The sequence below is a fragment of the Lissotriton vulgaris genome, chromosome 1_1 (assembly GCF_964263255.1).
Source record: "Lissotriton vulgaris chromosome 1_1, aLisVul1.2, whole genome shotgun sequence".
NCBI lineage: Eukaryota > Metazoa > Chordata > Amphibia > Caudata > Salamandridae > Lissotriton > Lissotriton vulgaris.
This window is the reverse complement of record NC_141685.1, coordinates 154,039,764-154,111,556: the sequence shown is the minus strand read 5'-3', so window position 1 is coordinate 154,111,556 and position 71,793 is coordinate 154,039,764. Positions and strand designations below refer to the sequence as shown.

At 51.5% G+C, this 71,793-nt stretch overlaps 2 protein-coding genes across 2 annotated transcripts; both read right to left on the bottom strand.

Moving 5' to 3' along the window:
• Positions 1–3,863: 3,863 nt before the first annotated feature.
• LOC147737909 (uncharacterized) lies at positions 3,864–5,230 on the bottom strand. Its single transcript, XM_086924993.1, has 2 exons — positions 4,360–5,230; positions 3,864–3,993 (listed from the first exon to the last, which is right to left on the bottom strand). Exons 1-2 carry the CDS (start codon positions 5,211–5,213, stop codon positions 3,864–3,866), a joined length of 984 nt encoding a protein of 327 aa, XP_086781119.1. The 5' UTR covers positions 5,214–5,230.
• A 16,075-nt stretch (positions 5,231–21,305) lies between these two features.
• On the bottom strand, positions 21,306–64,119 carry LOC147737908 (uncharacterized). Its single transcript, XM_086924992.1, has 4 exons — positions 64,050–64,119; positions 27,442–28,925; positions 24,669–24,822; positions 21,306–23,494 (listed from the first exon to the last, which is right to left on the bottom strand). Exons 2-4 carry the CDS (start codon positions 28,257–28,259, stop codon positions 22,658–22,660), a joined length of 1,809 nt encoding a protein of 602 aa, XP_086781118.1. The 5' UTR covers positions 28,260–28,925; positions 64,050–64,119; the 3' UTR covers positions 21,306–22,657.
• Between the last annotated feature and the right edge of the window lie 7,674 nt (positions 64,120–71,793).

Below are 71,793 nucleotides of genomic sequence, written 5' to 3'. Positions count from 1 at the left end.
GAGGGCGTGTCTTTTTGCCACAGGGCGTTTCTCGTTTTGTTGAGGCGCATCCCAACATGAACTGATCTCTTAAGCGCTCCTCTAAAGCAGCACCAACATTGAACGTGGAAGCCAATTTGCGCAAAGTAGTTATGTACTGTTCGACCGACTCATCCTGCCTTTGCATTCTTCTCCTGAAGTAATATCGTTCAAGGATAGTACTCACTTTGGGGAGGTGGTGCAAGTCCAACTTTTTGAAGCAGATCTCGTATTCATTAGGAGTGGCAGAGTCACTATCAGAGAGTTCAGGAAGGTGTTCAAAGAATTCTTGTCCCTCAGAGCCCAAACAATGCATTAACCATGAGGCTTTCCTCTCTGCGCTTAAGGATGTGCCACAGACATGAGCATAATCTGTGAAAACCTTCTTCCACAAGAGAGGAGGAACTCCTGGAGATATCAAAAAAGAGGGGCAGTGACATTTTGCATTATGTATGTACTATGTTTTGACCGGTTAAGTTACTACTTAAGGGTGAACTTCAGTGATCTGCATACAGTGCACAATATCCACAAACCTAATAAGCTGTGCGCATCAGCGAAACTGTGTGAAACTTCAGCAATTAAAATTTAGGCCAATGCGTACAGTCCCAGAAACTTAATTTGCTGGGCGCATCAGCGGAACCATCAGCCCGATTACTGATGGCACATATTTATATAGGGAGGAGTCACTTTAGTCTGGTGCTCAATAACATGTGTAGGTGTGAGGCTGGTGGTGCCTGATAACTGAAAGGCACATATTTGTTTACATACAATTTCATATATGTCTGATTTATTATTCCTATTACTGCGCCTTCTACCTTGAGAAGGCCCGTCTTAGACCAGTGTGTGGACAAAACCCATGCCGACAAATCAAGGACAAAGGGATTGGGACATGGTCTAGGGACAGAAAACAACAAATCCTACATCAAACCTCATGTTTAACTGATGGAGCGCAAAGAGCGATAGAAAGCGATATACTGAGAAAAAGTAACCTGGAGAATTGCTGCAAAGTAAAGTAAATTAAAAAAACTAATAAAGAACTACATATCCACAGCTGTGTGACCTGGAAGCCAATTGTTTCTCAATATAGCCCTAGTTTGTGATTACCTTACAGTGCTCACATTATCATCCGCACTAGAAGAGATGGGAGCCTGGGGTGTCTGGTCACAGAAGCTCATTTACATACCAAGGGGGGTGACAGCCTGTTCACAACGCACAGCACAACTTGTTTACGTAAAGTGCTTGTACACAGAACAGGGTAAAGTCTTGCATCTCTTTTTTCATTTTCTTTAATATATCTTGCACCTCGCTCTCGTCTTCTCTTTCTCTCATTTCAATTCATCATAAATTACTAAAATTCACTATTGCTTTATCAGCATGGCACAAGTCGGGGTAGCCACAGTTTGAAGGGGTCCCTCCACTAATATCTAGAAACTTGACTCAGTTCCACCTAGCTCCTTAGCCTGCGACTGATAATTGTTACTTTGTGCCCCAGCACTGCAGACAGAGGCCTCTGAGTGTTTGTTTGTGTGAGTGGCGCAAGAGAGGAACAGAGAACTTGACAAAATTAGCCCTTCTATTGCTTAATACACTGAAAATATGAAACAGTTTGGGGCTTTGAGGCTGGATAAAGAATAATGTCAGGAAACAAACGCAAATTAAAAGCACATTTTATTTATTCGTTGAAAACTGTTTAAAAAAGTAATTTCCAAGTTCCACATATCTGTTTAAAAATATTTACACTTTCATTTCCGAGTTTAGTTACAAACTAATATTTGCAAAAACAGATGTTGTAAGTATTTGTTTTTAAAACAGGCCGTCAACCTTTCACGTAAAAATTATTATAAGGGCCTGACATCACTTCTTGTGATGTCACTACATTTGGCATCCTGTGCTTTGCATTTGATAATGGGCTCCTTCACTATTTTCCTTACTTGTGCCATGTTTATTGGCATAAATGATTTGTTGTGGGTCCCGCACTCCTGGGTAGTTGTTTTGAAGGTTGTTAAATGAGTGTAATACTGTCGTTGGTGCAATGGATGGTAATCTTGCTGGGCTTTCAAGATCAAGATATATTGCTATTAGACTATGTATCCTGTGGACACAAGATGCATTCCATCCATGCACTCTTTTTCAAACTTTCATAAATTTTCGTACGAATTTTATGTTAGATAATTCATTTATTTCTCATTTTGTTCGAGGTATGTCATTATATTCATGACTTTTCAACATATTCCATGTCTCAGAAACATTTTTTTCACAATATTGTAATTGCCCAATGCATTTCAAGCGTAACGCCCTTCCTCAGGGGACTTCATAAACTCTTAGGAGGAAGCATAATATTTTGACGCTATTGTTCACGCTTTCTTGTTGCCAGTGGTAAATATCCTCTCAGGTAAATTCGAGGTCCTATTTCTTCATCCTCCCCACAATGATTAGGGGTGGATTTATTTTGGCGTGGGGCCCTGTCCCGCGTGGATCTCCTCGCAACCTGAATTCCGGCGAATATGACATATTCGCCGGAATTCAGTAGAGTTTGGCAAGTCACAAAATTAATAGGGAGAGCCAAGTCGGTGAGGAGCCACGGGTCACACTCAGTTATAAGGCTTGAGGCACAAGCTGATCCATCAACCGATAAGTGTGCAAAAGATGCAGCAAATGTTACTTAAAAACAAGGTATATGCTCTTTTATTTCTAAAAATAGGTTATTTCTTGAACACTTGTGCTTCACTTTAGTTCATTACATATACTGCAGTGGCATTTGTTAATAGTAATACATACATTTTACCAATGAAGCTTCCATCTCCAGAGTCCTGACAACATGCCTACTTTGGGTGTGTTGGGTTTATAAGTTTTATCACTAATCTTACAAGTTAGCTGAAAATACCATTGATAGTCCCAGTATTGTTCAGTGTTGCTTTTACAGGAAGTCTGATCAGGTGCGATTGATTTTTTTTCTTTGTATCTCTTCTTCATCAAATAAAAATCAAGAATATTTCTTTTCTTTTAATCCACATTGTGCTCTTCTCCAACTGTGTATCCTGGTGCATCATGTTCCTTTGCTTTGTGCTTGGAAGTGAACAATCTCTAGAAAAAAACACTTTTATAACTCTGAAAATACTGGTATCTGTTTTTCTTTTTACTGCTAGTCTGGTCTTCTATCAAAAGACCTTCACACTTTCAGCACCCTTCTATGTTTTCTCCCTGTGTGTTCGCTGATGAATTTGTAGCTCTGATAATCGACTAAAGCTGTTTCCACATTCATTGCACTTGAATGGTTTTCTCCTGTGTGAGTTCGCTGATGATACCTTAATGCTGAAGAGAAGCGAAAAGTAGTGTCACATTCACTACAATAATAGGGTTTTTCTCCCCGTGTGTGTTCGCTGATGACTATGAAGTTGTGATAACCGACTAAAGCATTTTGAAAATTCACTGCACTTGAATGGTTTTTCTCTTGTGTGAGTTCGCTGATGACTTTGTAGGCTTGATAAATGACTAAAGCACTTTGCACATTCAGCGCACTTGAATTTGATTTTCCCCTGTGTGTGTTCGATTATGTGTATGAAGTTGTGATAACTGACTAAAGCCCTTTGCACATTCACTGCACTTGAATGGTGCTTCCCCTGTGTGTATTCGCTGATGTGTTTGAAGGTTTGATAAGCGACTAAAGCACTTTGCACATTCACTGCACTGGTATGGTTTTTCCCCATGTGTGTTCGCTGATGACTTTGTAGGCTTAATAAATGACTTAAGCACTTTGCACATTCAGCGCACTTGAATTTTTTTTCCCCTGTGTGTGTTCAATTATGTGTTTGAAGTTTTGATAACTGACTAAAGCACTTTGCATATTAACTGCACTTGAATGGTATTTCCCCTGTGTGTATTCGCTGATGTGTTTGGAGGTTGGATAAGCGACTAAAGCATTTTGCACATTCACTGCACTTGAATGGCTTTTCCCCTGTGTGTCTTCGCTGGTGTCTTTGAAGGTTTGATAACAGACTAAAGCTCTTCACACATTTATTGCAATGGTATGGCTTTTCCCCTGTGTGTGTTCGCTGATGTCTTTGTAGGCCTGATAATAGACTAACGCTCTTCCCACATTCATTGCACTTGAATGGTTTTTCTCCTGTGTGAGTTCGCTGATGATTCCTTAATGCTGAAGAGACACGAAAACTACTGTCACATTCACTACAATGATAGGGTTTTTCCCCTGTGTGTGTTCGCTGATGACTTTGTAGGTCTGATAATCGACTATAGCTCTTCACACATTCACTGCATTTAAATGGTTTTTCCCCAGTGTGTGTTCGCTGATGTCTTCGAAGGTGTGATAACTCACTAAAGCACTTTGCACATTCAGTGCACTTGAATGGGTTTTCCCCTGTGTGTATTCGCTGATGACTTTGAAGGTGTGATAACTTTCTAAAGCACTTTGCACATTCAGTGCACTTGTATTGTTTTTCCCCCGTGTGTATTCGCTGATGGCTTTGAAGCAGTGATAATCGACTAAAGCTCTTTACACATTCACTGCATTTAAATGGCTTTTCCCCCGTGTGTGTTTGCTGATGACTCTGAAGTTGTGTTAACCGACTAAAGCTCTTTACACATTCACAGCACCTGAATGGCTTTTCTCCTGTGTGAGTTTGCTGATGACTTTTAAGGCTTGATAACTGACTAAAGCTCTTCACACATTCATTGCAATGGTATGGCTTTTCCCCTGTGTGTGTTCGCTGATGACTTTGAAGGTGTGATAACTCTCTAAAGCACTTTTCACATTCAGTGCACTTGTATGGTTTTTCCCCCGTGTGTATTCGCTGATGGCTTTGAAGCACTGATAATCGACTAAAGCTCTTCACACATTCACTGCATTTATATGGCTTTTCCCCAGTGTGTGTTCGCTGATGTCTTTGAAAGCTTGATAACTCACTAAAGCACTTTGCACATTCAGTGCACTTGAATGGTTTTTCCCCCGTGTGTGTTCGCTGATGACTTCGAAGGTGTGATAACTCGCTAAAGCTCTTCACACATTCACTGCACTTGAATGGTTTTTCCCCTGTGTACGTGTGCTGATGAAGCTTGAGTAGTGATGACAAAATAAAGCTCTCGCTGCATGTGTATGATTCTTCTTTCTTGGTTAGTGGCTGTGGATCAGGTATATATTTGTCTACATCCCTTGACTGTATTTCCTGTTGGGCCAACATGGCTGATAAAGCACTTGTGTTTTTCACAGACACTTTTTATGTGTGCAATATTTTATAGGTTTTGATTTAACAATAAAACAATAAAATGCAATAGCCACCAAACATTTGCCACACTCCTAAGATGGAGAAGGTGTCTTTCTAGGCGATTGTGCCTTTAGATTGCACGCTTGCGGGTAAAAATGTATCTTCCTTTTGGCCGGTGCAAATTAGGACAGTCTGTTGTATTGTAGTTGTCTGGCTCCGCTCTGTTGTGCTTTTCTCTGGCTGTTGTGAGTTATCCAGAAAGAGTTTACAATTCACCTAGAATGATGGCTTGTCATTATATTAGAAAACAGAGTACTGTAGTAATCAAATCATACCGATCCCATGATCAAAGCTGGTGTTGGACACTGTTTATACAGGAGGTGGTTGGTTATTGTTGTTTCCTTAATTTTGTAGAGGTCATTTCTTTGTCTTGTGGCGTGGAGCTGCACAGCTCAGCCTCTTACAATCACTGAACTGCACTTGATGCTTCATCCGGGATCTGTCTGTTTATGTGCAGGTTCATCTGTCGCCGACTGCGCTGATGTTTTGCTGAATACTGTAGCTGATTATTTCTGCTATTATTAAAGATTTACAGCATTAGCTTCTTTATTGATGTTCATTTCATACATTCAAGGCTTGTTTTCTGCTGGATGTAAAGATATTTAACATTACTAAATTGAAACATAATGGAATGAGAATTCACAATGTTTAACTGGTTGTAAAAGAAATATCGGAGGAGATTGACCAAATCTCCACGCATTGCAGCGCAGTCCCCCCTCCCCCCTGCGCGCGAGGCTGCGCTGCGTTGCACGACAGGGAGGGAGCAGGAGAGCACCATATTTACAAAGATATGGCTCTCTCCTTCCCATTCCCATGCGCCGGCACTGATTACAGCAGCCCTGCGCCATGCATACACCTTAGCACCAGAGCACTAGGTTGTGTGTGTGAGTGCAGCATAGGTTTTGTACAGGAAAGACACACTTCCTGTACAAGATACGATGCCTAGACACAAGGGAAAGCTTTTCCCATTTTGTATGCGTGTTTCATATTGCAGCACGCATGCAAAGTTAGAAAAGGAAGGAGAAATGAAAGCATTTCTCCTTCCATGCACCTAGTTAAAAAGGGTGCAGTTTTCTCATGCTAAACCCATTCTACTGTATTTGGTAAATTGGGTTTAGCGTGAGATACCTTGGGTTGTTACACGGGAACACCCATGCACCACCCTTGCCAGGCCCCCATGGCGCAAAGTAATGTGACGCAGTGCTATGCGCTGCTTCACATTCATTTTACATTATTTGTTTGATAGTAAATTAGGAAAATATGATTTTGCGCTGTTTTGTGCCACTTTTGTGACGAAAACACGGTACAAAATGTTAGTAAATCTCCCCCTTCTTCTTTACTGCTTTTGAAACTTAGCAAGGAATATTTCATCATACACAGATATTTAACAAAAAATTCTGTTGATCAGGTGACATCTTATTGATGTCTGAAAAGGAGGTGATTTACCAGTATTTACAGAGTAACTTAGCAAAGTAAGGGTGCTCACGGAGAACACAAGTGCTTGGCGGTATAGCTAAAGATAGACAAGATGGTCAAGATTTCATTTAAACAACAATAGATTTTAGAAAAAGAGATAAATCAGGCTGGTCTGCAAAATGTCCAGTAACTCTTTACGAAGTATACAACAAAAGTAACTCCATTCACACACTTCTTCTCGTTCCTTTCCTATTCACTTAAGATCATCTCAAATACCAACACTTGTCTTACCTTCGCTGTTCATAAGTCACCTTTGACACTTTCAAAAGCTCCCTTGGTTCAAGAAATTCTGGTTTCTTCTAACCTGGAAGATTGGAACATTATTGTGAGTTGAGTGGGGTTTCCTATGGCCATAACATCTGTCCATCTCCCTGAAACTAGTGCAACTTACAGCGCTCGGTTCTGGTCCTGAAAGACAACTTTAATAGGCAAGTCTTTCGTTCTTCCTAAAGTAGATAAAGTCTGTAAGATGCAGCTCCTTCTGGGGCTTTTGTGTAAAACAGAATGAGGGGTTCACTGTAAGGCCCATCCTTTACATGATAAGTGCAGATCAGGCAAACAAACGTTGATTCATATAATATAATATTCAACGATATCAGTCATTTAGTACTTATAGAGAATGCCTGGAGGCGGACCGGACACATGTCCCCGTACATAAGGGGGCCCGAGTCATTTATGCATTTTATGCTGCTCCGTGATATGTCGCTTAAAATACAAAGATACAACCCACGTTCACTTTTTCTAACACGTAATCTGAGATGCTGCAGTGCGGTACTTCTCTTATGTTATAGAACTTATCGTAAGGCAGTTGCTTCGTATATGCAGACCTGCTAAAGACAGCAGCGTAGGAAGTGGGTTCAAACCATAAACCAACTGTAGTGATGGTTTTGCCATTTTCCCTTTGTCTCTGGGGGCTGTGGTCGTCCTTTGATATATCTGCCCTCATAAAATGGAGTGTGGCTCGACTCTGGCATTTAAGGCACTAGGGCGCAATGGACAACCTGGAGAACCTTATTGACTGGACAGAGCATCCAGAAGTATTGTTGCACATTTCTACTTGTACCTGCACTTTACAAAATGTTCGCTTAGGTGTTGGCTGGCTATGGCCCATATCTGAGGGTTTGATTTCCATCGGGCTGTCAGCAAAACTGTAATTATTTGGTCAATGCTCATTTTTTTAACACATTAGGTAACGTCTGCGCAGCAGGCTTGTGCTCTTCTTTTATTTCTGATGTTTATAAAACAGCTGTTAGGCTTGCTAGGGGTTTACTTGCTCTGAGTAGGCAACAAGCAGACGGAGGTGCTGGTATCTGCACCTAGGTACGCGCTTGTTAGCTGGTACGCTTTGTAAGATCTAATGACCGCGCTATCTAATTGATTGGTTTTAATAGTGATGTACGTCATCCATTTGCACTAGCATTTTACGTCAGATCATGGATTATGCGCAAAGTGTAGTATTTATATGAACTGTGCTTAAGTCATTTTAAATGAACAAGAATTGTGATTGTTTTATTATGTGCTGTAAATATCAATGTTTTAGGCGTTATGACATAAACCACTGACAATAAACCTTTGCCATCAAGTATCACACCTGCAAGAATTGCTCAGTGGGTTGTGCGCTGCTAGATTTAACATGGATGTCTGTGGAAGTGTGTCCCTCCAGAAAGCACAGTAGATCATACGGGGTCAAGAAATGTTTAATCAAGCATCACAGCTACAGAGACCTCATCCATCATCAAGCTAAGACCGACTGACAAATGTCTCTATTCCAGCCCACGGCCTAGCAACCATCCCCACATTCCGCCCTGGTGGGCGGAGCTCTGGCACCCTTCCCGCGCCAGCCTTTTTAGTCAAACCTGAGGCAGACGCGCTTAGAAACGTGAGTACCGAGTGCTGCTGCGCTAGAAGACAGTTTTTAATCTTTTTAACCTATGTTCTGAACCGGCATTATTCTTACTGCCTGCCTTAATTTCATCTTGCAATGGCTGCCAAGAACCTTTATTTATTTTGCTGATTGATGTGTTTTTATTTCGTTTGCATTTTGCACATTGTTATTTACACGTTGACTCCACTGCCTTGATCTCCTGTCTCCACCTCTCCGGTCTGACGCGGCTTGGCATTTTTGCTCAAAGGGAGGCGGACACACCGCCTGCTAGCTCTTACTTCCGGCCTGGTGGGTGGAGCTCGGGCACTCTTCCCGCGCCGGCCAGCCTTTTTAGTCAAAGCTGGGGCGGACGCGGAGCGGACGGGCGCGGTGGGCTCCCCAAAGGCAAGCCAGTCTGTGCCCGTCCGCGCCGGTACGGGACACGGGGCATGCCACCCTGCCCAAAAATACATCAATTTTATAGCCAGTCTCCACATATGGCACCCAAGGAACTTTATACGATTGAGGATCATGTATGGCAAAAGCTACAGTCCTTTGGGCTTTTAAACTCTAAGCCCCTGACTGCTGACGATATCCAACCCCCGGGTGTATGATCTGTGAGTCGTCTGATGTCATCCCCATTAGGCAAAGACTGAGGCTGGTTAAAGACCTCACTATCATGTACCTTAATACACGTTCCATGGTCAAACACCAGTTAGAAATTTGTAATACCTTAGACACGAAAGCACCGGATTGCCTGCTACTTATTGAGACTTGGTTCACAGAGGAGTCGTCACCTGACATCCTGGCAGCCCTCCCGACAATTACTATATCCTACGTACAGACAGGCCGCTAGGGAAGAGAGGGGGAAGAGTGGCTGCAATTATGAAAAAAGAACTTACCCCCTCTGCTCTGTCTCACCGGGTAATTCCATCAGTAGACTCTCTTGCAATTAATCATACTTCTGCCATCTTGGTTGTTACTTGCTTATTCCTCAGGCTCGCACAAACCTGTCTCCCACTTCCGTTTGTGTTGTTTTGACAGTTAATATGAGATGTTACATTATGGTGTTTGCTTTGATCAATGTATTGATTGACAATATAAAGTTGTTGTCTATTTTTATGAGATAAATGATTGTATTTTTGGATTAGTAATTATGTTTTTTTACCTAGGAACCTGAGAGTTTTGTTTGTCTTGAAGAAGGCGCTGGTCGCCGAAACGCGCGTCAACAACTTACCTATTTATGTTTGACTCAGGAATTAACACTATGCTTTTATGAAATTGTGATTGTTGTGGATTACCTTTTGTATTGTATTTCATTTAATTGCTTATATGTATTGCATGTTTTTACTGACTTTCTTTAAAAAAAATTATTGTCATTGTGGTTTTTTTAATGAATTTTGTCTTAATAAAAGAAACTGTCTTTTGCTACGGAAGTGGGTTGTTGCGTCCTATCAATATTATGTGGGCAAGTCTCGTTTATTACCGCCTGGGTTGATACCTACACAGTGCTTTTTCCCTGACATAGGGGTTACTACTATATTGATTACAGGGAACCCTTGTTTGCTACAAGTGACTCTCTTGCAATTACATTTATTTTATACAGTAGCACGCTTATTTTTCTGATATTATACAGCCCCCCACAACAATGCCTGACTTCCCCAAGACCCTTGCTAATCACATTGTATCTTTTATCACTGACTATGACAAAGTAATGATTATCGGTGAGCTGAACTACTGGGCCAATGAGACTGACGATGGAAAATCTTCCAGAGAGCTCTCTGAGTCCCTTGCCTGTCTAAACCTTACTCAACACATTGATACCCCTACGCACATTAAGGGCCACACCCTTGATCAAGTGAGGTCAATCAATGTTAACTTGACTAACCTGGCAGTACTACCCTGCGCTTGGTCTGATCACTATATCATCAGTTTTAATCTGCTTCCCCCCCAATGAACTCTAATCCCTCACACTCAAAAAGCACTTTTAGAAACTGGAATCGGGTTGTGGGATAAACTAGTAGAAACTCTGTCTAGGGAGCAGCTGGTACCAGAAGGCAATCCTGATAACTGGGAGAGTGAGATTACCGATTGGCAAAGGAAGGCCTTCGATCTCCATGCACCTCTACAGACCAAAACCTACCGCCCTAGGCAGCATGAAGCCGCCAAATGGTTTAACAAAGATCTAAAAAACATTAAACTCCAAGTACACCAAGCCGAGCGGAAGTGGAGGAAAACCTACAAAGCACAAGATAAACTTGATTACACCACCATTCTTCATCAGTATAAGGCAGCTATACTGGAGCCCAAGAGAGCCTACTTTATGATCTGGGTACTCGACTCCAACAATGGCTCAAAAGAAATCTTCAAGATAGTAAAAGAACTCTCTAAACCCAGCCATGTCACTCCATCGTTTGTGCCTAGTCAGGTACTTTGCGATGACCTGAACTACTTTTTCTTAGACAAAATAAAGAAAATTCTAAATTCCATTGCTCCCACTAACTGTGACCCGCGAAACAACAGGGAGACTTCCAATCCTTGTGTTCTCAACTCCCTTCCCTTAAGGGACAAGAAATGTTTCCTGGACCTTGTAGCTAAGAGCAAATCAAGCTCACCTAAGGAGGATTGCCCCATCTATGTCTCCAAAGCAATCTATCGGTCCTTCCCAGATATCTTTCTTAAACTACTGAACCATTCACTGTCCCTTGGCATTGTTCCACTTACTTTTAAAGAAGCAGTGGTCGGTCCACTTCAGAAAAAGCAAGGCATAGACCCCAATAAATTGGAGAACTACAGACCAAAGTCATCGAGAAGATCGTCAACAGACAGCTCGCCGCCTTCCTCGAGACAAACGGATCCCTCGACCCTTTGCAGTCCGGCTTCCGAGCCAACCACAGCACCAAGACCGCCCTCATCGCAGCCACCGACGAGATCAGATCCCTGCTCGACAGCGAGGAAACAGTGGCCCTCATCCTCCTGGACCTATCTGCGGCGTTCGACACTGTCTGCCACCGCACCCTAGTACAGCACCTCAGCAACATCGGAATCCAAGGGAAGGCTCTGGAGTGGATCATCTCGTTCCTCGCCGGAAGAACCCAGAGAGTCCGCCTCCCCCCGTTCAGATCCGAGGCCACCGAAGTCATCTGCGGTGTACCACAAGGATCCTCACTCAGCCCCACCCTCTTCAACGTCTACATGAGCCCCCTCGCAGCCATCGCACGCCAACACAACCTCAACATCATCTCCTACGCCACGACCAGACCACAAAAAATATGACTGCCCTCAAGAACGCCACCCGCAAACACCACCAGCTGATCCGCACCACCAAAAGGACAACATTCAAAGAACGACTGGACAACAACACCCACAACAGCAAGGAACTCTTCAGCATCGTCAAAGAGTTCTCCAACCCCAATGCCGGAAACAACGACATCACACCCTCGCAAGACCTCTGCGACTCACTCGCCACCTTCTTCCACCGCAAGATCGCCAGCATACACAACAGCTTCGGCGCACAGACCACGCACCCAACCACCAAACCAACACCCCCCACCACCACCCTCTGCAACTGGACCCCGGTCAGCACCGAAGACACCACCCTCACGATGAACACAATCCACTCTGGTTCACCAACCGACGCCAGCCCCCACCACGTCTTCAACAAAGCCGACTCCATCATCGCACCCCAACTCCGGGACATCATAAACATCTCCTTCAACACCGCCACCTTCCCGGAGAGCTGGAAGCACGCCGAGCTCAGCGCCCTCCTGAAGAAACCGACAGCGGACCCCGCGACCTCAAGAATTCCGCCCCATGTCGCACCTCCCTTTTCCTGCCAAAGTCATCGAGAAGATCGTCAACAGACAGCTCGCCGCCTTCCTCGAGACAAACGGATCCCTCGACCCTTCGCAGTCCGGCTTCCGAGCCAACCACAGCACCAAGACTGCCCTCATCGCAGCCACCGACGACATCAGATCCCTGCTCAACAGCGAGGAAACAGCGGCCCTCATCCTCCTGGACCTATCTGCGGCGTTCGACACTGTCTGCCACCGCACCCTAGTACAGCACCTCAGCAACATCGGAATCCAAGGGAAGGCTCTGGAGTGGATCATCTCGTTCCTCGCCGGAAGAACCCAGAGAGTCCGCCTCCCCCCGTTCAGATCCGAGGCCACCGAAGTCATCTGCGGTGTACCACAAGGATCCTCACTCAGCCCCACCCTCTTCAACGTCTACATGAGCCCCCTCGCAGCCATCGCACGCCAACACAACCTCAACATCATCTCCTACGCCGACGACACCCAGCTGATCCTCTCCCTCACCAACGACCCCGCTACCGCCAGCCTTCACGAAGGGATGAAAGACGTCGCCGAGTGGATGAAGAACAGCCGCCTGAAACTGAACTCTGACAAGACAGAAGTCCTCATCCTGGGATCATCGCCCGCCGCCTGGGACGACTCCTGGTGGCCCCCTGCCCTGGGCACCACCCCCAAGCCAACAGACCACCCACAAAACCTGGGCTTCATTCTGGACTCCTCCCTCTCGATGACCAGACAAGTCAACGCCGTATCATCATCGTGCTTCAACACCTTGCGCATGCTCCGCAAGATCTTCCGATGGATCCCCACCGAAACCAGGAAGACACCCAGGCACTCGTCACCAGCCGACTGGACTACGGGAACACCTTCTACGCGGGAACCACTGCCAAACTACAGAAAAGACTCCAGCGCATACAGAACGCCTCCGCACGACTCATCCTGGACATGCCTCGCCACAGCCACATCTCGACTCACCTGAGAGACCTGCACTGGCTCCCCGTCAACAAGAGGATCACGTTCAGACTCCTCACCCACGCACACAAGGCTCTCCACGACATGGGCCCAAAGTACCTCAACAACCGCCTCACTTTCTACACACCCACCCGCCAGCTACGATCGGCCAGCCACGCCCTCGCCGCCATACCACGCATTCGCAGAGCCACCGCTGGAGGAAGATCCTTCTCCTACCTGGCGGCCAAAACATGGAACTCCCTCCCCATCCACCTACGGCTGACCCAGGACCACCTCTCCTTCAGGAAGCACCTCAAGACCTGGCTTTTCGAGCAGTAACGGACCCCTCCCCCCAGCGCCTTGAGACCCTTTGGGGTGAGTAGAGCGCTATACAAATTGTTGATTGATACAAATCGTTGATTGATTGACAACTCTGTAGAATCTAAGGATTTTTTCAAGAGGTCAATGCTCTATGTCAAAGCATGGATGAATGAAAATCAACTAAAGCTGAACTCAGAAAAAACTGAGATCATCGTTCCCCACAGCAAACCTGACTACTGGACCCCCTCCTATTGGCCCCTCGGTCTAGGAGAGGCTCCCATCCCTAAATCTGCTATAAAAAGTCTTGCTCTTCATATTGATGCCAACCTCTCTATGAGCACCCAAATTGGCTCAGTGACATCGGCATGCTTTGTCCAATTGCGCAAACTGTGCTTCTTTAGTAAGAAAGCCATCACCCAAATCGCCATAGCCCTAATCCTTTCTAAAATTGATTATGGGAATGTCCTCTACATTGGACTCCCACAATTCCAGACACCGCTTGCAGATGATACAAAATCAAGCGGCGAGGATCATCTATCTTAAGGACAGGCGTTGCCATATCACCCCCCAGCTTAGAGACCTCCACTGGCTCCCAGTGGAGCAACGAGCCTTGTTCAAAGCTGGTTGTACACTCTTCAAAGCTATTCAAGACACCGGCCCAAGATTCATCATCTCTTTGATCAATAAACATCTACCTAAGCGGACTTTGAGGTCCTCGCACCAGAACCTCCTGACGGTGCCCAGAATCCGTCGCAAACGCGTTGGCGGGACTCGGTTCTCTTTCCTGGGTCCCATGATCTGGAATGCTTTACCTGCTCACCTCAGGCTTGAAGGAGACTATCTGCGATTCATAAAACAGCTAAAGACCTGGCTCTTCACTACGGCCTACAACTAGCTATCTCAGGCCCACAACTGCACTCATCTATTCACTCTCACAGTGCCAAGAAACCTGGCGATGTGCCTGCGCTCTAGAAATCCCCATATAACATAACATACCATATCATGACACAGGACGACACACCTTCTCCCCCCTAACACATTCTAAACTTAAAGAAAATAAAAGGAAACTTAATTATGAATGCAAAGGATACAAAGAACATAATAGAGAATGCAGTTACGATCTTTGAAGAACTCAACAAAGCGATTTTATAGGCAAAGAGAAAACAGGGGAGCATGGGAAATGGGAAAGAGCTCACTTTAAGAAACACAATTGTACAAACGTCGGGGAATACATTTCAAGCGAAGTGGCCCAGAGCCCCTTTCTCGTGCAAAAGGATCTTCCACCTCAGAGCCTGAATCAGGCCCACCAGTTGCGGTGCTAGTATCAAAACTAGCACTAGCCTGACACTTCACCACTCAACTTAAATTCCAAATTCTATGGTCACTCGTCTTTATTGCATTTTTGAGAACCTTGATATCCTTAAACAGAATTTGGATCTGGGAGACTTGATCTTGACCACTTGTTCTCTTCACAGCCCTCCTTTTATCATACAAGATCTTTCTTTTTTATCACCTCTTTCTCTTTTTCCAGTTCTCAATACTGCTCACTGTTAGACCTGGTACCATTGACGTGAGTCTCCCTTCCATTTTCCGCTGTTGTCTCTTCTGTTTTTGATATGTTTTTGCTGGTTAGATGCTTTGGGCACTGTGCCACTGCTATTCAGTGCCACAGTGCAAGTGCTCCCTTTGTTAAATTGATGTAATGGATTAGTGACTCCATGATTGGCTTATTTGATTTACGCATCAGTCCCTAGTACAGTACACTACGTGTGCCCAGGGCCTGCAAGTCAAATGCTGCTGGTAAGCTTGCAGCACTGATTGTGCCACCCACAGAAGCAGCTTTTTAAAAGTGAGTCTTAGGCCTAACCATCCAAGCCTGCCCCTGCTAGGTTGTGTATTCCATGTCTGGTTTGTGAGTGAAAGGGGCTGGGGTGGCTCCAGGAGACAGGGTGAGTCAGCACAAGGCTGAATAGACGTATCTGCATTGGGAATGGTGGTGGGAGGAGTAGCACCTGGCCCTAAATAAGGCTGTGCCTGCCTTCCACAATGCTGGCTCCACCTCCTGTGGTGCGTCTGGTAACCCTGGCCCACCCTGACAAAGGAAGAAGTTGTGCACTGGCAGGATACACCCAGAACTGGTTTGGACTAGGTACAGAAACTCTCTGCCTTCAGAGACAAAGGATTTGTGTGTATAAAAAGGGGAACCCAGAGCTTCTTTTTCTACAACAGAACAGTTGCATTCAGCACCTCTCAAGGGCTAGAGACTAAAAGAATGGCTTTATCCTCCCTATCAAGCATCTGCAAAAGAACTGCTCCTAACCCCTTCAAGCTGGCATCAGTCATGAGATAAGATACCTTTGTGGGGTTAAAACTTCCTAGACAAGGTGCTTCATTCAGATGTTTCTTAATGCACTCAAACTCTTCATCACAGCCCCTGGACCAAACAAATTTGCCTCCCTTCTTGAGGAGAGACCTCAAACAAGAGGTTTTCCCTGCAAAGTAACTTGTGATAAAATTCAGCTATGGCCAGAAAGTGTACAAACTCTTCTTTGTTCAAAGGGGTGCACAAATTATAAAGGGTGTTTACCAATGAGTCTTTGGTTTGATGCCTGCAGCGGACACAAAATGCCCTGGGTACTCTATTACTTTGACACCAAATTAGCACTGGTCAGCCCTAAGGGTGAGGTCAGCATCACGTAACTTCTTCAATACTGACCTCAGCTGTATTTAAAATTTTGAAAGATCTTACCGCAAAGAAAACTGTCAACACCACTATCACTTCCCCTGACCTCTGTAATAATATGGCCAACTTCTTCACCAACAAGATCATGAAAATCTACGACACCTTTCCTAAAGGCCCGCAGCCATTGACCATCTTTGATCCCACTAGGCCCTCTCTCTCCTCTTTACCCACGCTTGAGCGAGAGAGTTTCCAAAAAATCTGCAAAAAGATTAAATCAGGCTCTCCGGCAGATCCCCTTAAACCGGATACCTTCTGTGAAGCCCATGAATCTATCACTGAGCACATCCGAGAAATCATCAACCGGTCCCTTCTGACCGCTAAAGTTCCCTCCAAGTGGAAGCAGGCCTGGGTTTCTCCCATTCTAAAAAAAACCACTCTAGACCCCTCACTTCCTGAGAACTTTAGACCTATCTCCCTGCTTCCCTGGCCTGCTAAAATTATCGAGGCACACGTCAACAACATTCTGACAGATTTCCTCCTCACCAATAACATCTTGGATGACTCTCAACACGGGTTTAGAGCTGGTCATAGCACCGAGACCGCCTTGCTCAGTGTTTCAGAGGACCTCCGTACCATCCTTGACACCGGAGGCACAGCAGCACTGGTCCTGTTGGACCTTAGTGCTGCCTTCGACACGGTGTCACACGAGGTCCTCTTGTCGAGATTGGAGGAAATTGGAATCACAGGGTCAGCTCTGGGTTGGTTTAGAGACTTCCTTTTCAACAGGTCTTATAGAGTCTCTACCCCTCCTTACATCTCTGAGGAACATAACATTGGACAGGGAGTGCCGCAAGGCTCATCCCTGAGCCCTACCCTGTTCAATGTATATGTCCGCTCCCTGGCAGAGGTGGCTAGAAGACATGGACTTGCCCTGGTATCTTATGCAGACGATACCCAGTTGGTGGTGGCACTTAATGACAACAGTGGTCTGGAAGCACAACACTTTAAACAGAAACTTGCTGACATCACCAACTGGATGACGGCGAATTTTCTTCAATTAAACGCCGGGAAAACGGAGATTCTCCTCCTGGGCAAAAACACTTCGTCCTGGGGTGACAGCTGGTGGCCGGATGCGCTAGGCCCACCCCCTACGCCTAAGGAATGTGTCAAAAACCTGGGAGTTTGGGTGGACTCTGCTCTAAAGTTCACGCACCACACAAAAAAAGTTGCCGCCACATGCTTCGGCGTCCTGCGTAACATCAGGCCCATTCTGAAGTTCTTTGACTGCCGCACTCGCCAACTTATCGTCCAGGCGACCCTCTTTTCCAGACTGGACTATGCCAGCTCCCTTTTATTGGGGGCTAATCTAGCTGAAATTACTAGATTGCAAAGAGTTCAGAATGCGGCTGCCAGGGCTCTGGTTGGTCTCCCGCGCCATTCCTCGGTATCTGGAACCTTGAAGAAATTGCACTGGCTCCCGGTGGGCAAAAGGGTCCAGTTCAAAGCATTGTGCCTCGCTTTCAAAATCCTTAAAACCTCCTCCCCCCCAATGCTTCGCCCACTTCTGTCAGAGTACATCCCCAGGAGATCGCTCCGGTCAGAGGGGCAGCATCTTGCGATCATCCCCCGCATCAGACTGGCTAGAATGGGCGGCCGCTCTTTCAGCTTCCTAGCGGCCAAGTTGTGGAATAGTCTTCCTGAAGCTATCCGTGGGATACAAGATCTCCTAGCCTTCAGAAAGGCTGTCAAAACACACCTTTTTCAACAATAGCTTCATCCTTAGCGTCTCCTCCTCACTGTAAAATGTCCTTCTGCAGCGCCGGGACGCCCCTTCGCTGGGGCAGCCGTGCGCTATACAAGTCACCATAGCATAGCATAGCATAGCATAGCCTTCCATTATGCTCCTCAAAATCCACGCCAAAGATGAGCACATCATCTGGGTACACCTTGACATCCTGAAAGCCTCCAAGACCGCCCTTTATCACTCTGAAAAAATTAGGCTTCAGAAATCAGTCCAAAAGGCATTCTTAGAAATCTAAAGGTACCAAAGGGTGTTACACAGGTGGTAAGGTCGATGGGAAGAAGAGTGAATATTCTGAAGGTTCTGACGAGGAGTGAAGCCTGGCCTTGTGATAGGCGGAGGTCAAGTCCAAGGAGAAAAAAATGCCTTGCACCCTAAAGAGAACACAGCATTTTAGTTATGTTGCGTAAAGGATTATGATCAACAATAACTGCTTTGTTGAGCTCTCTCAAGCTGACACAAAGCCTGGCCTCCCCATTGGCTTTGGGGTCATAACTACAGGAGAGGACCACTTTGTTGCTTCAACTTCTTGAATGATGCATTTGGCTAAGAGATTATCTAATTCAACTTTCATGCTCTCCCTTACTTACCAGGTGCATTCCTGACCTTATCTGTTTTTGAAACAGCATTGGATTTGACCTTTATCCAATGTACATCGTTTTATAGACAAACCAAGTTCACCAGCAAAGATCTCAGGGAATTCCATGATCCAGTCTCAATTAGCATTACTTACAACCTTAACTGGTGGTAATTCTTTTAGGCAGACAGATCTCATTGGGATCAAGGCAGATATGTAGATCATGTTGATGGGACCAATTTATGAGCGAGTCCCGCTTCTACAAGACAGATTTTACCAGGAATGACTCTCTCTTTGAAGTCAATTGTGCCCCAGAAATAACCCAGCAACTCAATAGTCACCCACCTTAACCTTTTGGTCTAATGTTTGGCTTCAACAGGGTGACTTTGCCCAGCAGATTACGCTCATAAAGTGTCTTGGGGACTAGCGGTATCTTGTCCCCAGAGTCAAAGAGCATGCTCACTGGAGCATCATTAATCAACACTAGCTCCTGAGGGCCATCACTAGCATTCCCTGTGACTGGGAGAATATTGATTCCTTCTAAATCTTCCTCATAAAGATCAACTTCCCTGACTTTTTAATGCTCGTTGCCCGTTCTGCAGCTCTTTGAGACGTGACCTTTTCTCTCACAAGTTTTTCACATGGCCTTCCAGCCTGGGCAGTCTTTAAAGTTGGCCACATGGGCAGGGTTGCCACACCTAAAGCACATCCCCAGAAAATTCTTTGCATTAAAGGGCTTTGAAGTGGTGCTCGATTTGGGATTACCTAATCTATCCACCACCACCTTGACAATAATGTTCTCCTTTTTATCACCTGAACTGTCTTTGTGCATAATATCAACACACGCTTTAGAATGCTTGTGACTTTTGGCTATGGTCAGCACTTCTTGAAGCGGGGACATGTCTTTTTGCCACAGGGCATCTCTCATTTTATCGAGGGCGCATCCCAGCATGAACTGACCTCTTAAGCGCTCCTCTAAAGCTGCACCATAATTGCATGTGGAAGTCAATTTGTGCCAGGTAGTTATGTACTGTTCGACTGACTCATCCTGCCTTTGCATCCTTCTCCCAAAGTGATATCGTACAAGGACAGTACTCACTTTGGGGAGGTAGTGCAAGTCCAACTTTGTGAAGCAGATCTCATATTCATTAAGAGTGACAGAGTCCCTATCAGAGAGTTTAGGAAGATGTTCAAAGAATTCTTGTCCCTCAGAGCCCAAACAATGGATTAACAATGAGGCTTTCCTCTCTGTGCTTAAGGAAGTGCCACAGACACAAGCATGTGTGAAAACCTTCTTTCACTTCAGCCACGAGAGAGGAGGAACTCATGGAGATGTCAAAGAGACGAGAAGAATGATGTACGTACTGTTTTGACCTAGTTACTACTTAAGGGTGAATTTCAGTGATCTGCCCACAGTGCGCAATATCCACAAACCTTATAAGCTGTGCGCATCAGTGAAACTTCAGCAATGAAAATGTAGGCCAATGCGCGTAATCCCAGAAACTTCATTTGCTGTGCGTATCAGCGGAACCATCAGCCTGATTACTGATGGCACATATTTATATAGGGAGTAGTCACTTTAGTCTGGTGCTCAATTACATGTGTAGATGTGAGTCTGGTGGTGCCTGATAACTGAAAGGCAAATATTTGTTTACATACAATTTCATATATTTCTGATTTATTATTCCTATTACAGCGCCTTCTACCTTGAGAAGGCCCATCCTAGACCAGTGTGTGGACAAAACACATGCAGACAAATCGAGGACAAAGGGATTATGACATGGTCTAGGGACACTAACAACAAATCCTACATCAAACCTCACGTTTAACTGATGGAGAGCAAAGAGTGATATAAAGCAATATACTGAGAAAAAGTAACCTGGAGATTTGCAGCAAACTAAAGTAAATTAAAATAAACTAATAAAGACCTACATATCCACAGCTGTATGACCTGGAAGCCGATTATTTCTCAATATTGCCCTTGTTTGTGATTACCTTACAGTGCTCACATTATCATCCGCGCTAGAAGAGATGGGACCCTGGGGTGTCTGGTCACAGAAGCTCATTTACATACAAGGGGGGGGGGGGGGGCTGGCAGCCTGTTCACAACGTACTTCACAACTTGTTAACGTAAAATGCTTGTACACAGAACAGGTTAAAGTCTTGTGTCTCTTTTTTTCATTTTTTTTACTACGTCCTGCACCTCACTCTCTTCTTCTCTTTCTCTCATTTCAATTCATCTTAAATTATTCAAATTTGTTTTATCAGCACGGCATAAGTCGAGGGTCGACACAGTTTGATGGGGTCCCCCCCTATTATCTGGAAACAGGACTCAGTTTCTCCTAGCTCCTTAGCCTGCGACTGGTAATTGATACTTTGTGCCCCAGCACTCCAGGCACAGGCCTCAGAGAACTAGACAAAATTAGCCCTTCTTTTGCTTAATACACTATAAATGTGAAACACTTTGGGGCTTAGGGGCTGGATAAAGAACAACGTCAGGAAACAAACGCAAATTAAAAGCACATTTTATTTATTAGTTGAAAACTGTTTAAAAATGTAATTTCCAAGTTCCACATATCTGTTTAAAAATATTTACACTTTCATTCATTTCCGAGTTTAGTTAAAAACTGATAGTGGGAAAAACATATGATGTATAATAACTGAAACCAAAAACAGATTTTTACATTTTATGTTTCTTGTTTTTAAAACAGGCCGTCGACCTTTCACGTGAAAATTATTATAAGGGCCAGATATCACTTCTTGTGACGCCACTACTTGTGACGTCATTTGGATTTGCATTTGATAATGGGCTCCTTCGCTATTTTCCTTACTTGTGCCCTGTTTATTGGCATGACATGGGTCTATAGGTATTAAAAATAAATATAAAAATTCACAGTTATTCAGCCTGTTTCTCTGGTGATGTCACACACTGACATGTATTCGGCTGCTTCTTCTATTTTTAGGTGAATACAAATCACCGGCCGTTCCCCTACTTCCATTTCTCTTTCCTTTTCTCCCCCTTTCTTTGTCTCTCTCGTTCTCTTTATCTCTCCCCTCTCTATCTCCCACACACTCCTGTTAGCGTTAGCTTCATGAATGCCACTGCCATTTCTGGCATTCATACGACAAATCCTTCAGAACATTTGAGGACAAGGGACAATCAGTGTGGAAGATGAGTTGCCCGGAGTGCAACGGATTGTGCTGGCACATATATGCTTTTGATGTGAGATTTCACTATTTCACCACATTATTCAGAGTCTGCTGCTTACAGTGGCTCAATTCTGGTAAAAAGTAGAGTTTGGCAAGTCACAAAATGAATAGGGAGAGCCAAGTCGGAGAGGAGCCACGGGTCACACTTAGTTATAAGGCCCGAGGCATAAGCTGATCCATCAACCGATAACAGTGTGTAAAAGGTGCAGCAAACGTTACTTAAAAACAAGATATATGCTCTTTTATATCTAAAAATAGGTTATTTCTTGAACACCTGTGCTTCACTTTAGTTCATTACATATACTGCAGTGGCATTTGTTAATAGTAAGGCATAGATTTTACCAATTAAATTTCCCATCTCCAGAGCCCTGACAACATGTCCACTCTGGGTGTGTTTGGTTTATAGGTTTTATCACTAATCAGACAAGTTAGCTGAAAATATTGTTGTTAGTACCAGTATTGTTCAGTGTTGCTTTTACAGGTAGTGTGATCAGGTGCGATTGAATGTTTTTCTTTGTATCTCTTCTTCACCAACTAAAAATCAAGAATGTTTCTTTTCTTTTAATTCACATTGTGCTTGCCTCCCAGAGTGTATCCTGGTGCATCATGTCACTTTGCTATGTGTACGGAAGTGAACAATCACTGGAACAAAAACACTTTTACTATTCTGCAAATATTGTTATCTGTTTTTCTTCTTTACTGTTAGTCGGGTCTTCTATCATCCGTAATTCATTCCTCTCACAATAACTGTGTGTTCGCTGATGTCTTTGTAGGTTTTCTAATCGACCAAAGCTCTTCTCACATTCATAGCACTTAAATGGTTTTTCTCCTGTGTGAGTTCGCTGATGATACCTTAATGCTGAAGAGATGCAAAAACTTCTGTCACATTCACTACAATGATAGGGTTTTTCCCCTGTGTGTGTTCGCTGATGACGTTTTAGGTCTGATAACTGACTAAAGTTCTTCACACATTCACTGCAGTTGAATGGTTTTTCCCCTGTGTGTGTTTGATTATGTTTTTGAAGGTGTGATAACTGACTAAAACACTTTGCACATTCACTGCACTTGAATGGTTTTTCCCCTGTGTGTATTCGCTGATGTGTTTGAAGGCTTGATAACTGACTAAAGCTCTTGACACATTCACTGCACTTGAATGGTTTTTCTCCTGTGTGTGTTCGCTGATGACTTTGGAGGTTTGATAACTGACTAAAGCTCTTTACACAGTCACTGCACTTGAATGGCTTTTCCCCTGTGTGTGTTCGCTGGTGTCTTTGTAGTTTTGATAACCTACTAAAGCTCTTGACACATTCACTGCACTTGAATGGTTTTTGTCCTGTGTTCGTGTGCTGATGAAGCTGGAGTAGTGATGTCAAACTAAAGCTCTTGCTGCATGTGTATGATTCTTCTTTCTTGGTTAGTGTTTGTGGGTCGGGTATATTTTTGTCTACATCCCATGACTGAATTTCCTGATGGGCCAACATGGCTGATAAAGCACTTGTGTTTTTTCACACACTTTATATGTGTGCAGTATTTTGCATGTTTGATTTCTGTTTTAACAAAAAAATGCAATTTGTCACACTCCTAATACGTAGAAGGTGTCTTTGTAGGAGATTGTGCCTTTAGATTGGATTATGGCTATGCACGCTTACAGGTAAAGATGTATCTTCCTTCTGGCCGGTCTCAGGGATCTCAGGGAATTCCATGATCCAGTCTCAATTAGCATTACTAACAACCTTAACTGGTGGTAATTCTTTTAGGCAGACAGATCTCATTGGGATCAAGGCAGATATGTAGATCATGTTGATGGGACCAATTTATGAGCGAGTCCCGCTTCTACAAGACAGATTTTACCAGGAATGACTCTCTCTTTGAAGTCAATTGTGCCCCAGAAATAACCCAGCAACTCAATAGTCACCCACCTTAACCTTTTGGTCTAATGTTTGGCTTCAACAGGGTGACTTTGCCCAGCAGATTACGCTCATAAAGTGTCTTGGGGACTAGCGGTATCTTGTCCCCAGAGTCAAAGAGCATGCTCACTGGAGCATCATTAATCAACACTAGCTCCTGAGGGCCATCACTAGCATTCCCTGTGACTTGGAGAATATTGATTCCTTCTAAATCTTCCTCATAAAGATCAACTTCCCTGACTTTTTAATGCTCGTTGCCCGTTCTGCAGCTCTTTGAGACGTGACCTTTTCTCTCACAAGTTTTTCACATGGCCTTCCAGCCTGGGCAGTCTTTAAAGTTGGCCACATGGGCAGGGTTGCCACACCTAAAGCACATCCCCAGAAAATTCTTTGCATTAAAGGGCTTTGAAGTGGTGCTCGATTTGGGATTACCTAATCTATCCACCACCACCTTGACAATAATGTTCTCCTTTTTATCACCTGAACTGTCTTTGTGCATAATATCAACACACGCTTTAGAATGCTTGTGACTTTTGGCTATGGTCAGCACTTCTTGAAGCGGGGACATGTCTTTTTGCCACAGGGCATCTCTCATTTTATCGAGGGCGCATCCCAGCATGAACTGACCTCTTAAGCGCTCCTCTAAAGCTGCACCATAATTGCATGTGGAAGTCAATTTGTGCCAGGTAGTTATGTACTGTTCGACTGACTCATCCTGCCTTTGCATCCTTCTCCCAAAGTGATATCGTACAAGGACAGTACTCACTTTGGGGAGGTAGTGCAAGTCCAACTTTGTGAAGCAGATCTCATATTCATTAAGAGTGACAGAGTCCCTATCAGAGAGTTTAGGAAGATGTTCAAAGAATTCTTGTCCCTCAGAGCCCAAACAATGGATTAACAATGAGGCTTTCCTCTCTGTGCTTAAGGAAGTGCCACAGACACAAGCATGTGTGAAAACCTTCTTTCACTTCAGCCACGAGAGAGGAGGAACTCATGGAGATGTCAAAGAGACGAGAAGAATGATGTACGTACTGTTTTGACCTAGTTACTACTTAAGGGTGAATTTCAGTGATCTGCCCACAGTGCGCAATATCCACAAACCTTATAAGCTGTGCGCATCAGTGAAACTTCAGCAATGAAAATGTAGGCCAATGCGCGTAATCCCAGAAACTTCATTTGCTGTGCGTATCAGCGGAACCATCAGCCTGATTACTGATGGCACATATTTATATAGGGAGTAGTCACTTTAGTCTGGTGCTCAATTACATGTGTAGATGTGAGTCTGGTGGTGCCTGATAACTGAAAGGCAAATATTTGTTTACATACAATTTCATATATTTCTGATTTATTATTCCTATTACAGCGCCTTCTACCTTGAGAAGGCCCATCCTAGACCAGTGTGTGGACAAAACACATGCAGACAAATCGAGGACAAAGGGATTATGACATGGTCTAGGGACACTAACAACAAATCCTACATCAAACCTCACGTTTAACTGATGGAGAGCAAAGAGTGATATAAAGCAATATACTGAGAAAAAGTAACCTGGAGATTTGCAGCAAACTAAAGTAAATTAAAATAAACTAATAAAGACCTACATATCCACAGCTGTATGACCTGGAAGCCGATTATTTCTCAATATTGCCCTTGTTTGTGATTACCTTACAGTGCTCACATTATCATCCGCGCTAGAAGAGATGGGACCCTGGGGTGTCTGGTCACAGAAGCTCATTTACATACAAGGGGGGGGGGGGGGCTGGCAGCCTGTTCACAACGTACTTCACAACTTGTTAACGTAAAATGCTTGTACACAGAACAGGTTAAAGTCTTGTGTCTCTTTTTTTCATTTTTTTTACTACGTCCTGCACCTCACTCTCTTCTTCTCTTTCTCTCATTTCAATTCATCTTAAATTATTCAAATTTGTTTTATCAGCACGGCATAAGTCGAGGGTCGACACAGTTTGATGGGGTCCCCCCCTATTATCTGGAAACAGGACTCAGTTTCTCCTAGCTCCTTAGCCTGCGACTGGTAATTGATACTTTGTGCCCCAGCACTCCAGGCACAGGCCTCAGAGAACTAGACAAAATTAGCCCTTCTTTTGCTTAATACACTATAAATGTGAAACACTTTGGGGCTTAGGGGCTGGATAAAGAACAACGTCAGGAAACAAACGCAAATTAAAAACACATTTTATTTATTAGTTGAAAACTGTTTAAAAATGTAATTTCCAAGTTCCACATATCTGTTTAAAAATATTTACACTTTCATTCATTTCCGAGTTTAGTTAAAAACTGATAGTGGGAAAAACATATGATGTATAATAACTGAAACCAAAAACAGATTTTTACATTTTATGTTTCTTGTTTTTAAAACAGGCCGTCGACCTTTCACGTGAAAATTATTATAAGGGCCAGATATCACTTCTTGTGACGCCACTACTTGTGACGTCATTTGGATTTGCATTTGATAATGGGCTCCTTCGCTATTTTCCTTACTTGTGCCCTGTTTATTGGCATGACATGGGTCTATAGGTATTAAAAATAAATATAAAAATTCACAGTTATTCAGCCTGTTTCTCTGGTGATGTCACACACTGACATGTATTCGGCTGCTTCTTCTATTTTTAGGTGAATACAAATCACCGGCCGTTCCCCTACTTCCATTTCTCTTTCCTTTTCTCCCCCTTTCTTTGTCTCTCTCGTTCTCTTTATCTCTCCCCTCTCTATCTCCCACACACTCCTGTTAGCGTTAGCTTCATGAATGCCACTGCCACTTCTGGCATTCATACGACAAATCCTTCAGAACATTTGAGGACAAGGGACAATCAGTGTGGAAGATGAGTTGCCCGGAGTGCAACGGATTGTGCTGGCACATATATGCTTTTGATGTGAGATTTCACTATTTCACCACATTATTCAGAGTCTGCTGCTTACAGTGGCTCAATTCTGGTAAAAAGTAGAGTTTGGCAAGTCACAAAATGAATAGGGAGAGCCAAGTCGGAGAGGAGCCACGGGTCACACTTAGTTATAAGGCCCGAGGCATAAGCTGATCCATCAACCGATAACAGTGTGTAAAAGGTGCAGCAAACGTTACTTAAAAACAAGATATATGCTCTTTTATATCTAAAAATAGGTTATTTCTTGAACACCTGTGCTTCACTTTAGTTCATTACATATACTGCAGTGGCATTTGTTAATAGTAAGGCATAGATTTTACCAATTAAATTTCCCATCTCCAGAGCCCTGACAACATGTCCACTCTGGGTGTGTTTGGTTTATAGGTTTTATCACTAATCAGACAAGTTAGCTGAAAATATTGTTGTTAGTACCAGTATTGTTCAGTGTTGCTTTTACAGGTAGTGTGATCAGGTGCGATTGAATGTTTTTCTTTGTATCTCTTCTTCACCAACTAAAAATCAAGAATGTTTCTTTTCTTTTAATTCACATTGTGCTTGCCTCCCAGAGTGTATCCTGGTGCATCATGTCACTTTGCTATGTGTACGGAAGTGAACAATCACTGGAACAAAAACACTTTTACTATTCTGCAAATATTGTTATCTGTTTTTCTTCTTTACTGTTAGTCGGGTCTTCTATCATCCGTAATTCATTCCTCTCACAATAACTGTGTGTTCGCTGATGTCTTTGTAGGTTTTCTAATCGACCAAAGCTCTTCTCACATTCATAGCACTTAAATGGTTTTTCTCCTGTGTGAGTTCGCTGATGATACCTTAATGCTGAAGAGATGCAAAAACTTCTGTCACATTCACTACAATGATAGGGTTTTTCCCCTGTGTGTGTTCGCTGATGACGTTTTAGGTCTGATAACTGACTAAAGTTCTTCACACATTCACTGCAGTTGAATGGTTTTTCCCCTGTGTGTGTTTGATTATGTTTTTGAAGGTGTGATAACTGACTAAAACACTTTGCACATTCACTGCACTTGAATGGTTTTTCCCCTGTGTGTATTCGCTGATGTGTTTGAAGGCTTGATAACTGACTAAAGCTCTTGACACATTCACTGCACTTGAATGGTTTTTCTCCTGTGTGTGTTCGCTGATGACTTTGGAGGTTTGATAACTGACTAAAGCTCTTTACACAGTCACTGCACTTGAATGGCTTTTCCCCTGTGTGTGTTCGCTGGTGTCTTTGTAGTTTTGATAACCTACTAAAGCTCTTGACACATTCACTGCACTTGAATGGTTTTTGTCCTGTGTTCGTGTGCTGATGAAGCTGGAGTAGTGATGTCAAACTAAAGCTCTTGCTGCATGTGTATGATTCTTCTTTCTTGGTTAGTGTTTGTGGGTCGGGTATATTTTTGTCTACATCCCATGACTGAATTTCCTGATGGGCCAACATGGCTGATAAAGCACTTGTGTTTTTTCACACACTTTATATGTGTGCAGTATTTTGCATGTTTGATTTCTGTTTTAACAAAAAAATGCAATTTGTCACACTCCTAATACGTAGAAGGTGTCTTTGTAGGAGATTGTGCCTTTAGATTGGATTATGGCTATGCACGCTTACAGGTAAAGATGTATCTTCCTTCTGGCCGGTGAAAATTGGGACAGTCTGTTGTATTGTAGATAGCTGAACTCCTGTTTCCTTTACCCGTCAGTTGTATGGCTCCACTCTGTTGTGCTTTTCTCTGGTTTCTGTGGTTTGGCCAGATAGAGTTTACAATTCACCTAGAGCATGGATGATGGCTTGTCATACCGATCCCATGATCAAAGCTGGTTTTGGACACTTGTTTATACAGGTGGAGGATTGTTATTGTTGTTGCCTTAATTTTCCTAAGGTAATTTTTTCATTGTGTGGTGTGGAGGTGAACAGCTCAGCCTCTTGCAATCACTGAACTGCCGTTGATGCTTCATCCGGGATCTGTCAGTTTGTGTGCAGGTTCCTCTGTCGCCGACTGCGCTGATGTTTTCCTGAATACTGTAGCTCATTATTTCTGCTATTATTGAAGATTTACATCATTCGCTTCATTATTGATGGTCATTTCATACAGTCAAGGCTTGTTCTCTGTTGGATGTAAAGATATTGAAAATTACTAAATTGAAGCAAAATGGAATGAGAACGCACAATGTTTAACTGGTTGTAAAAAGACATTTCGGGGGAGATTTACCAAATCTCCATGCAATGCAGCTCAGTCCCCCTGGTGAGGCTGCGCTGCATTGCGCGACAGGGAGGAAGAAGGAGAGCACCATACTTTCAAAGATATGGCTCTCTCCTTCCCTTTCCATTGCGCTGGCATGGACTACAGCGGCCCTGCGCCATGCACACACCTTAGGGCCAGAGCGCTAGGGTGTGTGTTTTGAGTCCAGCATAGGTTTTGTACAGGAAGGACACCCTTCCTGTACAAAATACTATGCCTAGACACGAGGGAAAGCTTTTCCCACTTTGTATGGCTGATGCAGAGTGCAGCACGCATGCAAAGTCAGAAAAGGAAGGTGAAATGAAAGCATTTCTCTTTCCTTGCGCCTAGTTTAAAAGGTTGCAGTTTTCTCACGCTAAACCCTGTATTTGGTAACTTGGGTTTAGCATGAGAAACCTTGGGTGGTTGCACGGGAACTCCCATGTACTACACTTGGCAGGCCACTATGGAGCAAAGTAATGGGAAACATTGCTATGCGCAGTGTCACATTACTTTTACTATATTTCAAGCGCTAAACAAGTTTCGCGCTGGAAAGTAAATTAGGAAAAAAAGATTCTGCACTGTTTTGTGCCACTTTTGTGACGCAAACACGGTGCAACATCTTAGTAAATCTCCCACTTCTTCTTTACAGGCTTTGAAGCTTAGCAAGGAATATTACCTCATACACAGATATTTAACTAAAAAATTTCTGTTGATCACGTGACATCTTATTAATGTAAGAAAAGGAGATGATTTACCAGTGTTCACAGAGTAACTTAGCAAAGTAAGGGTGCTCACGGAGCACCCAAGTGCTAGAGGTATAGCGTAAGATATACGCATATGGTCAAGATTTCATTTAAACAACAATAGAGTTTAGAAAAAGAGATGGATCAGGCGGGCTGCAAAATTTCAAGTAACTCTTTACGAAGTATACATCAAAAGTAAATCCATTCACACACTTCTTCTCGTTCCTTTCCTATTCACTTAAGATCATCTCAAATGCCAACTCCTGTCTTTACCTTGCTGTTCATAAGTCACCTTTGACACTTTCAACAGCTCCCTTTGTTCAAGCATTTCTGGTTTCTTTGTACGTGGAAGATTGGAACGTTATTGTGAGTTGAGGGGGGTTTCCTATCGCCATAACATCTGTCCATCTCCATGAAACTAGTGCAGCTTACAGCACCCGGTTCTGGCCCTGAAAGACAACTTTAAAAAGCAAGTCTTTAGTTCTTCCTAAAGTAGATGTTATGTTATGTTATGTTATGTTATATTAACTTTTTGAGCGCACAGCTGCCCCAGCGAAGGGGCGTCCCTGCGCTATATCTGAAAAGAACATAACTAACAGAGCAGAAAGCAAGAAGGAAGCTAGTAGGGCAGCGGAAAAAGATACGTTTTGACAGCTTTCCTAAAGGCAAAAAGGTTTTCTAAGGAACGAATGTGGGCAGGAAGTGCATTCCATAGTTTGGAGGCCATCACCATAAACGATCGGCCGCCCAATCTGCATTTATGGAATCGGGGAACAAGTGCCAGACTTTGGCCAGCAGAACGCAGGCTACGCAAGGGAATGTAGGGAGTCAAAAGATGCTGGAGGATGGCAGGGGTGTCAGATTTCAAGATTTTGAAAGCAAAACATAGCGCCTTGAATTCGATACGTCTGATGACTGGCAGCCAGTGAATTTTGAAAATTGTGCTGCGGGCTGAACAGAAACGCGGGAGGCCCACCAGGGCTCTAGCTGCCGCATTCTGGACCCGTTGGAATCGCAGAACTTCCGCCTGGTTAGCACCCAAAAGTAATGTGCTTGCGTAGTCGAGTCTAGATATTACGCTCGCTTGAACCACCATCTGGCGGGTGGGGGCATCAAAAAATTTAAGGATGGGCCTCAAGCCGCGTAAGATGCCAAAGCACATAGATGCCACCTTTTTAGTGTGGCACGAAAAGGTGAGTTTGGAATCCAGCCAAACACCCAGATTCTTAAGTTCAGACACAGGTATTGGCGGGGGTCCCAGCTCTTTAGGCCACCAATTTGCACCCCAAAGATCAGGATGTTTCCCCAGTACCATCACCTTAGTTTTGAGGGCGTTGATAAAGTTCTGTAAGATGCAGCTCCTTCGGGGGCTTTTTGTAAAACATAACGAGGGGTTCACTGTAAGGCCCGTACTTTATATTAAACGTGCAGATAAGGCAAACAAACGTTGGTTCATATAATTTAATATTCAACGATATCAGTCATTTAGTACTTATAGAGAATCTATCACAACTAACCCTGGGCGAAGTACTTCGCTACGCTTGTGTAGTTTGCGAAGTTTGCGCTAGTTAGCGTAGTGCAGCTGTCATGTTTTGCTTGCTCGCGGTCCTCGACGTCAAGTTTGCGACTGCGAGCGAGCAAAAATGACATCTCGGCGAGACGGAAACCTAGGCACACATAAATAGTAAACTTACACAGTATGTATAAGTAAGTGCTACAGTACAACATTCATAAAACGGTAAGGGAAATGTCTTTAGAGATGTTGAGTAAATATTCAGCTGAATACAGAGGACGAATATCCGGATTGTCGCTCAGCTGGTGATAATTCAACCCAGCTGGGCAAAAACCAGTCCACAACCCGGAACACAGTGATCCGCCGGAGGTGCTCACTAGGCGCACCCGCCTTGAGATCTACTACAACATTGGAATTATATGTTCCAGACTTTTCAACCCCCTTACGGCATCCCGCTACACAAACTAACAAAGTCTCACGCTGGTCCACCTTGACCTGGTGTGACGATTTCCAATCCTTTGAAAAACACTGTTGAAATTCACCCAATGTATGCGGGATACTCACCATTACCGCAGACTTGATACGTCTAGAACAAACAGACTCACCCTGACTGGTTTTTGCCCGGCCGGGTTAGAATTATCAGCGGCTGAGCAACAATCCGGATACTCGTCATCTGTATTCAGCCTTGAGGAAGTCGCAGAAGTAATTTCCACATGCGACGAAACACGTGTCGGCTGGTTCTTCCACTGATCACTGAATCTTAAGGAAAAATTAAAAGGCTGAACATTACTCAACATCTCTGAAGACATTTTCCTTTCTGTTTTATGGATTTTGTACTGTAGCACTTACTTATACATACTGTGTAAATTTACTATTTATGTGTGCCTAGGTTTCCGTTTTGCTTGTTTAGTGAGGGTTTTTACCCACACACAATTGGGGGTTACATGGCTCATCCCCTCTCCTGCAACAAGTGTCCTGTGCACACGAGAAAAGTACGTAGTTCTCAGGTGAGAACCGGAAATTAAATTATTATTCAAGCAGAGTGATGTAATTCAACAGTGTGAATTTGAAGAAAAGTTTTAATGGTTCTAAATAGAAAATCAGTACAAGAAAGAGGACAAAGCCGACACGTGTTTCGTCACACCGTGTACGGGTGGTGACTCATCAGGGCTGTAAAGGGGCGGCCTCGTGTGAAAGGGTGCTAGCGTGGAGTGCGGTGTGGTTGGAAAGCCCGAAGGAGGTGATCCTTATTTTGGGAGGGGGTGAGCAGATGGCCTACCGCACTTTCCCGTGCCCTTTTGAATTAAGCTCCACGACCAGGACACAACCGTCCTTAGCCGCACCAGCGATGCCCGAGGCATCGTGTTTATCTAGGAGTAGTAGCAGCACTGTAGATACACAAGTAATCCAACCCCAATTGTACTTGGTGTGTGAAAGGTGCATATGGTGAGCAAGGTGGTGACGCAAGTGAGAAATTGATCAGCGTAAACGGTGCAATAGTGATTAGTGTCGAATATATACAGTGATTTATACAAAACAATGTAGTGCCACATTGTGGGTAGCGCCTATTATTAGGCTGAATGGTCGACGGCATTTCGATCCGCATTAATTGGGATCATCTTCAGGACTGGGTTGGAGGAAGAACAGTGCTGTACAAGGGGATAGAGAAAGGGGGTGGGGTGTTAGGGCAGAACAGGCAGAATGGCACGCGCAAAACTGGTAGGGTGTTAAGGTAGCACCTGGCGTGGGCGGTCAGTTCAGGGGGGAAGGACTGCACAGAAGGAGAAAAGCGCTGGAGCGAATGGGGCTAAAGGGAAGCAGGCAGGGACCAGAGAGTAGATCAGACTATGCACGGGGGTCGCCTGGGGGAGCAGCAGTAGGTATGGTCAACAGTAGGCGTGCGCAAAGCATTCAAGGAGGAGTAGCCCGTGATGGAGAGTGGAACAACCAGGCACGGGCATGTGCGCAAGAAGAGAGGGCTGAATCAATCGATTCACGCGTGTGAGCCGCTGACGGTAACAGGGTCACAGCAGGAATAGAGATGCTGCGGGTAGGAGCAAGGGCGTAATTGTTAACACAGACAAGGCACTAGAAGGATCTAATGCAAACAATGCAATAACATGGGCCAGGCGGTAGGATAATCTGACGCAAACAATGCAATAACATAGGCCAGGCACTAGGAGAATCTGACACATACAATGCAATGACACAGGCCAGGCACTAGGAGAATCTGACACAAACAATGCAATAACAAGGGCCAGGCACTAGAAGGATCTAATGCAAACAATGCAATAACACGGGCCATCCTGTAGGAGAATCTGACGCAAACAATGCAATAACATAGGCCAGGCACTAGGAGAATCTGACACAAACAATGCAATAACACAGGCGAGGGATTAGGAGAATCTGATGCAAACAATGCAATAAAACCTTCCGGGCACTAGGAGAATCTGATGTAAACAATGCAATAACACAGTCCGGGCACTAGGAGAATCTGACACTAACAATGCAATAACACAGGCGAGGCATTAGGAGAATCTGATGCAAACAATGTATTAACACAGGCCAGGTACTAGAAGGATCTAATGCTAATATTATTCATGTGTGCCATGCCTACAAAACACTGCCCTGGCCTAGATCAGCCACCCCTCCAGCTGGGTGCACTATACCAGTGGTGAGGGTACAGGTGAATGAGCCCTGTACCCCTACAGTGCCCAAGTTCATGCTTGGGCATTGTAAGTACAGTGCTGCCATTAAGAGTATATGTTGCGGGGAATTTGTAATTACGAACTCCACAACAGCATAATGGCTACACTGAAACCTGGGAAGTTTGGTATCAAACTTCTCAGCACATTACACCCACACTGATGCCAGTACCTCATGTATATTTATCTGAAGTGTTTTAGTGTGCCAAATTATATTTTGCACTGGGGGATTAAAATTAGAACTGTTTATAGGAAGTCACATATATAATCTCCTTTTTACGTACAAAGGAAATAATATGAGTTGTATTTTTTTTATATTAAAGCTATTATGTGGAATTTCTTTCTTGGTGGTGTATATGTATAATTAACGGATCTTGTGTAGATGTGATTGAGTAGAGTGGATTGAATGGTGGCTATACCTACTTGGTGATACTTTTGATTCCAAGAGGATATTTTATTTTCTACTCTTCAATAAAGAACAGATCTCCAGAGGACAGCGGACCTGTCCAGAAAACCTCTAATATCAAGGATTTTGAACAATTGAAATCTGAATTTCCGTCATCTGACCTTCTCAACTCTCAACCCACCTACCGGCCTGGCCACCGTGACTATAAATCTGTCAATTTACAAAGATGTGTTTTCTTCTTGGTTTCAGTGTCTAAAAGGTGTCAGCCCAGTATGGTTATGGTATGCTTCTCCTGAAGTTCACAGGCCGAAAGGTTCATTCCTGGTATAAAGAATGGGTGACAGAGGGCGCCCCAGCCCAGTGCCCCAGGGGATCTAAACGGCATTTAAGATGAGCCCATTTACGTAAACGCAGGCCATAGGCTGTGTGTCCAGCAGCTTCATGAGTGATCTCAAACTCCCTGAGCCTAAATGTCTCAATCATAAAAGGTACTTCCAGGGAGTCAAACACCTTATCGGCATCACCAGCCTTCATGTGTGTGTTTTCCTGATGCAGCACTGCGAATACCGTCCGTAGATAAGACTATTCTCTCTTGTAGGAGGGATAGCCAAGTCGCATCACCTCAGGTAGGAATTTATTATCACAGTGAAGCAGTGACAGAAGGCGATAAGATGTGCACTTAGCCGGGTCTGTCCCAAACTTGGGAAGTGCTGATATGATTGTGTCACTTATAGACGACAGTGACACACAGCCCTTTAATGCCTCGGCATACACCTCCAGCAGATATGCGTCCAGTATTTATTTCTAAGCTGTGTAAAACTCTACACCTGACCTGCAGATCCCGGAGCCTTTCCTCCTCCTAGGGCGTCTATAGCTGCAACAATCTGTTGCCCAGAGATCAATTGCTTATGACTGGATGTGAGAGCCAATTTACATAGCTCTGCACAGCTTGATCGAGAAAGAAGTGTCCTAGCGCTAACATGAGCACTTAAGTATGAAAATCACACAGCCCCTGAACATGAACAGAAAGGTTTTGATTTGTTTCCTGAAAGAACTCATGTTTTCTTGGGTGCACAGGGCAGGTGGGAGGGCATTCCATTCCAGGTACCTGCAGTCGCCACAGGCAGAGAGCAGCCATCTATTCTGATTTTTGTAAACTTAGAGACTTTAGTCAGCAAAGCATGATGGGATCTCACCCCTCGGCCAGCTGATACCAGGCAAAAAAGCAAGGACAAATAAGAATGAAACCCCTGATTGAAGAGCGTTTATGACATGAAGTGCTTTATATTGACATCTTTTCAGGACAGGAAGCTGGTGCAATTTGACCAGTTTGTTGGAGATCAACCTTGATTTCATTAACCTCAGAACCAGCCCCACTGCAGTTTTTGTAGCAGCAACAATCTATGTAGGCGATATTCAGATATGCCCACGTATAAAGTGATGCAGGAATCCTTTCTCGATAGGATCAGAACCAGTACCAGGCCCTTCCTAGATGAAGCAGGGATGAATGGAAGTATTTTTCTGATAACTTTCAGCAGTCAGAAGCCTCTAGAGCAGGTGATTTTAATGTATTCTTTTAGGAACAGATGAGAGTCCACCCAAACTCCCAGTTTGCTAACCTGATGGAATGGGGTGGACAGAGCTCCCAAAGACACCGGCCTCCACCCTTGTGCCATGAGGCTCCGGTCCCAAATACCACTATTTCCGTTTTTTTCACAGTTTAGCACCAGGTAGTTTGAGCTCATCCAATCAGCAACTTCCTGGCGGCAGCTCCTGAAATTACTGGGCATTTTATCTTTATTTAATTCTAATCCAATGATTTGTGTACATTCAAGTAGAGGTGATATCGAATGGCTCGATCAGGCATATTTCTTTCTAATCTAATGATTTGTGTATCATCGAGTAGAGGTGATATCGAATGGCTCGATCAGGCGTATTTTCTTCTAATCTAATGATTTGTGTATCATCGAGTAGAGGTGATATCGAATGACTCGATCAGGCTGGCCAAGTGGGCCATGTAAAGATTGAAAAGATTGTGGCTCAAAAAAACCAGCCGGGGGGAGGGGGAATTGTCTTAGGGGTTGATCTGAAGTTAGCTGATGCCACCGCTTGGGTCAGATCTTTCAAAAAGGATAAGAACCAAGCAGGCACTTTCCCCTAAGACCCACCATCTGCAATCTCTGCAGTAAAGTGGAGTGGGAGATGGTGTCAAAGGCTGCTGACAGATCTATTCAGATCAGAGCCCCACCTCCCCACTTCCCCACCCCCATACATAATGTCTCTAATATCCCACGTGGGTTTAGCTCTTTTGGAGCCCTGGGTGGACTTTGTGCAGAAGTTGGTCGGACTCAAGGTATTTGGTGAGCTGCTTGTTCACCGTGGCCTCAGTTAGTTTGGTGAACATCAGGAACAGAGAGACAGGCCAATCCTTAGAGTTAGAACTGCTGTGACTACTGGAGCAGACATCTGGAAGTAATGTTGTCTAAAACTCTCTGATTGGCTGCAGGCTGGGGTTCAACGGAGGGCGAGAACAAGAAGGTTGGGCTTGGATGTGTCCCAGAGTAATTACCAGAGCCTGGGATGAACTCAAACATCCCAGCCATAATTTTGCTCATTCATAAATACGCCAGGTGTGCCCATGTGTGGGTCCCGTGCTCGCTGCACCTCTGGAATCAAGCCGCACCCTACAGTCAGAGCCCAGATGTGGGTCCCGTGCTCGCTGCACCACTGGAATGAAGCCGCATTCTACAGTCAAGGCCCAGATAGGCTGAAACTGGTCTTGGGTTGATTGTGTTCCGGTTCAGAAAGGATCTGGATTGGCTCTTCAGGCTGGACTGCTCCTATTGGAAGAAGTCTAAAGCTGATTTGCATATGTCTGCTTCCTGTTTGAGGTGGCATTGTGGTCCAACAACCAATTGATCTCCCTCTCAGACTTGGGCTGGTGAGGACCTGGACGTGAGCCGGAGTCTAGTGAGGAAGAGGATGTGATCAGGGCCTGTTGAGGACTAGGACGTGAGCCAAGGCCTTGTGAGGACCAGGACGCGAGCCGGGGCCTGGTATGGACCAGTACGTGAGCCGGAGCCTGGTGAGGACCAGAACGTGAGCCGGAGCCTGGTGAGGACCAGGACACAAGCCAGGGCCTTGTGAGGACCAGGACGTGAGCCAGGGGCTTGGAAGAACCAGGACGTGAGCCGGAGTCTAGTGAGGACCAAGATGTGAGCCTGGGCCTGGTATGGACCAGCACATGAGCAGGGGCTTGGTAGACCAGGACAAGAGCCAGGGGCTTGTGAGGACCAGGACGTGAGCCAGGGCCTTGTGAGGACCAGGACGTGAGCCAGGGCCTTGTGAGGACCATGACATGAGCCAGGGCCTTGTGAGGACCAGGACGTAAGCTGGGGCCTTGTGAGGACCAGCACGTGAGCCAGAGACTTGTGAGGACCAGGACGTGAGCCAGGGCCTTGTGAGGACCATGACGTGAGCCAGGGCCTTGTGAGGACCAGGACTTGAGCCAGGGCCTTGTGAGGATCAGGATGCGAGCCAGGACCAGGACGTTGTCATGTTCTTATCTAGGTCCCTAATCTAAATTGCCCGATTCATGCCCGATAACGGATTCAATCATTCAAACCCCTATGCGGACATTAGAATCAAACCCATATTAGAGTAAGAGTCAACGCCCTCCTTACATGGCGTTTCCTCTTCCACCAAGCCCCTAGAAAGTACAAACTGTCTCTGAGACAAAATCAGCCCACTGTATTCCCGGGGGATTTTACCCACATCTTCAGTATTGATTTGTACCGACCCATGGAGGGATAGATGCACTTCGTGCCTATAGTTACGTTAATATGTCCGCCCTTGACGTTAATATGTCTACCTTGACGTTAACCTGTCTACATTGACGTTAACATGTCTACATTGATGTTAACCTGTCCACCTCTTGATGTCAAGCCAGGCACCTGTACAGTATAAATATGCCCAGGTTTTTCCAGTAAAACACACAGTGGTATTCCTGGAGCAGATCGATGTCCTACTGAAGCTGAAGGAAGGCGACCCTCCCGTCCGACGCACTGGGAAAGACGCTGTCTTTTCTCCAGCCGAGAAATCCAGCTCCAGTGTTTCCCGACTGCTCTCGTGGGCAGCCGGGAGATCGAGTTCCGAGAGAGATACAAGTCCTCCCGCATTCTAGATAAGGTATGGAGCTGATTAGACTCTGAGAGAATTCTTGGTTTTATAAACTTTTAGCAAAACGATTTAACTTAGAGCACTTCTCACTTACTTCGACCCAGTACTAGACTTAGGTTAGGTACACCGGGGTAGGCGTAACTTAGAAGCACAAGTTAAGGAAGTTTAGTATTTTACTACTGTATATATTTTAAACCGTCTTAGATGCATCTTATGGCTTAGAAACTATATTATGCTTTTACAATATTATTTCACGCTACTCTTTGTACTGTACGCACTTTACTTTATGACAAGTATTGCGATTGTAGAAATTCACTTCTCATGTACGAGAAAACAGACTGTTCAATAAATACCATCTTTTATTGAAAACGCCCGTCTCTCTTTCTCTGCTATTCTGGTGAAACTAAGCATGCACAAACTTACTGAGTGAAACATCCCCATTATTGTTTTTCACGACTCTGGAGATTCCCTCCTTACTCATGGAGATGCAAAGTGGTCATGTTGTATGGTTGTCAGAAACTAATCCCTTCTTGTCTAAGTAGGAGGCGTAAAACCCTCTTGCCCATTCGAGAAAGCTTCTAGTGACCTCTGAGCTAGCTGGCAAAACTTAAGTCTAATATAGTCAGCAGAGACCTAGGTGACTTCAGTCCCTGGTCTACACTGGTGTCTATATTATTCCAATGCGCAGATGCCTATTGGGAATAAAGGAACTACACTACAACGTGAGCTGGGGCCTTGTGAGGACCAGGACGTGAGCTGGGGCCTTGTGAGGAGCAGGAAGTGAGCTGGGGCCTTGTGAGGACCAGGACATGAGCCGGGGCCTTGTGAGGACCAGGACGTGAGCTGGGGCGTTGTGAGGACCAGGACGTGAGCCAGGGCCTTGTGAGGACCAGGATGTGAGCCAGGGCATTGTGAGGACCAGGACGTGAGCTGGGGCGTTGTGAGGACCAGGACGTGAGCCAGGGTCTTGTGAGGACCAGGATGTGAGCTAGGGCCTGGTGAGGACCAGGCTGTGAGCCGGGGCCTTGAGTGGACCAGGACGTGAGACAGGGCCTTGTGAGGACCAGGTCGTGACCCAGGGCCTTCTGTGGACCAGGACATGAGCCGGGGCCTGGTGGAACAGGATGTGAGCTGGAGCCTGGTGGACCGGGAGGTGAGCCGGGCTTTGTGAGGACAGGACGTAAGCATGGGCCTGGTAGACCAGGACGTGAGCCACGGTCTGGTGAACCACGACATGTTCCAGGGCCTTATGGGGACCAGGGCACGAGCCAGGACCTTGTGAGGAACAGGACGTGAGCTGGAGCCTGGTAAACCAGGACGTAAGCTTGGGCCTGGTGGACCGGGATGTGAGCCAGGGCCTTGTGAGGACCAGGACGTGAGCCAAGGTCTGGTGGACCAGGACGTGAGCCTGGGCCTTGTGAGGACCAGGACGTGAGCGTGGGCCTGGTGGACCTTGTGAGGACCAGGATGTGAGCGTGGGCCAGGTAGACCAGGATGTGAGCCGGGGTCTGGTGGACCAGGACGTGACCCGGGGCATTGTGAGGACCAGGACGCGAGCCAGGGCCTTGTGAGGTCCAGGACGTGAGTGGGGGCCTTGTGAGGACGGGGACGTAAGCCGGGGCCTTGTGAGGATCAGGACGTGAGCCGCAGGCCTTATGAGGATCAGGACATGAGCCAGGGCCTTGTGAGGACAGGGATGTGAGCCAGGGCCTTGTGAGGACCAGGACGTGAGCCGAGGCCTGGTGGACCAGGACGTGAACCAGGGCCTTGTGAGGACCAGGATGTGAGCGTGGGCCTGGTGGACCTTGTGAGGACCAGGATCTGAGCGTGGGCCTGGTAGACCAGGACGTGAGCCGGGATCTGGTGGACCAGGACGTGACCCAGGGCCTTGTGAGGACCAGGACATGAACCGGGGCCTTGTGAGGACCAGGACGTGAGCCAGGGCCTTGTGAGGACCAGGACATGAGCCCGGGCCTTGTGAGGACCAGGATGGGAGACGGGATCTGGTGGACCAGGATACTGAGCCAGCTCTCGCTCCATTAGAGAGGCCAGACAAAACACCAGGTTTGTCCTCTCTTGCAGGACCAGGGAAGGGTCAGTCCAGAGATCCAAGGACACTAGAGACTGGGGCGCTGGACTTGCACCCCCTGTTTTTCATTGTATCTCTCCCTGAAACAGATAAAACTGTGTGAAATCTCCTTGAGAGAGATTCATATTATCACAGATCTCACAGGACTCACAATCTGCAGAAGGAGGCTAAGAATGAATGTCCTTGCACATGAACTGTTCTACTCTTCTCTGCCACAATGCCGCGGGAGGTACCAAATATTTCAATAAAGTGGTCCCCGAATATTCATGCCTGTACTTTCATGTGATACGTAAGTGCATTCTGGGGGTTGTAATCTTGGTTACTTCACTAAAGACAGTCGTTTCAAAAATAAACTCCATGCTTGGAGGAGATGTGTGCCTTTGTCAGGAGCCATCTGCGGCTCAATGACTCCAGATACTTTTCCGAAAACTCAAATTATGAGCTCTTAAAATAAAATGATATGTCTGGAAAGGAGCATCTCTGGGCGGTGGCTAAGGCGGTCCACATTCTTCATACCAAGAGAACAGGACTGTCCTCACCTCCTACCCCTACAGGGCAGGTTTCATCCCAGCAGACGACACGCCTCCACTCCTCTGCATCCTCCTGGACACGTCTCAACCACTCTGCACCCCTCCCGGATACGCCTCACCTCCTCTGCAACCCCAGCTCAGGACAGGTACCACCTCCTCTGCACTCCTGGACAGGCCTCACCTGCACTTAACCCCATGGACAGGACATGCTTCACCTCCTCTGCACCCCGGACAGGCCTCGCCTCCTCTGCTCCCCCTGGACAGGCCTCTCCCCTGCACCCCTAAGGACGGGCCTCACCTCCTCTGCACCCCTGGACAGGCTTCGCCTCCCCTTCACCCCTGGACAGACCTCTCCTCCTCTGCAACCCTGGACAGGCCTCTCCTCCTCTGCACCACTGGACGGGCCTCACCTCCTCTGCACCCCTGGACAGGTCTCTCCTACTCTGCACCTCTGGACAGGCCTCTCCTCCTCTGCACCCCTGGACAGGTCTCTCCTACTCTGCACCCCCATGGAACAGGCCTCAACTCTTCGGCACCAGCTTCGCAGGCCTCATCACCTCTGCACCCATGGACAGGCCTCACCTCCTCTCCTCCCCGTGGGGAGGCATCACCTCCTCTGCACCTCTTGACAGGCGTCACCTTCTTTGCAACCCCCCCCTGAAAAGGACATGCCTCGCCCCCTTTGCACCCTTTGGACAAGTCTCACCTCCTCTGTACCCCCCTGGAAGGCCTCACCTCCTCTGCACCCCTGGACAGGCCTAACCTCCTCTGCTCCCCTGGACAGGCCACTCTTCCTCTGCACCCCTGGACAGGCCTCTTCTCCTCTACACCCCTGGAGAGGCCTCACCTCCTCTGCACCCCTGGACAGGCTTCTTCTCCTCTACACCCCTGGAGAGGCCTCACCTCCTCTGCACCCCTGGACAGGCCTCACCTCCTCTGCACCCCTGGACAGGCCTCACCTCCTCTGCACCCCTGGACAGGCCTTACCTTCTCTGCACCCCTGGACAAGCCTTACCTCCTCTATACCCCTGGACAGGTCTCACCTCCTCTGCACCCGTGGACAGGCCTCGCCTCCTCTGCACCCCTGGACAGGCCACTCTTCCTCTGCACCCCTGGACAGGCCTCACCTCCTCTGCACCCCTGGACAGGCCTCTCCTCCTCTGCACCCCTGGACAGGCCTCACCTCCTCCGCACCCCTGGACAGGCCTCTCCTCCTCTGCACCCCTGGACAGGCCTCACCTCCTCTGCACCCCTGGACAGGCCTCTCCTCCTCAGTACCCCTGGACATGCCTCTCCTCCTCAGTACCCCTGGACAGGCCTCACCTCCTCTGCACCCCTGGACAGGCCTCACCTTCTCTCTACCCCTGGACAGGCCTCACCTCCTCTGCACCCCTGGACAGGTGTGCACCCCTGGACAGGCCTCACCGCCTCTGCACCCCTGGACAGGCCTCGCCTCCTCTGCACCCCTGGACAGGCCACTCCTCCTCTGCACCCCTGGACAGACCTGTGCAGGCCTCTCCTCCTCTGCACCCCTGGACAGGCCTCACCTCCTCTGCACCCCTGGACAGGCCTCACCTCCTCTGCACCCTTGGACAGGCCTCACCTTCTCTGCACCCCTGGACAGGCCTCACCTCCCCTGCACCCCTGGACAGGCCTGTGCAGGCCTCTGCTCCCCTGGACAGGCCTCTCCTCCTCTGCCCCCTGGACAGGTCTCTCCTCCTCTGCACCCCTGGACATGCCTCTCCTCCTCTGTACTCCTGGACAGGCCTCTCCTCCTCAGTACCCCTGGACAGGCTTCACATCCTCTGCCCCTGGATAGGCCTCTCCTCCTCTGCACCCCTGGACATGCCTCTCCTCCTCTGCACCCCTGGACAGGCCTCTCCTCCTCAGTACCCCTGGACAGGCCTCACCTCCTCTGCACCCCTGGACAGGCCTCACCTTCTCTGCACCCCTGGACAGGCCTTACCTCCTCTGCACCCCTGGACAGGCGTGCACCCCTGGACAGGCCTCACCGCCTCTGCACCCCTGGACAGGCTTCGCCTCCTCTGCACCCCTGGACAGGCCACTCCTCCTCTGCACCCCTGGACAGACCTGTGCAGGCCTCTCCTCCTCTGCACCCCTGGACAGGCCTCACCTCCACTGCACCCCTGGACAGGCCTCACCTCCTCTGCACCCCTGGACAGGCCTCACCTTCTCTGCACTCTTGGACAGGCCTCACCTTCTCTGCACCCCTGGACAGGCCTCACCTCCTCTGCACCCCTGACAGGCCTCTCCTCCTCTACCCCCTGGACAGGCCTCTCCTCCTCTGCACCCCTGGACATGCCTCTCCTCCTCTGCACCCCTGGACAGGCCAGTGCAGGCCTCTCATACTCTGCACCCCTGGACAGGCCTCGCCTCCTCTGCACCCCTGGACAGGCCTCACCTCCTCCGCACCCCTGGACAGGCCTCACCTCCTCTGCACCCCTGGACAGGCCTATCCTCTGCACCCCTGGACATGCCTCTCCTCCTCTGCACCCCTGGACAGGCCTCTCCTCCTCAGTACCCCTGGACAGGCCTCACCTCCTCTGCACCCCTGGACAGGCCTCACCTGCTCTGCACCCCTGGACAGGCCTCTCCTCCATAGCACCCCTGGGCAGGCCTCACCTCCTCTATACCCCTAGACAGGTCTCACCTCCACTGCACCGCTGGACAGGCCTCACCTCCTCTGTACTCCTGGACTGGCATCTCCTCCTCTGCACCCCTGGGCAGGCCTCACCTCCTCTGCACCCCTAGACAGGCCACTCTTTCTATGCACCCCTGGACAGGCCTCTCCTCCTCTGCACCCCTGGACAGGCCTCACCTCCTCTGTACTCCTGGACTGGCATCTCCTCCTCTGCACCCCTGGGCAGGCCTCACCTCCTCTGCACCCCTGGACAGGCCTCTCCTCCTCTGCACCCCTGGACAGGCCTCTCCTCCTCTGCACCCCTGGACAGGCCTCTCCTCCTCTGCACCCCTGGACAGGCCTCATCTCCTCTGCACCCCTGGACAGGCCTCTCCTCCTCTGCACCCCTGGACAGGCCTCTCCTCCTCTGCACCCCTGGACAGGCCTCTCCTCCTCAGTACCCCTGGACATGCCTCTCCTCCTCAGTACCCCTGGACAGGCCTCACCTCCTCTGCACCCCTGGACAGGCCTCACCTTCTCTCTACCCCTGGACAGGCCTCACCTCCTCTGTACCCCTGGACAGGCCACTCCTCCTCTGCACCCCTGGACAGACCTGTGCAGGCCTCTCCTCCTCTGCACCCCTGGGCAGGCCTCACCTCCTCTGCACCCCTGGACAGGCCTCACCTCCTCTGCACCCTTGGACAGGCCTCACCTTCTCTGTACCCCTGGGCAGGCCTCACCTCCACTGCACCCCTGGACAGGCCTGTGCAGGCCTCTGCTCCCCTGGACAGGCCTCTCCTCCTCTGCCCCCTGGACAGGTCTCTCCTCCTCTGCACCCCTGGACATGCCTCTCCTCCTCTGCACTCCTGGACAGGCCTCTCCTCCTCAGTACCCCTGGACAGGCTTCACCTCCTCTGCCCCCTGGATAGGCCTCTCCTCCTCTGGACCCCTGGACATGCCTCTCCTCCTCTGCACCCCTGGACAGGCCTCTCCTCCTCAGTACCCCTGGACAGGCCTCACCTCCTCTGCACCCCTGGACAGGCCTCACCTACTCTGCACCCCTGGACAGGCCTCACCTCCTCTGCACCCCTGGACAGGCGTGCACCCCTGGACAGGCCTCACCGCCTCTGCACCCCTGGACAGGCTTCGCCTCCTCTGCACCCCTGGACAGGCCACTCCTCCTCTGCACCCCTGGACAGACCTGTGCAGGCCTCACCTCCTCTGCACCCCTGGACAGGCCTCACCTCCTCTGCACCCCTGGACAGGCCTCACCTTCTCTGCACTCTTGGACAGGCCTCACCTTCTCTGCACCCCTGGACAGGCCTCACCTCCCCTGCACCCCTGGACAGGCCTGTGCAGGCCTCTGCTCCCCTGGACAGGCCTCTCCTCCTCTACCCCCTGGACAGGCCTCTCCTCCTCTGCACCCCTGGACATGCCTCTCCTCCTCTGCACCCCTGGACAGGCCAGTGCAGGCCTCTCATCCTCTGCACCCCTGGACAGGCCTCGCCTCCTCTGCACCCCTGGACAGGCCTCACCTCCTCCGCACCCCTGGACAGGCCTCACCTCCTCTGCACCCCTGGACAGGCCTCTCGTCCTCTGCACCCCTGGACATGCCTCTCCTTCTCTGCACCCCTGGACAGGCCTCTCCTCCTCAGTACCCCTGGACAGGCCTCACCTCCTCTGCACCCCTGGACAGGCCTCTCCTCCTATGCACCCCTGGGCAGGCCTCACCTCCTCTATACCCCTGGACAGGTCTCACCTCCACTGCACCGCTGGACAGGCCTCAACTCCTCTGTACTCCTGGACTGGCATCTCCTCCTCTGCACCCCTGGGCAGGCCTCACCTCCTCTGCGCCCCCGGACAGGCCACTCTTTCTCCGCACCCCTGGACAGGCCTCTCCTCCTCTGCACCCCTGGACAGGCCTCACCTCCTCTGTACTCCTGGACTGGCATCTCCTCCTCTGCACCCCTGGGCAGGCCTCACCTCCTCTGCACCCCTGGACAGGCCTCTCCTCCTCTGCACCCCTGGACAGGCCTCTCCTCCTCTGCACCCCTGGACAGGCCTCATCTCCTCTGCACCCCTGGACAGGCCTCTCTTCCTCCGCACCCCTGGACAGGCCTTTCCTCCTCTGCACCCCTGGACAGGCCTCGCCTCCTCTGCACCCCTGGACAGGCCTCACCTCCTCTGCACCCCTGGACAGGCCTCTCCTCCTCTGCACCCCTGGACATGCCTCTCCTCCTCTGCACCCCTGGACAGGCCTCTCCTCCACAGTACCCCTGGACAGGCCTCACCTCCTCTGCACCCCTGGACAGGCCTCACCTCCTCTGCACCCTGGACAGGCCTCTCCTCCTATGCACCCCTGGGCAGGCCTCACCTCCTCTATACCCCTGGACAGGTCTCACCTCCACTGCACCGCTGGACAGGCCTCACCTCCTCTGTACTCCTGGACTGGCATCTCCTCCTCTGCACCCCTGGGCAGGCCTCACCTCCTCTGCACCCCTGGACAGGCCACTCTTTCTCCGCACCCCTGGACAGGCCTCTCCTCCTCTGCACCCCTGGACAGGCCTCACATCCTCTGTACTCCTGGACTGGCATCTCCTCCTCTGCACCCCTGGGCAGGCCTCTCCTCCTCTGCACCCCTGGACAGGCCTCATCTCCTCTGCACCCCTGGACAGGCCTCTCTTCCTCTGCACCCCTGGACAGGCCTTTCCTCCTCTGCACCCCTGGACAGGCCTCGCCTCCTCTGCACCCCTGGACAGGCCTCACCTCCTCTGCACCCCTGGACAGGCCTCTCCTCCTCTGCACCCCTGGACATGCCTCTCCTCCTCTGCACCCCTGGACAGGCCTCTCCTCCACAGTACCCCTGGACAGGCCTCACCTCCTCTGCACCCCTGGACAGGCCTCTCCTCCTATGCAACCCTGGGCAGTCCTCACCTCCTCTATACCCCTGGACAGGTCTCACCTCCACTGCACCGCTGGACAGGCCTCACCTCCTCTGTACTCCTGGACTGGCATCTCCTCCTCTGCACCCCTGGGCAGGCCTCACCTCCTCTGCACCCCTGGACAGGCCACTCTTTCTCCGCACCCCTGGACAGGCCTCTCCTCCTCTGCACCCCTAGACAGGCCTCACCTCCTCTGTACTCCTGGACTGGCATCTCCTCCTCTGCACCCCTGGACAGGCCTCACCTCCTCTGTACTCCTGGACTGGCATCTCCTCCTCTGCACCCCTGGGCAGGCCTCACCTCCTCTGCACCCCTGGACAGGCCACTCTTTCTCCGCACCCCTGGACAGGCCTCTCCTCCTCTGCACCCCTGGACAGGCCTCACCTCCTCTGTACTCCTGGACTGGCATCTCCTCCTCTGCACCCCTGGACAGGCCTCTCCTCCTCTGCACCCCTGGACAGGCCTCTCCTCCTCTGCACCCCTGGACAGGCCTATCCTCCTCTGCACCCCTGGACATGCCTCTCCTCCTCTGCACCCCTGGACAGGCCTCTCCTCCTCAGTACCCCTGGACAGGCCTCTCCTCCTCTGCACCCCTGGACAGGCCTATCTTCCTCTGCACCTCTGGATAGGCCTCACCGCCTCTGCACCCCTGGACAGGCTTCGCCTCCTCTGCACCCCTGGACAGGCCACTCCTCCTCTGCACCCCTGGACAGACCTGTGCAGGCCTCACCTCCTCTGCACCCCTGGACAGGCCTCACCTCCTCTGCACCCCTGGGCAGGCCTCACCTTCTCTGCACTCTTGGACAGGCCTCACCTTCTCTGCACCCCTGGACAGGCCTCACCTCCCCTGCACCCCTGGACAGGCCTGTGCAGGCCTCTGCTCCCCTGGACAGGCCTCTCCTCCTCTACCCCCTGGACATGCCTCTCCTCCTCTGCACCCCTGGACAGGCCAGTGCAGGCCTCTCATCCTCTGCACCCCTGGACAGGCCTCGCCTCCTCTGCACCCCTGGACAGGCCTCACCTCCTCCGCACCCCTGGACAGGCCTCACCTCCTCTGCACCCCTGGACAGGCCTCTCCTCCTCTGCACCCCTGGACATGCCTCTCCTCCTCTGCACCCCTGGACAGGCCTCTCCTCCTCAGTACCCCTGGACAGGCCTCACCTCCTCTGCACCCCTGGACAGGCCTCACCTCCTCTGCACCCCTGGACAGGCCTCTCCTCCTATGCACCCCATGGCAGGCCTCACCTCCTCTATACGCCTGGACAGGTCTCACCTCCACTGCACCGCTGGACAGGCCTCACCTCCTCTGTACTCCTGGACTGGCATCTCCTCCTCTGCACCCCTGGGCAGGCCTCACCTCCTCTGCACCCCTGGACAGGCCACTCTTTCTCCGCACCCCTGGACAGGCCTCTCCTCCTCTGCACCCCTGGACAGGCCTCACATCCTCTGTACTCCTGGACTGGCATCTCCTCCTCTGCACCCCTGGGCAGGCCTCTCCTCCTCTGCACCCCTGGACAGGCCTCATCTCCTCTGCACCCCTGGACAGGCCTCTCTTCCTCTGCACCCCTGGACAGGCCTTTCCTCCTCTGCACCCCTGGACAGGCCTCGCCTCCTCTGCACCCCTGGACAGGCCTCACCTCCTCTGCACCCCTGGACAGGCCTCTCCTCCTCTGCACCCCTGGACATGCCTCTCCTCCTCTGCACCCCTGGACAGGCCTCTCCTCCACAGTACCCCTGGACAGGCCTCACCTCCTCTGCACCCCTGGACAGGCCTCTCCTCCTATGCAACCCTGGGCAGTCCTCACCTCCTCTATACCCCTGGACAGGTCTCACCTCCACTGCACCGCTGGACAGGCCTCACCTCCTCTGTACTCCTGGACTGGCATCTCCTCCTCTGCACCCCTGGGCAGGCCTCACCTCCTCTGCACCCCTGGACAGGCCACTCTTTCTCCGCACCCCTGGACAGGCCTCTCCTCCTCTGCACCCCTAGACAGGCCTCACCTCCTCTGTACTCCTGGACTGGCATCTCCTCCTCTGCACCCCTGGACAGGCCTCACCTCCTCTGTACTCCTGGACTGGCATCTCCTCCTCTGCACCCCTGGGCAGGCCTCACCTCCTCTGCACCCCTGGACAGGCCACTCTTTCTCCGCACCCCTGGACAGGCCTCTCCTCCTCTGCACCCCTGGACAGGCCTCACCTCCTCTGTACTCCTGGACTGGCATCTCCTCCTCTGCACCCCTGGACAGGCCTCTCCTCCTCTGCACCCCTGGACAGGCCTCTCCTCCTCTGCACCCCTGGACAGGCCTATCCTCCTCTGCACCCCTGGACATGCCTCTCCTCCTCTGCACCCCTGGACAGGCCTCTCCTCCTCAGTACCCCTGGACAGGCCTCTCCTCCTCTGCACCCCTGGACAGGCCTATCTTCCTCTGCACCTCTGGATAGGCCTCACCGCCTCTGCACCCCTGGACAGGCTTCGCCTCCTCTGCACCCCTGGACAGGCCACTCCTCCTCTGCACCCCTGGACAGACCTGTGCAGGCCTCACCTCCTCTGCACCCCTGGACAGGCCTCACCTCCTCTGCACCCCTGGACAGGCCTCACCTTCTCTGCACTCTTGGACAGGCCTCACCTTCTCTGCACCCCTGGACAGGCCTCACCTCCCCTGCACCCCTGGACAGGCCTGTGCAGGCCTCTGCTCCCCTGGACAGGCCTCTCCTCCTCTACCTCCTGGACATGCCTCTCCTCCTCTGCACCCCTGGACAGGCCAGTGCAGGCCTCTCATCCTCTGCACCCCTGGACAGGCCTCGCCTCCTCTGCACCCCTGGACAGGCCTCACCTCCTCCGCACCCCTGGACAGGCCTCACCTCCTCTGCACCCCTGGACAGGCCTCTCCTCCTCTGCACCCCTGGACATGCCTCTCCTCCTCTGCACCCCTGGACAGGCCTCTCCTCCTCAGTACCCCTGGACAGGCCTCACCTCCTCTGCACCCCTGGACAGGCCTCACCTCCTCTGCACCCCTGGACAGGCCTCTCCTCCTATGCACCCCATGGCAGGCCTCACCTCCTCTATACCCCTGGACAGGTCTCACCTCCACTGCACCGCTGGACAGGCCTCACCTCCTCTGTACTCCTGGACTGGCATCTCCTCCTCTGCACCCCTGGGCAGGCCTCACCTCCTCTGCGCCCCCGGACAGGCCACTCTTTCTCCGCACCCCTGGACAGGCCTCTCCTCCTCTGCACCCCTGGACAGGCCTCACCTCCTCTGTACTCCTGGACTGGCATCTCCTCCTCTGCACCCCTGGACAGGCCTCACCTCCTCTGCACCCCTGGACAGGCCTCTCCTCCTCTGCACCCCTGGACAGGCCTCATCTCCTCTGCACCCCTGGACAGGCCTCTCTTCCTCCGCACCCCTGGACAGGCCTTTCATCCTCTGCACCCCTGGACAGGCCTCGCCTCCTCTGCACCCCTGGACAGGCCTCACCTCCTCTGCACCCCTGGACAGGCCTCTCCTCCTCTGCACCCCTGGACATGCCTCTCCTCCTCTGCACCCCTGGACAGGCCTCTCCTCCACAGTACCCCTGGACAGGCCTCACCTCCTCTGCACCCCTGGACAGGCCTCACCTCCTCTGCACCCTGGACAGGCCTCTCCTCCTATGCACCCCTGGGCAGGCCTCACCTCCTCTATACCCCTGGACAGGCCTCACCTCCTCTGCACCCTGGACTGGCATCTCCTCCTCTGCACCCCTGGGCAGGCCTCACCTCCTCTGCACCCCTGGACAGGCCACTCTTTCTCCGCACCCCTGGACAGGCCTCTCCTCCTCTGCACCCCTAGACAGGCCTCACCTCCTCTGTACTCCTGGACTGGCATCTCCTCCTCTGCACCCCTGGACAGGCCTCACCTCCTCTGTACTCCTGGACTGGCATCTCCTCCTCTGCACCCCTGGGCAGGCCTCACCTCCTCTGCACCCCTGGACAGGCCACTCTTTCTCCGCACCCCTGGACAGGCCTCTCCTCCTCTGCACCCCTGGACAGGCCTCACCTCCTCTGTACTCCTGGACTGGCATCTCCTCCTCTGCACCCCTGGACAGGCCTCTCCTCCTCTGCACCCCTGGACAGGCCTCTCCTCCTCTGCACCCCTGGACAGGCCTATCCTCCTCTGCACCCCTGGACATGCCTCTCCTCCTCTGCACCCCTGGACAGGCCTCTCCTCCTCAGTACCCCTGGACAGGCCTCTCCTCCTCTGCACCCCTGGACAGGCCTATCTTCCTCTGCACCTCTGGATAGGCCTCACCGCCTCTGCACCCCTGGACAGGCTTCGCCTCCTCTGCACCCCTGGACAGGCCACTCCTCCTCTGCACCCCTGGACAGACCTGTGCAGGCCTCACCTCCTCTGCACCCCTGGACAGGCCTCACCTCCTCTGCACCCCTGGACAGGCCTCACCTTCTCTGCACTCTTGGACAGGCCTCACCTTCTCTGCACCCCTGGACAGGCCTCACCTCCCCTGCACCCCTGGACAGGCCTGTGCAGGCCTCTGCTCCCCTGGACAGGCCTCTCCTCCTCTACCCCCTGGACATGCCTCTCCTCCTCTGCACCCCTGGACAGGCCAGTGCAGGCCTCTCATCCTCTGCACCCCTGGACAGGCCTCGCCTCCTCTGCACCCCTGGACAGGCCTCACCTCCTCCGCACCCCTGGACAGGCCTCACCTCCTCTGCACCCCTGGACAGGCCTCTCCTCCTCTGCACCCCTGGACATGCCTCTCCTCCTCTGCACCTCTGGACAGGCCTCTCCTCCTCAGTACCCCTGGACAGGCCTCACCTCCTCTGCACCCCTGGACAGGCCTCACCTCCTCTGCACCCCTGGACAGGCCTCTCCTCCTATGCACCCCATGGCAGGCCTCACCTCCTCTATACGCCTGGACAGGTCTCACCTCCACTGCACCGCTGGACAGGCCTCACCTCCTCTGTACTCCTGGACTGGCATCTCCTCCTCTGCACCCCTGGGCAGGCCTCACCTCCTCTGCACCCCTGGACAGGCCACTCTTTCTCCGCACCCCTGGACAGGCCTCTCCTCCTCTGCACCCCTGGACAGGCCTCACATCCTCTGTACTCCTGGACTGGCATCTCCTCCTCTGCACCCCTGGGCAGGCCTCTCCTCCTCTGCACCCCTGGACAGGCCTCATCTCCTCTGCACCCCTGGACAGGCCTCTCTTCCTCTGCACCCCTGGACAGGCCTTTCCTCCTCTGCACCCCTGGACAGGCCTCGCCTCCTCTGCACCCCTGGACAGGCCTCACCTCCTCTGCACCCCTGGACAGGCCTCTCCTCCTCTGCACCCCTGGACATGCCTCTCCTCCTCTGCACCCCTGGACAGGCCTCTCCTCCACAGTACCCCTGGACAGGCCTCACCTCCTCTGCACCCCTGGACAGGCCTCTCCTCCTATGCAACCCTGGGCAGTCCTCACCTCCTCTATACCCCTGGACAGGTCTCACCTCCACTGCACCGCTGGACAGGCCTCACCTCCTCTGTACTCCTGGACTGGCATCTCCTCCTCTGCACCCCTGGGCAGGCCTCACCTCCTCTGCACCCCTGGACAGGCCACTCTTTCTCCGCACCCCTGGACAGGCCTCTCCTCCTCTGCACCCCTAGACAGGCCTCACCTCCTCTGTACTCCTGGACTGGCATCTCCTCCTCTGCACCCCTGGACAGGCCTCACCTCCTCTGTACTCCTGGACTGGCATCTCCTCCTCTGCACCCCTGGGCAGGCCTCACCTCCTCTGCACCCCTGGACAGGCCACTCTTTCTCCGCACCCCTGGACAGGCCTCTCCTCCTCTGCACCCCTGGACAGGCCTCACCTCCTCTGTACTCCTGGACTGGCATCTCCTCCTCTGCACCCCTGGACAGGCCTCTCCTCCTCTGCACCCCTGGACAGGCCTCTCCTCCTCTGCACCCCTGGACAGGCCTATCCTCCTCTGCACCCCTGGACATGCCTCTCCTCCTCTGCACCCCTGGACAGGCCTCTCCTCCTCAGTACCCCTGGACAGGCCTCTCCTCCTCTGCACCCCTGGACAGGCCTATCTTCCTCTGCACCTCTGGATAGGCCTCACCGCCTCTGCACCCCTGGACAGGCTTCGCCTCCTCTGCACCCCTGGACAGGCCACTCCTCCTCTGCACCCCTGGACAGACCTGTGCAGGCCTCACCTCCTCTGCACCCCTGGACAGGCCTCACCTCCTCTGCACCCCTGGACAGGCCTCACCTTCTCTGCACTCTTGGACAGGCCTCACCTTCTCTGCACCCCTGGACAGGCCTCACCTCCCCTGCACCCCTGGACAGGCCTGTGCAGGCCTCTGCTCCCCTGGACAGGCCTCTCCTCCTCTACCCCCTGGACATGCCTCTCCTCCTCTGCACCCCTGGACAGGCCAGTGCAGGCCTCTCATCCTCTGCACCCCTGGACAGGCCTCGCCTCCTCTGCACCCCTGGACAGGCCTCACCTCCTCCGCACCCCTGGACAGGCCTCACCTCCTCTGCACCCCTGGACAGGCCTCTCCTCCTCTGCACCCCTGGACATGCCTCTCCTCCTCTGCACCCCTGGACAGGCCTCTCCTCCTCAGTACCCCTGGACAGGCCTCACCTCCTCTGCACCCCTGGACAGGCCTCACCTCCTCTGCACCCCTGGACAGGCCTCTCCTCCTATGCACCCCATGGCAGGCCTCACCTCCTCTATACCCCTGGACAGGTCTCACCTCCACTGCACCGCTGGACAGGCCTCACCTCCTCTGTACTCCTGGACTGGCATCTCCTCCTCTGCACCCCTGGGCAGGCCTCACCTCCTCTGCGCCCCCGGACAGGCCACTCTTTCTCCGCACCCCTGGACAGGCCTCTCCTCCTCTGCACCCCTGGACAGGACTCACCTCCTCTGTACTCCTGGACTGGCATCTCCTCCTCTGCACCCCTGGACAGGCCTCACCTCCTCTGCACCCCTGGACAGGCCTCTCCTCCTCTGCACCCCTGGACAGGCCTCATCTCCTCTGCACCCCTGGACAGGCCTCTCTTCCTCCGCACCCCTGGACAGGCCTTTCATCCTCTGCACCCCTGGACAGGCCTCGCCTCCTCTGCACCCCTGGACAGGCCTCACCTCCTCTGCACCCCTGGACAGGCCTCTCCTCCTCTGCACCCCTGGACATGCCTCTCCTCCTCTGCACCCCTGGACAGGCCTCTCCTCCACAGTACCCCTGGACAGGCCTCACCTCCTCTGCACCCCTGGACAGGCCTCACCTCCTCTGCACCCTGGACAGGCCTCTCCTCCTATGCACCCCTGGGCAGGCCTCACCTCCTCTATACCCCTGGACAGGTCTCACCTCCACTGCACCGCTGGACAGGCCTCACCTCCTCTGTACTCCTGGACTGGCATCTCCTCCTCTGCACCCCTGGGCAGGCCTCACCTCCTCTGCACCCCTGGACAGGCCACTCTTTCTCCGCACCCCTGGACAGGCCTCTCCTCCTCTGCACCCCTGGACAGGCCTCACATCCTCTGTACTCCTGGACTGGCATCTCCTCCTCTGCACCCCTGGGCAGGCCTCTCCTCATCTGCACCCCTGGACAGGCCTCATCTCCTCTGCACCCCTGGACAGGCCTCTCTTCCTCTGCACCCCTGGACAGGCCTTTCCTCCTCTGCACCCCTGGACAGGCCTCGCCTCCTCTGCACCCCTGGACAGGCCTCACCTCCTTTTCACCCCTGGACAGGCCTCTCCTCCTCTGCACCCCTGGACATGCCTCTCCTCCTCTGCACCCCTGGACAGGCCTCTCCTCCACAGTACCCCTGGACAGGCCTCACCTCCTCTGCACCCCTGGACAGGCCTCTCCTCCTATGCAACCCTGGGCAGTCCTCACCTCCTCTATACCCCTGGACAGGTCTCACCTCCACTGCACCGCTGGACAGGCCTCACCTCCTCTGTACTCCTAGACTGGCATCTCCTCCTCTGCACCCCTGGGCAGGCCTCACCTCCTCTGCGCCCCCGGACAGGCCACTCTTTCTCCGCACCCCTGGACAGGCCTCTCCTCCTCTGCACCCCTGGACAGGCCTCACCTCCTCTGTACTCCTGGACTGGCATCTCCTCCTCTGCACCCCTGGACAGGCCTCACCTCCTCTGCACCCCTGGACAGGCCTCTCCTCCTCTGCACCCCTGGACAGGCCTCATCTCCTCTGCACCCCTGGACAGGCCTCTCTTCCTCCGCACCCCTGGACAGGCCTTTCATCCTCTGCACCCCTGGACAGGCCTCGCCTCCTCTGCACCCCTGGACAGGCCTCACCTCCTCTGCACCCCTGGACAGGCCTCTCCTCCTCTGCACCCCTGGACATGCCTCTCCTCCTCTGCACCCCTGGACAGGCCTCTCCTCCACAGTACCCCTGGACAGGCCTCACCTCCTCTGCACCCCTGGACAGGCCTCACATCCTCTGCACCCTGGACAGGCCTCTCCTCCTATGCACCCCTGGGCAGGCCTCACCTCCTCTATACCCCTGGACAGGTCTCACCTCCACTGCACCGCTGGACAGGCCTCACCTCCTCTGTACTCCTGGACTGGCATCTCCTCCTCTGCACCCCTGGGCAGGCCTCACCTCCTCTGCACCCCTGGACAGGCCACTCTTTCTCCGCACCCCTGGACAGGCCTCTCCTCCTCTGCACCCCTGGACAGGCCTCACATCCTCTGTACTCCTGGACTGGCATCTCCTCCTCTGCACCCCTGGGCAGGCCTCTCCTCATCTGCACCCCTGGACAGGCCTCATCTCCTCTGCACCCCTGGACAGGCCTCTCTTCCTCTGCACCCCTGGACAGGCCTTTCCTCCTCTGCACCCCTGGACAGGCCTCGCCTCCTCTGCACCCCTGGACAGGCCTCACCTCCTTTTCACCCCTGGACAGGCCTCTCCTCCTCTGCACCCCTGGACATGCCTCTCCTCCTCTGCACCCCTGGACAGGCCTCTCCTCCACAGTACCCCTGGACAGGCCTCACCTCCTCTGCACCCCTGGACAGGCCTCTCCTCCTATGCAACCCTGGGCAGTCCTCACCTCCTCTATACCCCTGGACAGGTCTCACCTCCACTGCACCGCTGGACAGGCCTCACCTCCTCTGTACTCCTGGACTGGCATCTCCTCCTCTGCACCCCTGGGCAGGCCTCACCTCCTCTGCACCCCTGGACAGGCCACTCTTTCTCCGCACCCCTGGACAGGCCTCTCCTCCTCTGCACCCCTGGACAGGCCTCACCTCCTCTGTACTCCTGGACTGGCATCTCCTCCTCTGCACCCCTGGACAGGCCTCACCTCCTCTGTACTCCTGGACTGGCATCTCCTCCTCTGCACCCCTGGGCAGGCCTCACCTCCTCTGCACCCCTGGACAGGCCACTCTTTCTCCGCACCCCTGGACAGGCCTCTCCTCCTCTGCACCCCTGGACAGGCCTCACCTCCTCTGTACTCCTGGACTGGCATCTCCTCCTCTGCACCCCTGGACAGGCCTCTCCTCCTCTGCACCCCTGGACAGGCCTCTCCTCCTCTGCACCCCTGGACAGGCCTATCCTCCTCTGCACCCCTGGACATGCCTCTCCTCCTCTGCACCCCTGGACAGGCCTCTCCTCCTCAGTACCCCTGGACAGGCCTCTCCTCCTCTGCACCCCTGGACAGGCCTATCTTCCTCTGCACCTCTGGATAGGCCTCTCCTCCTCTGCACCCCTGGACAGGCCTCTCCTCCTCTGCACCGTGCACAGGCCTCTCCTCCTCTGCACCCCTGGACAGGCTTCACCTCCTCTGCACCCCCTGGACAGGCCTTACCTCCTCTGCACCCCTGGACAGGCCTCTCCTCCTCTGCACCCCTGGACAGGCCTCACCTCCTCTATACCCCAGGACAAGTCTCTCCTCCTCTGCACCCCTGGACAGGCTTCACCTCCTCTGCACCCCCTGGACAGGCCTTACCTCCTCTGCACCCCTGGACAGGCCTCTCCTCCTCTGCACCCCTGGACAGGCCTCACCTCCTCTATACCCCAGGACAGGCCTCACCTCCTCAGCACCCCTGGACAGGCCTCTCCTCCTCTGCACCCCTGGACAGGCCTCCCCTCCTCTGCACCCCTGGACAGGCCTCACCTCCTCAGCACCCCTGGACAGGCCTCTCCTCCTCTGCACCCCTGGACAGGCCTCTCCTCCTCTGCACCGTGCACAGGCCTCTCCTCCTCTGCACCCCTGGACAGGCTGCACCTCCTCTGCACCCCCTGGACAGGCCTTACCTCCTCTGCACCCCTGGACAGGCCTCTCCTCCTCTGCACCCCTGGACAGGCCTCACCTCCTCTATACCCCAGGACAAGTCTCTCCTCCTCTGCACCCCTGGACAGGCTTCACCTCCTCTGCACCCCCTGGACAGGCCTTACCTCCTCTGCACCCCTGGACAGGCCTCTCCTCCTCTGCACCCCTGGACAGGCCTCACCTCCTCTATACCCCTGGACAGGCCTCACCTCCTCAGCACCCCTGGACAGGCCTCTCCTCCTCTGCACCCCTGGACAGGCCTCCCCTCCTCTGCACCCCTGGACAGGCCTCACCTCCTCTGCACCCCTGGACAGGCCTCTCCTCCTATGCACCCCTGGGCAGGCCTCACCTCCTCTATACCCCTGGACAGGTCTCACCTCCACTGCACCGCTGGACAGGCCTCACCTCCTCTGTACTCCTGGACTGGCATCTCCTCCTCTGCGCCCCCGGACAGGCCACTCTTTCTCCGCACCCCTGGACAGGCCTCTCCTCCTCTGCACCCCTGGACAGGCCTCACCTCCTCTGTACTCCTGGACTGGCATCTCCTCCTCTGCACCCCTGGGCAGGCCTCACCTCCTCTGCACCCCTGGACAGGCCTCTCCTCCTCTGCACCCCTGGACAGGCCTCTCCTCCTCTGCACCCCTGGACAGGCCTCATCTCCTCTGCACCCCTGGACAGGCCTCTCTTCCTCCGCACCCCTGGACAGGCCTTTCCTCCTCTGCACCCCTGGACAGGCCTCGCCTCCTCTGCACCCCTGGACAGGCCTCACCTCCTCTGCACCCCTGGACAGGCCTCTCCTCCTCTGCACCCCTGGACATGCCTCTCCTCCTCTGCACCCCTGGACAGGCCTCTCCTCCACAGTACCCCTGGACAGGCCTCACCTCCTCTGCACCCCTGGACAGGCCTCTCCTCCTATGCACCCCTGGGCAGGCCTCACCTCCTCTATACCCCTGGACAGGTCTCACCTCCACTGCACCGCTGGACAGGCCTCACCTCCTCTGTACTCCTGGACTGGCATCTCCTCCTCTGCACCCCTGGGCAGGCCTCACCTCCTCTGCACCCCTGGACAGGCCACTCTTTCTCCGCACCCCTGGACAGGCCTCTCCTCCTCTGCACCCCTGGACAGGCCTCACATCCTCTGTACTCCTGGACTGGCATCTCCTCCTCTGCACCCCTGGGCAGGCCTCTCCTCCTCTGCACCCCTGGACAGGCCTCATCTCCTCTGCACCCCTGGACAGGCCTCTCTTCCTCTGCACCCCTGGACAGGCCTTTCCTCCTCTGCACCCCTGGACAGGCCTCGCCTCCTCTGCACCCCTGGACAGGCCTCACCTCCTCTGCACCCCTGGACAGGCCTCTCCTCCTCTGCACCCCTGGACATGCCTCTCCTCCTCTGCACCCCTGGACAGGCCTCTCCTCCACAGTACCCCTGGACAGGCCTCACCTCCTCTGCACCCCTGGACAGGCCTCTCCTCCTATGCAACCCTGGGCAGGCCTCACCTCCTCTATACCCCTGGACAGGTCTCACCTCCACTGCACCGCTGGACAGGCCTCACCTCCTCTGTACTCCTGGACTGGCATCTCCTCCTCTGCACCCCTGGGCAGGCCTCACCTCCTCTGCACCCCTGGACAGGCCACTCTTTCTCCGCACCCCTGGACAGGCCTCTCCTCCTCTGCACCCCTGGACAGGCCTCACCTCCTCTGTACTCCTGGACTGGCATCTCCTCCTCTGCACCCCTGGACAGGCCTCACCTCCTCTGTACTCCTGGACTGGCATCTCCTCCTCTGCACCCCTGGGCAGGCCTCACCTCCTCTGCACCCCTGGACAGGCCACTCTTTCTCCGCACCCCTGGACAGGCCTCTCCTCCTCTGCACCCCTGGACAGGCCTCACCTCCTCTGTACTCCTGGACTGGCATCTCCTCCTCTGCACCCCTGGACAGGCCTCTCCTCCTCTGCACCCCTGGACAGGCCTATCCTCCTCTGCACCCCTGGACATGCCTCTCCTCCTCTGCACCCCTGGACAGGCCTCTCCTCCTCAGTACCCCTGGACAGGCCACTCCTCCTCTGCACCCCTGGACAGGCCTATCTTCCTCTGCACCTCTGGATAGGCCTCTCCTCCTCTGCACCCCTGGACAGGCCTCTCCTCCTCTGCACCGTGCACAGGCCTCTCCTCCTCTGCACCCCTGGACAGGCTTCACCTCCTCTGCACCCCCTGGACAGGCCTTACCTCCTCTGCACCCCTGGACAGGCCTCTCCTCCTCTGCACCCCTGGACAGGCCTCACCTCCTCTATACCCCAGGACAAGTCTCTCCTCCTCTGCACCCCTGGACAGGCTTCACCTCCTCTGCACCCCCTGGACAGGCCTTACCTCCTCTGCACCCCTGGACAGGCCTCTCCTCCTCTGCACCCCTGGACAGGCCTCTCCTCCTCTGCACCCCTGGACAGGCCTCATCTCCTCTGCACCCCTGGACAGGCCTCTCTTCCTCCGCACCCCTGGACAGGCCTTTTCTCCTCTGCACCCCTGGACAGGCCTCGCCTCCTCTGCACCCCTGGAGAGGCCTCACCTCCTCTGCACCCCTGGACAGGCCTCTCCTCCTCTGCACCCCTGGACATGCCTCTCCTCCTCTGCACCCCTGGACAGGCCTCTCCTCCACAGTACCCCTGGACAGGCCTCACCTCCTCTGCACCCCTGGACAGGCCTCACCTCCTCTGCACCCCTGGACAGGCCTCTCCTCCTATGCACCCCTGGGCAGGCCTCACCTCCTCTATACCCCTGGACAGGTCTCACCTCCACTGCACCGCTGGACAGGCCTCACCTCCTCTGTACTCCTGGACTGGCATCTCCTCCTCTGCACCCCTGGGCAGGCCTCACCTCCTCTGCACCCCTGGACAGGCCACTCTTTCTCCGCACCCCTGGACAGGCCTCTCCTCCTCTGCACCCCTGGACAGGCCTCACATCCTCTGTACTCCTGGACTGGCATCTCCTCCTCTGCACCCCTGGGCAGGCCTCTCCTCCTCTGCACCCCTGGACAGGCCTCATCTCCTCTGCACCCCTGGACAGGCCTCTCTTCCTCTGCACCCCTGGACAGGCCTTTCCTCCTCTGTACCCCTGGACAGGCCTCGCCTCCTCTGCACCCCTGGACAGGCCTCACCTCCTCTGCACCCCTGGACAGGCCTCTCCTCCTCTGCACCCCTGGACATGCCTCTCCTCCTCTGCACCCCTGGACAGGCCTCTCCTCCACAGTACCCCTGGACAGGCCTCACCTCCTCTGCACCCCTGGACAGGCCTCTCCTCCTATGCAACCCTGGGCAGGCCTCACCTCCTCTATACCCCTGGACAGGTCTCACCTCCACTGCACCGCTGGACAGGCCTCACCTCCTCTGTACTCCTGGACTGGCATCTCCTCCTCTGCACCCCTGGGCAGGCCTCACCTCCTCTGCACCCCTGGACAGGCCACTCTTTCTCCGCACCCCTGGACAGGCCTCTCCTCCTCTGCACCCCTGGACAGGCCTCACCTCCTCTGTACTCCTGGACTGGCATCTCCTCCTCTGCACCCCTGGGCAGGCCTCACCTCCTCTGCACCCCTGGACAGGCCTCTCCTCCTCTGCACCCCTGGACAGGCCTCTCCTCCTCTGCACCCCTGGACAGGCCTCATCTCCTCTGCACCCCTGGACAGGCCTCTCTTCCTCCGCACCCCTGGACAGGCCTTTCCTCCTCTGCACCCCTGGACAGGCCTCGCCTCCTCTGCACCCCTGGACAGGCCTCACCTCCTCTGCACCCCTGGACAGGCCTCTCCTCCTCTGCACCCCTGGACATGCCTCTCCTCCTCTGCACCCCTGGACAGGCCTCTCCTCCACAGTACCCCTGGACAGGCCTCACCTCCTCTGCACCCCTGGACAGGCCTCTCCTCCTATGCACCCCTGGGCAGGCCTCACCTCCTCTATACCCCTGGACAGGTCTCACCTCCACTGCACCGCTGGACAGGCCTCACCTCCTCTGTACTCCTGGACTGGCATCTCCTCCTCTGCACCCCTGGGCAGGCCTCACCTCCTCTGCACCCCTGGACAGGCCACTCTTTCTCCGCACCCCTGGACAGGCCTCTCCTCCTCTGCACCCCTGGACAGGCCTCACATCCTCTGTACTCCTGGACTGGCATCTCCTCCTCTGCACCCCTGGGCAGGCCTCTCCTCCTCTGCACCCCTGGACAGGCCTCATCTCCTCTGCACCCCTGGACAGGCCTCTCTTCCTCTGCACCCCTGGACAGGCCTTTCCTCCTCTGCACCCCTGGACAGGCCTCGCCTCCTCTGCACCCCTGGACAGGCCTCACCTCCTCTGCACCCCTGGACAGGCCTCTCCTCCTCTGCACCCCTGGACATGCCTCTCCTCCTCTGCACCCCTGGACAGGCCTCTCCTCCACAGTACCCCTGGACAGGCCTCACCTCCTCTGCACCCCTGGACAGGCCTCTCCTCCTATGCAACCCTGGGCAGGCCTCACCTCCTCTATACCCCTGGACAGGTCTCACCTCCACTGCACCGCTGGACAGGCCTCACCTCCTCTGTACTCCTGGACTGGCATCTCCTCCTCTGCACCCCTGGGCAGGCCTCACCTCCTCTGCACCCCTGGACAGGCCACTCTTTCTCCGCACCCCTGGACAGGCCTCTCCTCCTCTGCACCCCTGGACAGGCCTCACCTCCTCTGTACTCCTGGACTGGCATCTCCTCCTCTGCACCCCTGGACAGGCCTCACCTCCTCTGTACTCCTGGACTGGCATCTCCTCCTCTGCACCCCTGGGCAGGCCTCACCTCCTCTGCACCCCTGGACAGGCCACTCTTTCTCCACACCCCTGGACAGGCCTCTCCTCCTCTGCACCCCTGGACAGGCCTCACCTCCTCTGTACTCCTGGACTGGCATCTCCTCCTCTGCACCCCTGGACAGGCCTCTCCTCCTCTGCACCCCTGGACAGGCCTCTCCTCCTCTGCACCCCTGGACTGGCATCTCCTCCTCTTCACCCCTGGGCAGGCCTCACCTCCTCTGCACCCCTGGACAGGCCTCACCTCCTCTATACCCCAGGACAAGTCTCTCCTCCTCTGCACCCCTGGACAGGCTTCACCTCCTCTGCACCCCCTGGACAGGCCTCACCTCCTCTATACCCCAGGACAGGCCTCACCTCCTCAGCACCCCTGGACAGGCCTCACCTCCTCTGCACCCCTGGACAGGCCTCTCCTCCTCTGCACCCCTGGACAGGCCTCACCTCCTCTATACCCCAGGACAGGCCTCACCTCCTCAGCACCCCTGGACAGGCCTCTCCTCCTCTGCACCCCTGGACAGGCCTCCCCTCCTCTGCACCCCTGGACAGGCCTCTCCTCCTCTGCACCCCTGGACAGGCCTCCCCTCTTCTGCACCCCTGGACAGGCCTCTCCTCCTCTGCCCCTCTCCTCCTCTGCCCCTCTGGACAGGCCTCTCTTCCTCTGCACCCCTGGACAGGCCTCACCTCCTCTGCACCCTGGACAGGCCTCTCCTCCTATGCACCCCTGGGCAGGCCTCACCTCCTCTATACCCCTGGACAGGTCTCACCTCCACTGCACCGCTGGACAGGCCTCACCTCCTCTGTACTCCTGGACTGGCATCTCCTCCTCTGCACCCCTGGGCAGGCCTCACCTCCTCTGCACCCCTGGACAGGCCACTCTTTCTCCGCACCCCTGGACAGGCCTCTCCTCCTCTGCACCCCTGGACAGGCTGGACAGGCCTCTCCTCCTCTGCACCCCTGGACAGGCCTCACCTCCTCTGTACTCCTGGACTGGCATCTCCTCCTCTGCACCCCTGGACAGGCCTCACCTCCTCTGTACTCCTGGACTGGCATCTCCTCCTCTGCACCCCTGGGCAGGCCTCACCTCCTCTGCACCCCTGGACAGGCCACTCTTTCTCCGCACCCCTGGACAGGCCTCTCCTCCTCTGCACCCCTGGACAGGCCTCACCTCCTCTGTACTCCTGGACTGGCATCTCCTCCTCTGCACCCCTGGACAGGCCTCTCCTCCTCTGCACCCCTGGACAGGCCTCTCCTCCTCTGCACCCCTGGACTGGCATCTCCTCCTCTTCACCCCTGGGCAGGCCTCACCTCCTCTGCACCCCTGGACAGGCCTCACCTCCTCTATACCCCAGGACAAGTCTCTCCTCCTCTGCACCCCTGGACAGGCTTCACCTCCTCTGCACCCCCTGGACAGGCCTCACCTCCTCTATACCCCAGGACAGGCCTCACCTCCTCAGCACCCCTGGACAGGCCTCACCTCCTCTGCACCCCTGGACAGGCCTCTCCTCCTCTGCACCCCTGGACAGGCCTCACCTCCTCTATACCCCAGGACAGGCCTCACCTCCTCAGCACCCCTGGACAGGCCTCTCCTCCTCTGCACCCCTGGACAGGCCTCCCCTCCTCTGCACCCCTGGACAGGCCTCTCCTCCTCTGCACCCCTGGACAGGCCTCCCCTCCTCTGCACCCCTGGACAGGCCTCTCCTCCTCTGCCCCTCTCCTCCTCTGCCCCTCTGGACAGGCCTCTCCTCCTCTGCACCCCTGGACAGGCCTCACCTCCTCTGCACCCTGGACAGGCCTCTCCTCCTATGCACCCCTGGGCAGGCCTCACCTCCTCTATACCCCTGGACAGGTCTCACCTCCACTGCACCGCTGGACAGGCCTCACCTCCTCTGTACTCCTGGACTGGCATCTCCTCCTCTGCACCCCTGGACAGGCCTCCCCTCCTCTGCACCCCTGGACAGGCCTCTCCTCCTCTGCCCCTCTGGACAGGCCTCTCCTCCTCTGCACCCCTGGACAGGCTTCACCTCCTCCCCACTCAGCCTCAGCAGCAGGAAGAGCTGAGCTCTCCTGACTTGACCATGAATGCCAGGGGGAGGGGGGGGGCGGAGGGGGGGGGGGTTATCTGATCCATGGATTCATACATTGCAGCCAAGTGAGTTTGCAGCTCTCCTACCTGAGCAGAAAACTGTCCAGGCCCTCTCCTCCTCCTGGGGGGGAGGGGGGTGGGGAGGGGCAGATCTGGGCCTGGGGGGTCTGTAGATTGAGGTATCTGCCCACCAGACCGGGCTCCTTCCTCCTCTGCAGCAGGCTGGACACCAGGCGAGGCCGGAAGTGATGTCACCACCGCTGCTTGTGCTGTCTCTGCCTCCGACCTGGAAGAGGAAACCCTTCTCCATTTCATACATTGTGCAGCTTAGTGGATTTCATCAGTAGGCGAGGTGGGCCCTCTGGTGGCCGCTGACGGAACTGCCGCCTCCAGGCTCCAGCAGGGAATACATTTCACGCAAACAAGCATTTATACCTGTAAAGACCTGGGATTTCAGATGTCACAGATGTGAATGTTTTTAAGGGTCAGACAGTTCAATTACAGAGCCTCACACTTTGCTGCTTCTCTTCAGATTGCATCTTCCAAACACTGACGTAAAGGATTAAAGAATATTTACAGAAAGGCAAACAACTGGAAGAGACAGTCTGTATTTCAAAGAATATATCTGTATTTCAATGAATATATCAGAATATCAGTCAGTTTTCCAATTAAACTGGGTAGCTTATTTATTCTTTTAAATAATTTATTTGCAGTTTTTCAAATACCCAACGTACTAGATAGCAAAGTATACAGAGGTAAATACCATGGAGTTTTAAACACCAGATCAGTGACAATGAGGCATAGGTCATGTGTCAAAGCGACAATTAAAGGAACAGCTTATTTCTAATTTTCCTATGTCTGTGGCTTATTCCTTATATTTAATTCGGTTTTATATCCTCAAACAAGACTGAATTGTAGGTTCTAATTAGGTTTTGAGTTTCTGGTTTAAGAGCACAACTGTCTCCTAAAATATTAAGATAGCGGTCTCTTCCAGGCTTTGTTTTTTTGTTTACTGTAACCACCATCCTCTCTCAACAAAGTTTCATTGACAAAAATAAAGCAATATATCTTTGAAACAATTAATTCCTATGATAGGGCAACCAAGTATGAACCAGACATTGTTCACACAGTTTACATTGTATCATAAAAATGAGTGGGTATTACTGGTCTGAGGAACAGGAGAGGGGCATTTCACGACTCTACACTATTCTACTCCTTCACATAGGCCCCTATATCATAGTACGCTCGCCATCAATACACCGCTGATTAGTGAGTGAGTCAACTCTTTGTAACATTGTCATGCAAGAAGCCTTGAGTGCCTCGACAGCAACATTAATTTGGACGTGCATATATCAGAGCCTTCAAGCGTCACTCATCACGAGTGACACTAACACATTTGGAGGTCGTGCTGAGGTCTCACACAAACCTGGCCCATTCTTCCAAATATGGGGATTAACTAGAACTTCACACATGACTATTCGGCACAGAGCAGACCCCCTCTCACACGTTTTGGTGCAAAACTTTTCTCATATTTCAGCAGGAGAACTGCACTCAGTTTAGTAGAATGTTAAATTGAATGTCTATTTTAGTGAGACTTGGTTGTTAATATTATCACTTTACATGTGTGCTGATCATGTCTATAAATTCAGTAATGTCTCTTCCTTTGGAATTGTCAAAGTCAAATGTTAAGTGACACCACTCCCTGTGTCTTTTTTAAATACCTCAATTCTCTATTGATTTTTCATATACATGAGCATAAAACAGGGATGGAAGTTTATCGATCCAGCAGAGTCCAAGATACTGTGTAAACTAGAACTTGTGAGAAGACATTGATAACAGGAAAAACAATAAATGAAATAACCCCGCTAGATAGAGGTGATGTGGCTCAGAAAATCCCCCAGCTGATCAGGGAAGGAGGATGAGGGGGAACACGAGGGGAAGGGACATGGGAACAGGAAAAAAAATGTCAGGGTGCCAAGCCCTATGGTCGCCCCCAAAAAGCCAACTCCCACTATGAAGGCCATAGCCAGCTAACTCTTACAGTGGTGGGTTAAATCCTGGAATACAGACATTTTGTAAAGCAAGGTCGGGCCTTCAATTGCGGTGCAACCCCTGGTTTGGTCATCAAGGTATCCTAAACTGAGCCCCAGTAGCACAAAGCACTGTACAGTCCCCAGGAAATGTAAAAAGTCACAGGCGAGTGCGCCACACCGTCAGCACCTCCAGCACTTGGAATCATCTGCCGTATGTGCTTTATAGATCCACTCCGGCGTCCAGTGCCAGTGGTGTAGAAACTTGAAATAACTGAATTTCAACCTGACCTCCTGGAGGAAACTGCCATGGTCTTTCCAAAGGTCATGTCCGTCCATTTCAGACAGTGAGAGGCACAGCCGCTGCTCCCACAAACAGCATAAAGTGTGGGCAGTGGTGCTCGAAAAAAAGGCTGTCCGCAGCTGTAACATACAATCCCACTTTAGTGTCCTTGTATCATTTCCACATCAGAGTATAACGCAACATTGGGACAGTCTTCAGATCATAAGGGGGAGCACCCGGCATGTGTCGCAGGCTCTGCATGAGCTGTCGGTACTGTGAGTGATGCGATTGTGGCAGCCCATAAGCACGCATGAGAGTAGCAAAGGGGGCCAACTCACCTTCCCCCTACTATATCGTCCACAGAGTGTATCCCTCTGGTCCTCCACTGTGTAATGAGAGTTCAGGTCATACTTGGCCCCAAGCAGCTCCTTGAGAAGAGCAGGTGTCAGCAATGCGTTATACGCCTGAGCCAGGTTAAACGTGAGGTCAGTCAACCAACCCTGTTATGCCTCACAGTGGCACTGATAGGTAGCCAAATCGTTATTCAAATTACCTCTCAAAGGCCTTCCTGTCCTCCCACAGCACCTGTGCAGAGGAGATGGACCCAATGTTCTCTTCCAAGTTAGGGTAGAGGAGTTGGCCTAACGGCTAGGGCGGTCGACCTCGAACCTAGGGAACTGGGTTCGAGTCTCGGCAATGACTCTGAACATCCTATAATTCTGGGCAAATCACAATCTCCCCGTGCCTAAGAAAAATGAATGTGTCCTAATGTAATGCATCTGGTGCTATGTAAAGTACTCTGATACCCTATTCGGGTCAAGTTCTATATAAAACTCTATAAAAAAAAGAAGTACTGGCTCAGATATTTGCCACCACCTGTGCTTGTCTTCAGGGGCTTTATACCATGCTGTCAAGTGCTGGAGCGCTGCTATAATAATTAGAAGTCAAACTGAGCAAAGCTGGCAGCGCACATTTAGGGGTTCTGGTTTAGCTACATTCAGGCATGGCACTCCGATCCGTCACGTGAGACATTCTGTGATTCTGGGTAAATCATTCAATATCCCCGTGCCTAACAAAAATGAATCTGTCCATCTGTAACGCAACTGGGGCTCATATAAAGCACTATGATCTCCGATAACTCTGGGTCGAGTGCAAGCTTAATGAAACTCCGAAAGAAATGCAGGGGACATTCCTATTCCAACTCCAATGCTAACCCTATGAAGCACCCTACACCTTTAGGGCTACTTACACAAAGACGGACTGTAATCCAAGTCAGAGAGTTTTAAACCCACTACTTCCTGAATTAATCCTAAAGGAGGTTCTGGCGGTGCCCGACCAAAAGAATCAGTGGAGGCCAAGTTGCGTAAAGTTTGGGTGGTTTCCTAGGGTCAGCTCAAACTGCAGCGGTTTAGGAAACGCGACTCTTCCCCCTTCAAGCGTTTGACACCAGCCGCTGTCCTAGTGGTGTATGAACTTTCTATAAATTATTTTAAGGGGCCGAGCAAACCCCGGTCATAAGCTCTCAATGCCCATGATCTTCCTGAACAAGGGCTGACTGTCCCCTGTGAACACTCAGCAGTTCTGGACAAGAGCCAGTTACATTTCAGCCCCCACACTGGACCAAACTAGACTGCGTGGATCTCAAGGACCAAACACTCTGGCCCTGTGATCCGGGTCGATCAGCATCCCTAGTTTTGTTGTTTTTGCCTGAAGTGCTCACCCCCATGTCTGCTAAAGGTGGATTCATGAAAGAGAGTTTAGTGTTCGCTCGCCAGGTGAGTTTATGAGAGAGAGTATATTGTTCACGTGCCATTCTTTTTTTTTTTTGCATAGTTTTATATAGCACGAACTTGACCCAAATTGGGTATCAGAGCGCTTTACATAGCACCAGTTACATTACATGAGGACACACATTCATTTTTGTTAGGCACAGGGAGTTTGAGTGTTTGCCCAGAATCACAGGATGTTTGGCGAAGTTACCGAGATGCAAACCCAGATCCCCAGGTCCGAGGTTGAGCGCCCTAGCCGTTAGGCCAACTCCTCTCCCCTACACCCTCTCCATTCGCCTACAGGTGCTGCTGGAGAGGGTGTAGAATAGGGCGGGTTTGCAGATATGATGAGGGACGGCTGACCTTTTCCATGGAGCGGCGCTGTTAGCAGATAAATGTACACACTCTTGCTAGCAGTACTAACACTGACACATAGGGCTTGGCATCACCATCACCGGTCCTTTGTAAAGCGTACATGTATCTATTACTTTCATGTTTTACATCTCAAACCTTGATTTCCAAACCTATGCTGAATATTCTCAGCCAGCAGCCCATCTGGACATGAGAGGGGGGGCCTGATCCAGTCACTTATTGTAATTATGAGGATGATTAAGTGGTGATAAACAGGTTTGACGTTGAAATCCATCGGCTTTGAGTCTCTGTGCCCTCTCCTTTCAGATTTGACCAACCAACAGAGTTACATCAGGCCCCTCACACCTCTACGATGAGGAACACCCTAGACCAGGGGTCTTAAAATGTTTTAATGCCACGCCCCCAACCCCACAGCGATCGTCGGGCACCCCTCAGAATTTTTCACGATTATTCTATTCAATTGACAATGTTTAAATATATCGAGACTTATTTAAACATTGCAGTTAAGTACTGTTTTAAGAATGTAATCAAACACATGATTGCCAAACATACTATTCTGGTAAGGCAGGCTTTAATATATCCTTATGGCCCGATGACGAGGGTCTGCGTCTCGGGACTATAACGGGTTCAGGGCCCTTAACAAGCGGTATACCCCAAGGCAGAAGGGCTATAAGGCTATTGGAACATTCCACCCACTAAGGTTAGAATGTTCTAAATTAAAAAGGGAGAAACATGAAGACAAACATTGGAATGTTGGAGCTCCGGACTTATACCAGCTATTACAAGGCCTGAGCTACTCGATTGTCCTCAATGGAGTTCCCAACATTCCAATGTTCTAATAACGGGTACAAGTACCCACAGTGAAGTACCCACAGTGAGTTTATTTGAAGTGGGGGTGGAGGTTTTGAAGAACATTTGGTGTCCTGTTCCTTTTGACACATACTCCCAGCTCGGATATAAATGACAAAACATGTTAGTGACGGCCCATTGGAGAGCAGCTTACTGCCGCTCATTATTGTCAGCTTAAAATAAAGCACTGTTATCAGTATAATTATTTTTGGGCCAGAACCTGGCGCCCCATCTGGGATCACCAGAGGCCCCCCTAAGGGGACACATCCCCAGTTTGAACACCTCTACCCTAGACATACATTTCAACCATTCATTGTCCTAAATAAAAAAATCACAGAAGAGCTGACAGAATGTGAGTGAATGAATCAAACCATATTTATTTCGGAATTAATGAATATTCCATGAAATTGATACAAAAATAGCACAGAAGAAAACATCAATGACTAAAACGTATTTTAACATCAATTAATCAATTTATAAACAGTGGTAGGGAACAAGGAACTGGTGCGTCAAAAGGATTACACACATCCAGGTCTAAAAATGATTATAGCTTTGATTAAACATTTAAAGATACACAAACAGACTAACTAAAAGAATTCGATCCACCGATCGCTAAATGAAACCTGCGGAGATATGTTACCAGCAGCGTCCTACAATCTATGGGTGATGGGAATTATTAGGCTAATTCAGTCACTTTTAGAACTAAAACTCTCTAGTTTCACTTTGTTTTATACTTTTGGCTAATTACTACAGAATGTCCAGATCATCCGAGGTTAGGAGGGAAGTCACACTCTCACACTAGCTTTCTTAAAAAATTGTGTTTTCATTTTAAGGGCCCTATTACAGTGAAAATGATCTAAACACATAACTGTTGGCAAATTGCTGCTCTGTTATAATTTTATCTGTCACCTCGATGTCCGCTACTAGGTGTTTCAGAAATAGACAACCTCCTTATTCTGTACCCTGCAATGAAAGCTAGGGACAGATGTCTTGTTTATCAACCAAACTATCTCTTAAATTAGTTTGAGGTTCCCCAGTGCCTTCCGCCTAGCTTGAGAAGCCAGTTCTCGGAGAACACCCACTATGTCATTCATACAGGACAGGCAGCCAAGTTCATAGGAAGTCGTATTTCTTTACTTGAATGTCATTGGTTCACAAAGCCTTCCACAGTAAACATGCCATGGTGGACGGACCTCTGGCTCCATGGAAGGGCTATGCTCTTTCTAGCATTTATTACCAACTAAATGTTTCATTTCCAAGTTCTGAAAGTGACCTTGTCCTAGGCTTCCAGACATTGACCTAGTGTGCTAGGCTGTATATCAAAACAGCTTTATAGGCATATTGGCTAGGATCTGTTTTAAAGAGAACCAGGGGCAGAAAACTGTTTACCCATTCAAAAAAATATATAATCATTTTAATTTCCCAATTCTTGGAGGCAAACGTTTTCGTTCTGTATTAATTTATAGATATGGTCCCCTGGCTTCAGAAGCATTGGTGTGAAAATGCACACAAAATGAGGACATTTTAAAACAACTCCATACACATATTTGAGCCGAATAAACAGTGAGTTGACAGTGATCCATGTTCTAATCATCTACACTCAGTGACAACAAGAACATCAAAATGATTCCGTGAACTTTCCCCCTGGAATCTCAGCAGATCTCATCAATAACAAAGACGTACTTCAGTATGGACTACCTACTTACCCATATCTTGGCCCAGACCAGGGGGGCATTTAGTTCCATTCTAGGCAACAGCTTAAAATGCCCGGTTAATCCGGGACTTGGGTAGACTGACATTCTAGATATGAAACCCAATCCTTACATAACCTTAGCTTCATAGCTGTTCACCCTTCCAAGGTGCTCAGAGCTTTCAGAGAAACTCTTTGTACTCGGCTCCTTCATTCCACATCCATCACAGATACCGTTGGTCTAGCTGAATCATGACCTAACACCCAGTATATAAAGCTGCACTAAATAAGAACCTTAACTCCTTCCATGCTCGTGACGGAACTGCTCCATCACGAGCATCGGTTGAGCTGTGCTCATGACGGAGCGGTTCCGTCATGGCCCGCTCGGCGCGCCTGCGCGGCGCGAATTCCGCGCCTGCGCTTGACGTTCCATTGAGCGGGAGGGGCCATGACGGAACCGCTCCGTCATGAGCACAGCTCAACCGAGGCTCGTGACGGAGCGGTTCTGTCACGAGCATGTGAGCGCCGCTCGGCCCTCCCTCCCCCCTAGCGCTGCGGCGGAATTGCCGCTGCAGCGAAGGGGTTAAAAAAACTGTAATTTTTGAATATGACACATGTATGTTTACATCCCTCTTGTAGCAAAATACATTCAAGTACTGAACATTATGTGGCATTTATATGGGTTATTAACAAGGGGAGTGCCCGGCGATAGACATATTGTTATCGTTCCTAAAAAATAATGCATTGGTTGGGTAACAATGTTTGAATTAAAAGTGGTATGGTACAGATCTCTGTATTACCAGTAGCACTTCTCTTTCCAGCAACGCAGGAGAGCTAG

Coding starts and splice junctions, on each gene's coding strand:
- LOC147737909 (XM_086924993.1), bottom strand. CDS start 5,213: ATGTTGGCCCAACAGGAAATACAGTCAAGGGATGTAGACAAATATATA. Junction 3,994..4,359: donor AAGTGCACTGAATGTGCAAA/GTGCTTTAGTGA, acceptor AAACCTTCAAAG/ACACCAGCGAAGACACACAG.
- LOC147737908 (XM_086924992.1), bottom strand. CDS start 28,259: ATGTTGGCCCATCAGGAAATTCAGTCATGGGATGTAGACAAAAATATA. Junction 24,823..27,441: donor ATAACAATATTTGCAGAATA/GTAAAAGTGTTT, acceptor CACTTCCTTAAG/CACAGAGAGGAAAGCCTCAT. Junction 23,495..24,668: donor ACTTGCACTACCTCCCCAAA/GTGAGTACTGTC, acceptor GTGTGAAAAAAC/ACAAGTGCTTTATCAGCCAT.